Below are 51,746 nucleotides of genomic sequence, written 5' to 3' on the forward strand. Positions count from 1 at the left end.
GTGGCACTTCCTCTGGATCCACAGAAAAGGGATCTTCAATCAGCTTCAACTGGACGTCTTCTTCTTTAGACAAAGTAAGTCTTCTGTCAAATTCTTCAATCAAAAGAATGATGTGCTTTGCGTATTTTTCTCCTAACTCGGCGTGTTTGTGCTGAGGGATACGCTGTGCACAAGTGGGAAAGTGACACATTTCACCTTTTGACAGCTGACTTCTGAAAAGTTTCAATTTCATTTTGAAAGCTTTCACTGCTGCACACATTTGAAATATAAGTTGATTTTTTCCCTGAAGTTGAATGTTGAGATCATTCAGGTGTGCTCTAATATCACAAAAGAAAAAGAGATCTTGATTCCAGGACTCATTTTCAAGCTCTGGGAATTTTATTGGCCCATTTTCTAGGAATTTTGCTACCTCCTCTTTCAAAGCAACAAAACGCTGGAGCACTCTTCCTCGACTCAACCATCTCACTTCTGTATGGTAGATTAAGTCATTGCACTCGGTGTCTACCCCTTCAAGAAAGGCTCGAAATGTCCTATGTTTTAGTCCTCTAGAACGGATGTAGTTTACAATGGAAACTACCACTGACATTACATGCTCAAATTTTAAGACTTTGCTACACAAAACCTGCTGATGCATAATGAAGTGATGTTTGGTTATTTCTCTCCCGATAAATTCTTCAAGAAGAGTAACTGCTCCAACATTTTTTTGGCACATAGCTGGAGCACCATCAGTACAAATGGCCACCAAGTTTGTGAAATCTAATCCCGACTTATCATTCGTGCACTTTATCACTTCACTGGAAATTTCTTTTCCGGTTGTGCGACCCGTCATGGAGCACATGCCAGCAAGTTCTTCAGTAATTTCAAAGTTTTTATCAATACCTCTAATAAAAATAAGAAGTTGGGCAGTGTCTTTTAAATCGGTGCTTTCATCCATAGGAATTCACTGACTCTCTGCTTTAACTGATCACTTAAATTGGTAGAAATGTCAGCTATTCTTCTCCGTACAGTCATGTGTGATAGACTGACATTCTCAAATATTCCCCTCTTTTCTGGACATAACTCAGATACAGCAATCAACATACACTTTTTTAATAACTCGCCTTCTGTCAAGCATTTCCCAGCAGCAGCAATTTCCTTAGAAATTTTAAAGCTTACTTTAGTAACTGTATCGTTCTCAGTGCTCACTTTCTTGAAAATTTGCTGTTCTCTACTGAGGTTTTTCGCTAAACTGACTGCTTTAATTATTTTTTCATTTGGGCTCAATTTGGCGAGATTGGGATGCTTAGTTTCAAAGTGCCACCGAAGGTTGTATTCTTTCGGAACGGCTAACGTTTCGCGACACACGAGGCACAGTATTTTGTCTTTGGAAATAGTATATAAGTATTTATTCGTCCATTCAGTGTTGAAAACTCTGTGCTCTGATTCTATTTTTCTCTTTTTCTTTTCACTCATGGTATCCATTATGAAGCTCAAGATTTTGTTGAATAAATTCACACACCAGGGAAACACTCACAGTCACACACAAAGAGAAGAGATATCTCACGGCGCATGGCACACTAGCAAGGCACTGACGGTGTGTGGAAGCCTGTAGGTCCAGGGGTCACTATATTACTGCACACAGCAGTCAATCAATGCAGTTGTAGATAAATCTCTGCATTATGCATTTTTGTATAACTTTTATATGACTTTGTATTGAACCTTGGTACTATGTTATAGCGGGCTCCTAAGATAGTATAATTAAGGTAAAAGAAAAATTTCTTCTGTGCAAATTTTTGAAGCAGAGTTCAAATTTGTGTGCCATGAGGCAAATGCGCCCAAGTGAGTAAAATGCTTATACATTTAAAAAGTTTTAATTTGCAATTTGTGTCAATTTATATGGGTTTTCAGATAGACATCATAAGTAAAAAAAGAAAAACAAAAGTTTGTGTTTTAAATTGAAAATTTTCCTAAAAAATATCAATAAATGATTATCAGCCAAGAATAAGATATGTAATTACAAATGCATTTTAATGTCCTTATTGGTCGAAATGTCAAAGACGGCTAAACTAACCTTACTGTTTTTCCCTGCGATCTTTTTCATTTGCCCATTCAATATAAACTCTGTCCAGATCTATCAGTCCTCAATCCAGCTGGTAACTCTGAATACACATCAGCACCCCACATAGAACCCCCCACTCGCTAGTTTCCCAATACACACAGATTTCTCCTCCCTCCCTCCCAGTGCCCTTCCCCACAGCCCCACCACCACAACTAAACAATGCCCCACACAGACCCCCAGTGCCCTGACACACACAGATCTCCCTCACTGCCCAGCACCCCCCAACAGGCCCCCACTGCCTAGCACCCCAAAACACACAAACCTCCCCCACTGCCCAGCACCCTCCACACCCTCACAGCCCAGTACCCCCCGCACATCTCCCAGACACTCACTCCACCACACCCTTCCCCCTTCCCTGGCCGTACTCACCAGCCCTGCTGGGAGGTCTCTGGCTCCTAGGGTGAGAGCGGCAAGGGGAGTCTCCAGTGGTGAGCGGGAGCCGGTTCGCGGGAACCAGTTGTTAAATTTAGAAGCCCTTTTAGAACCAGTTGTCCTGCGCGGGACAACCGGTTCTAAAAGGGCTTCTAAATTTAACAACTGGTAAGTTGAAGTGACCAGGACCGTAGCTGGGGGGGAGCAGAGGGAGCGGCTGCTCCCCCTGAGCACATTATCCAAAAGTGGCGCCTTAGGAGCCGACCCCATGGGTGCTCCAGCTCTCCGCCCCGCTCCCCAGCCCCAGCTCACCTCCGCTCCGCCTCTGCCTCTGAACACTCTGCCCCGCTTCTCCCCATCCCTCCCCCCCCGCTTCCCGCGAATCAGCTGTTCGCGCGGGAAGCCTGGGAGGGCAGAGAAGCAAGCGGTGGCTTCGCGCTCAAGCCCAGGGAGCCGGAGCGGAGGTGAGCTGGGGTGGGGGGAGCCGCCCGCGCCACAGCAGGTAACCCGGGGGGAGGGGCGCGGAGGGGAACCGCTCCCCGCCCCAGCTCACCTCTGCTCCGCCTCCCTGGGCCTGAGCGCGAAGCCGCCGCTTGCTTCTCAGCCCTCCCAGGCTTCCTGCGTGAACAGCTGATTCGCGGGAAGCAGGGGGGCTGCAAGCTCAGCCTGACCCGGTGCTCCAGGCACTGCACGGTGGCGGCGTGGCCCGGCTCCAGCCGAGCGGCGTGGCTGTAGCGCCGCCAGCCACCTCCAGGCAGCGTGGTAAGGGAGCAGGGAGGGGGTGTTGGATAGAGGGCAGGGGAGTTCAGGGGGTGGGGTGGGGGGGTGGATAGGGGTCGGGGCAGTCAGATGGCAGGGAACAGGGGGATTGAATGGGGGCAAGGGTCCCAGGGGGCAGTCAGGAAGGAGCAGGGGTTGGATGGGGCGGTGAGAGGCAGTCAGGGGTAGGGGTTCCAAGGGTGGTCAGGGGACAGGGAGAAGGGGTGGTTGGATAGGGAATCAGGAGAGGAGTTGGATGGGGCGGCGGAGGGCAGTCAGGGGACAGGGAAGGGGGTGGATGGGGCAGGGGTCCCGGGGGGGGCATCAAGGAACGTGGGGGGGGTGGATGGGGCAGGAGTCCCGGGGGGCCAAAAAGCGCTCAGGACGGGGGCGGTGGCTGAGCCCCGTGTCCCTGCTGGGGGGGGGCGAGGACTCCATGCCCGTGTCCCGCTTGGGGCAGTGGGGAGGGGCAGCGGCGCGCGAGGGCTCCCTGTCCTGCTTGAGGCCTGCGGGGTGCGGCGCCGTGCGCGGGCTCCGTGTCCCGCTTGGGGCGGGGGGGTGGAGGCGCGGCAGCGCGCGAGGGCTCCCTGCCCGTGTCCCGCGGGGGGGGGGGGCGGCAGCGCGCGAGGGCTCCCTGCCCGTGTCCCGCTTGGGGCGGGGGGGCCGGTTTCGCGCGCCGCGGCCGCTCGGGATCTCCTCCCCCTCCCTCCCAGGTTTGAGAGCCTGGGAGGGAGGGGGAGACCCTGAGCGGCCGCGGCGCGCGAAACAGCTGATTCGCGCGCCGCTGCTCCCCCTCCCTCCCAGGCTTGAGAGTGAGCCCCCGCGGGCCGCACAGTGAGCCCCTGCGGGCCGCATGCGGCCCGCGGGCCGTATGTTGTGCAGGCCTGGTCTAGTGTTTTTGGTGGTGGTACAAGGACTGGAATGCCTACAGAAACTGCTTTTCTGACTTCTTATTAGCCAGTGTGGTGAAACAGAAGTTTACTTTTGTTGCTTGTTTGGTATATCTTATGGGAGAATAACCACCAGTTTTGGGGTGTATCTGCCCTATTTCTCAGCAGTTTGTCCTGAATTTGGTATTCTCAGTTGTGACCCATGGAGGCACCTGACAGCTTGTCTTCTTTGAGTGCTCCTTTAGCAATTCAATCATCCAGTGGCCCCACTGACTGTTTAGCAGGCTTCCTGCTTGCAATGTACTTAAAATAATGTTGCTGTTAGTTTTTATGTCTTTTGGTAGTTGCTCTTCAAATTCTTTTTTGGCCTGTCTAATTATATTTTTACACTTGACCTGTCAGAGTTTATGCTCCTTTCTGTTTTCCTCAGCAGGAGTTGACTTCCAATTTTTAAAGGATGTCTTTTTGTCTCTAACCACTTCTCTTACTCTTTTGTTTAGCTGTCGTGGCATTTGTTGTTGGTTTTTTTGGTCCTCTTACTGTATTTTTTTTATTTGGGATATACATTTAATGTGAGCCTCTATTATATTTAAAAAAAAATTCCATGCAGCTTGCAGGCATTTCACACTTGTGACTGTTCCTTTTAATTTCTATTTACTAGCTTCCTCATTTTTGTGTAATTCCTCTTTTGGAAGTTGAATACTACTGTGGTGGGTTTCTTTGACATTTTTGCCCCTACAAGGATGTTAAATTTAATAACTTTATGGTCACTATTACTGAGCAGTTCAGCTATATTCACCTCTTGGACCAGATCCTGTCTCCACCTAGAATTAAACTAAGCATTGCCTCTCCCCTTGTGGGTTCCAGGACTAGCTGCTCCAAGAAGCAGTCATTAATGCTGTCTAGAAATTTTATCTTTGCATCCCTTCCTGAAGTGACATGTACCCAGTCCATATGGTGATAGTTGAAATCCCCATTACTGGGTTTTCTGTTTTTGTAGTCTCTCTAATCTAGCTGAGCATTTCACAATGCTTGTCACCATCCTGGTCAGGTAGTGGTAGTATATTCCTATTGCTACACTCTCATTATTCCAGCATGAAATTTCTATGCATAGAGATTCTATAGTACAGTTTGATTCATTTAAGATTATTATATTTGACTTTATGCTTTCTTTCACATGTACTGCCATTTCCCCACCAGCACGACCTAGTCTCTCATTCCTATATATTTTGTACCCTGGTATTACTGTGTCCCATTGATTATCATCATTCCACCATGTTTCTGTAATGTCTATTATATCAATATCCTCATTTAATTACCAGGCACGCAAGTTCACCCATCTTAGTATTTAGACTTCTAGCATTTGTATACAGGCACTTATACAATTTACCAGTATTTAGTTATCTGCCTTCATGTGATGTAATTCAACGGGACCCTTTTTTGTTTGCCTATTTCTCTTCAGTTACCAGATCCACTAGATTTTTCTTGTTCCCTATTGGAAACCCAGATCAGAATTCTAACGCCTATCCATATATTTATATTCTTCCCATCCCTTATCCATCATCCCACATCCCCTGCATATATCTATGTCTCCTGGCCTCCACTCCCACATCATGCTGCCTCATCTCCCACTTTATCCATTCACAGCCTCTGAGCTGCTCCACCTGCCCACACCCTCCACCAGAGTTGTTTCTTTGCCCTCCTGTTCCAGTCTAACCCCAAGCATTCAAAAATCACAAGCCAGGCTTCTACAAATCATGAAACTGGTTTAAAAATACAAGATTATTATTTTTTTAAAGATAATTCTGTGACAGTCATTTCATTTGATTCCGACTAGTCTTCAGAGTGCATCCAGGTGGTGGTGTTTTCAAGTTTGCTCCGCAACCCTGAGCGCTAGACAGTTACTTTTTTTTTAAATGGAAGCTGAGATTCTCACCTCCTCACTGTACTCCAGCAGCTGGGGCTTTGAGAAACCCTCAACCTCTAGGGAGACTCCCACTACAAGCAGGAGAGCTAGCAACGCTTGCACATGCTCCCCTTTCCCCCACCCGTCCCGATCATCCCCTTGCCCTACCCCGGCCCTGCTCCCGCTCCTGTACCAGACTAAGGGCGGCAGCTTCAGTGGCGCCTCACGTTCCTAGTGGGCATGCGCAAATGCCATGCACATGCGCAGTAGGGCTGCAGCAGCCGGAGTTGGAACGAGTGCGGCCGGTTCGGAGGCCGGGCGGCTGGTTCCGCTGGCAGCCTCCCCCCGCCCCCGTGCTGGGGTGGCCGCGGAGCCCCATGGCCGCCGTGTTCCTGGTGACGCTCTACGAATACTCCCCGCTCTTCTACATCGCTGTGGTGTTTGTCTGCTTCCTGGTTACCAGCGGCCTGGTGCTGGGCTGGTGAGCGCGGGGCCCGGGATCGGGCCGGGGGGGCGGGGCTGGTGAGCGCGAGGCCCGGGATCGGGCGGGGGGGGCTGGTGAGCGCGGGGCCCGGGATCGGGCCGGGGGGGGCGGGGCTGGTGAGCGCGGGGCCCGGGATCGGGCCGGGGGGGCGGAGCTGGTGAGCGCGGGGCCCGGGATCGGGCCGCGGGGGGCGGAGCTGGTGAGCGCGGGGCCCGGGATCGGGCCGGGGGGGGGCGGAGCTGGTGAGCGTGGGGCCGGGGATCGGGCCGGGGGGGGGCGGGCTGGTGAGGGCCCGGTACCGGCTAGGGGTGGGGGAAGAATAGGGTGACCAGACAGCAAGTGTGAAAAATTGGGATGGGGTGGGGGGTAATAGGATCCCATATAAGAAAAAGACTCAAAAATCGGGACTGTCCCTATAAAATCGGGACATCTGGTCACCCTAGGGAAGAAGGAGGAGCAGAGGTCTGGTACCGGCATGGAGGGATGGGGGATCTGGCACCGGCTTGGGGCTGGGCAGCGCGGGACCTGTACGGGGCAGTTTGTTGATGGCTGGGGGCTAAGGGGTCACTGGACGCTGCCCGGTTGTTCTGGTGCTGGAGCTCGGTGGGAGGTGGATGTTTAGGTGGAGAGGCGAAAGTGTCCTGTGTGTGGGGGGTCTGGCTTAGAGGCAGCCTGATGCCTGTTGAATGTGGAGAGGGCAGGGAGGGTCCCCTGTAGAGTTAGGATTCAGCAGCAGTCTTACTGTCACCTACTTTCAGAAACAGAGGCCACTGTTCCCATAGAGATGGGCAGCGCCGGCTCGACCACATCTGCCAAGACAGGATTGCTTCCTACAGTTCATAGCAATAAATGCAGATCTTAACCAAGTGATAGGCCGGGATGCAGTGCAGTTGCAACTAATGAGGAATCTAGCCATTCCAGCAGAGCCTATTCCCTGTCGGCTAGTCAACTGATAAATAATCAAAAGCGTCTAGGTGGCTGTTGTCTGGAAAGCCATGTTTGCATAGGGGTCAGGAAATTGACTCAGCATAGATCCTGCCTCTTTATTGAATTAGCATTGATACCTGTGGTACTGAGTCTCAATATTTTCCTCATCCTTTGAAACTAGTGACTCTGGTTATTGGTATTGGTACTTTTGGTAGCTTATACATATTCTGCTTGATTTTTCCTTTACATAAGAACATAAGAACATAAGAAAGGCCGTACTGGGTCAGACCAAAGGTCCATCTAGCCCAGTATCTGTCTACCGACAGTGGCCAATGCCAGGTGCCCCAGAGGGAGTGAACCTAACAGGCAATGATCAAGTGATCTCTCTCCTGCCATCCATCTCCATCCTCTGACGAACAGAGGCTAGGGACACCATTCTTACCCATCCTGGCCAATAGCCATTTATGGACTTAGCCACCATGAATTTATCCAGTCCCCTTTTAAACATTGTTATAGTCCTAGCCTTCACAACCTCCTCAGGTAAGGAGTTCCACAAGTTGACTGTGCGCTGCGTGAAGAAGAACTTCCTTTTATTTGTTTTAAACCTGCTGCCTATTAATTTCTTTTGGTGACCCCTAGTTCTTGTATTATGGGAATAAGTAAATAACTTTTCCTTATCCACTTTCTCAACATCACTCATGATTTTATATACCTCTATCATGTCCCCCCTTAGTCTTCTCTTTTCCAAACTGAAGAGTCCTAGCCTCTTTAATCTTTCCTCATATGGGACCCTCTCTAAACCCTTAATCATTTTAGTTGCTCTTTTCTGAACCTTTTCTAGTGCTAGAATATCTTTTTTGAGGTGAGGAGACCACATCTGTACACAGTATTCGAGATGTGGGCGAACCATGGATTTATATAAGGGCAATAATATATTCTCAGTCTTATTCTCTATCCCCTTTTTAATGATTCCTAACATCCTGTTTGCTTTTTTGACCGCCTCTGCACACTGCGTGGACATCTTTAGAGAACTATCCACGATGACGCCAAGATCTTTTTCCTGACTCGTTGTAGCTAAATTAGCCCCCATCATGTTGTATGTATAGTTGGGGTTATTTTTTCCAATGTGCATTACTTTACATTTATCCACATTAAATTTCATTTGCCATTTTGTTGCCCAATCACTTAGTTTTGTGAGATCTTTTTGAAGTTCTTCACAATCTGCTTTGGTCTTAACTATCTTGAGTAGTTTAGTATCATCTGCAAACTTTGCCACCTCACTGTTTACCCCTTTCTCCAGATCATTTATGAATAAATTGAATAGGATAGGTCCTAGGACTGACCCTTGGGGAACACCACTAGTTACCCCTCTCCATTCTGAGAATTTACCATTAATTCCTACCCTTTGTTCCCTGTCCTTTAACCAGTTCTCAATCCATGAAAGGATCTTCCCTTTTATCCCATGACAGCTTAATTTACGTAAGAGCCTTTGGTGAGGGACCTTGTCAAAGGCTTTCTGGAAATCTAAGTACACTATGTCCACCGGATCCCCCTTGTCCACATGTTTGTTGTAATGTCCTTTCTATGTTATCACCTCTTATTTAGTAGTCACTAGGTACATAAACTTGTAGCATCAATTCCTTTGAGCATTATATGAAGTTACCTCTTGATTTCTTTTCCAATGATTAGAAGCATAAGCTTTTTGTATAACTGGGATTCTCAAGTATGTTTTTGGATCAAATACTGTTCTCATTTTTGATTAACTCCCCTCGTGTTATACTGGTGTAAATGAAAGCAGAATTAGATCCTTCCTTGCTTGCTAGTCACCTCTCCAACCTTATTGTGCATCAGAGAATCTGCACAGCAGAGACACTCCATAAATGTACTGTGGGAAAAGCTGTCATGGGAACTCTACTTTTTCTTCCTTGTGGAATCCCTGCCTCATGGAGGATACCAATGTTCTAAATTTAACCTGTATTGAGAAAGAATAAGAGATTGCTTAAAGGGACAGCATTTCTATAATAGAGTTTTATCCCGCAAGCACCACTCTGGTTCCCATCAGTTGTTCCTCAGATCTCGCTTAATGGAAGATGCTGGGTGCTCAGCCCTTCTGAAAATCAGGCTCCTTATTTAAGTGCATGAATATGAGGCCTAATTTTAGGAAAGTCTTATCTTAAATTGTGTAGATTATAACATTTCTGTCACCTTATTAAACATCACAGAATCCACTCTGAGTATAAATTTGTGGTGGTTCTTCCCTTGGGGCATTGCATCACCTGAAGAAATTTGATGGAAGCCAGGCACTGTGTGTGCATGGGAGGTAGAACACAATTAAGGTGGTGGTTCCTTTTTAACATTCTCCTTCTCTCCCTCCTCACACGTTAACCTTAGAACACTGTCATCTGCTTCTCACCTCTTGCACATTTTTGCTCCCTCAGTTTTTAATATTTTTATAAACACAGAAGAACTCACAATAGCTAATCACTACTTAAACAATTCCTCCGTGTGTATGTGTGTGCGTGCGTGGAAACACGCCTGCATATATATGTAAGGGGATTTTATGAGTTAAGGGCTGCTAATCAACAGGAGCCCTCACCCAGTGTCCCTCTGCTTTGGCTGCAGTGGGTTTCAATGGCCTGGGTTCTTAGCCACTAACTAGTGGTGCTTCCACCTGACTGTTTACAGTAATCAGGAACCGTACCTTACCTCCCAATGTCATTTTGATTATTCCTCACCCACTACTTATCCCTGTGACTAGCCTCATACCTCATACATATATTCTTCTGACACCTCTCTAATGGATGAACCAGCAATCAAGGTACACTTTATCTACAAGGGGAAATATAGAGGAAACATATGAAGGGAAGAGGAAGACTGATTTGGACTGCGTACATCCAGTAGCGTAGCTAGTGGGGTGCAGGGGAAGTAGCTGCTTCCCCTCAGCACATTTTTAAAAAGCGGCGCCTTAGGGGTTACCTTATATGGCACCAGCCGGCGGGGCCCACTCCTCTCTGAAGGGCAGCATGGCCGGAGGAGCCATGGGAGGGGTGGCGGGCACGTCCGGAGGAGCACGCCAGGCGGCCAGGTAGAGAGCGGGGACGGGCTGCGCTGCTGGGCCCGTTCGGGTCCGGAGCGCTTGGGCCGGGCCGGGGGGAGTATGCGCGGCGGCGGAGGGCCGGGGAGAGCATGCGCGGCAGCAGGGCTGGGCTGGGCGCGTGCCGCCCGGCAATAGGGGGGCCGGTGGCCGGGGGGAGAAGCGCGAGGGGGGAGGAGGCTGGGCACCTCGGCAGCAGCCTTGAGGGAAAGGCTCCGTTTGGCTGGGCTCTGTGCTGCTGGCCGCCCCGCTGAGAACGGCCCGGCTCAGCGCACCCGTGGCGGGGGAAGGGGCGGAGGAGGAGAGAGGGGAGGGGGCGCTCGGCTGCCCTGGGAGCGGGAGGAGGAGGGGGGGCAGAGGTTGCTCGCCGCCACTCGCCCTTCCCCGCTGCATCTTTCATGGCAGCAACATGGCGATGCCGGCGCAGCCCCGCCGCGCGCCTCCCGTCAGCCCACTCCTGCTGCTCCTGTTGCTGGCCGCCTCCACCGCCCACGGCTACAGCTTCCTGCAGGGCCGCAGCACTACACGGGAGTACCGGCCCGGCACCTGCCCCCCAGGCTGCCCCTCGCTCCCTCGGGGCAAGGCGCTGGGGGGAGGGGGGGGCTGGCGAGCACCCTGGTCCGGCACCCTCCCTGCGCTGCCCCGTGGAGGAGCGGCGGGGGTAGGTTAGGTAGGTGCCCAGGTGACGTGGACATAGCAGCTCCCCGGGTTTCAAGGAAGATGCCTCTGAAAGTGAGGTGTGGGGACAGCCCCTTGGGAGGGTGGGGGGCCCGGGACGCTGCCAAGTGCTGCTCCGGGGGATGGGTCCAAGGGGTAGGTGGCGCGGCCGGAGGAGCGATGGGGGGGGGGGCGCAGCACGGCTGGAGGAACCAGCCAAGGGGGGGGGGTGCGGAGCAGCTGGAGGAGGAGCTGGGGGGGCATGGCCAGAGGAGGAGCCAAGGGGGGGGGCGCCTTTTTTATGTTTGCTCCCCCTGCTCTTAAAACCTGGCTACGCCACTGCGTACATCTGTAATACCATACAACTCCCAAGTAACACTATCCCCAGGGTGGATTTCCATGGATTCACAAGTCCGTTTTACTCCATACTAGTGGGCTCTGTAAGGCGGAGGAACCACATATCTTGATGAGTCATTCTAGACCTGAAGGTGCTTGAGTGTGGGGAGGTGATGAGGGTGCCGATTTGCCTAGGGGGCTGGCCTCTCTTTGGCAGCAATAGGCATTACTCATTGTGGAAAAAGTCTCCTCAAAAGGGCCTCCTCAGTGTTTAAGTCCAGTTGGTCGCTCCCAGAATAGTTCAACAGACCCCTTTCAGGATAACATAGGCAACTCCCTCAGGGAGAGGAGGAGAGGCAAGAGATTGCCCGTGCCCCCTTGGGCAGAGCTTTCATCCCCCCTCCGATTGGCTCAGTCAGCCTTCCATTGCCTAGGGTTCACTTACAAGGCTCAGCACTGCCCCTGTCCATTGGTGAGGTGAACACACTGCAGTCTTCCCCACCTCTCATCTACCCACCAACAAGCTTGGTTGCCATTTTTGTGAGACCCATTAACCCAGGTTACATATATATAAATAAAATGAAAAATTAGACTTGGAATGAACAAGATGTGCATGAAACATAAGCAATACACGTCTACCTTGATATAACGCTGTCCTCGGGAGCCAAAAAATCGTACTGCGTTATAGGTGAAACCACGTTATATTGAACTTGCTTTGATCCGCCGGAGTGCGCAGCCCCGCCCCCCCTGGAGCGCTGCTTTACCGCCTTGTATCCGAATTCGTGTTGTATCGGGTTGCGTTATATCGGGGTAGAGGTGTATCTTGTGATCCTATGATGTTTTAACCATTACTTACCCTCTCACCTTTTGTTCATGGTCATCCCTTGCTGTATTATGTGTGATTTAGGCCCCGATCCTATAATTAGGTGCATACAGGCAGACTCCTGTACTCACACAGGTTTCCGTTGGCCTCAGAAGGGCGACAAGTGAGTGTGGGGGCTCTCTGCATGTCTTTTATTGCAGAAACAGGATTTAAAATTGTAAACTCAGGACAGGGGTTTGTTCTGTAGAGTGCTGTGCATGCCTATGGTGCGATCTAAACAATAAATAATAATTTGGTACAATTTCCTTTTCTATAGTGTTGTTTGTCTCTTGTTTTCCAGTCATTTTCTGCAAGCAATCAGTAGTCCCATTTTATGGAGGTGTTCCGGACTAAGCAAGTCAACCTGAGATACACCAGCAACGTATGAACACTAAGGCCTACATTTGCAAAAGCATCCACTAACTTTCCACGCCTCCATGTTTGTGGCATGCCTGAGACACCTAGGGTCTGATTTTCAATGGAGCTGAGTATCTGCATCCCCAAATGCTGCCAACAGGAACTGTGGGCTCAGCACTCTGAAAAAGACATCCCAAGGGATTTCAAGTTGGGCATTCAAAAATTAGTGGACAGTCTGTGAAAATGTTGGCCTTACTTGTTATGCAGATTTTTGACTCCTGTATTTTCACATGTGCCTTCAGTCTAGTGTCACATGAGCAGCCTTATAAGGCTTATACTTTTGAAGATCGGGGGACAGACCCTTAGCCTGTATAAATTGATGTGGCTCCATTGATTTGAATGGAGCTACATCAGTTTCCACATGTTAAGGATCTGGCCCCTGATAACTAGAATGTCATATTCTAAACTTGATTTCACTCTCCTTACAGTGCTACTGTAACTTCAAATTTAGTATTCATTTTCAGTTTTTACTTTTTTTTTTTTTAACTGAAAGATTCCCTGGTTTTACAGAAGCCATTATTAGGTTTTTATTACTACCTGAATTTTGGAAGTGCCATAACTCCCAGGACTGCACCTAGAAGAGGCTGTGGAAAAGATGGAGGAAGTGAAGACACCATCTTCTCACACTGTCTCCTCCTCCACCTCTTCCACTTCTGCGCCCACTCCAGAAGTAGACATGGTGGTGCAGTAATCTGGACCAGAGTGGGAAGTCTGGTTAGAAGTACTGGAACGACTTAAGCACTAGTGTATATACTGTTGTCAAATCCCCCGCCCAGCCCATATTTATCCATCCTATCTGTAAGTTGGTAATCAGCATTCAAAGCAAATAAGTTAGCGAACTACTTTTTATGCTAAAATGGGTCAAAATAAAAAGAACAAGGAGTACTTGTGGTACCTTAGAGACTAACACATTTATTTGAGCATAAGCTTTCGTGGGCTAAAACCCATGCATCCGATGAAGTGGGTTTTAGCCCACGAAAGCTTATGCTCAAATAAACGTGTTAGTCTCTAAGGTGCCACAAGTACTCCTGTTCTTTTTGCGGATACAGACTAACACAGTTACCACTCTGAAACCTGTATACAACTATATTTCAGAATGTTTTGAAGATTAAAAAAAAGGAAAAGAAAAGTGTTTTTTACCTAAAAAACTGCAAACTTAATTTTTTGCACTGATTTTTCACTTAATTTTTTTTTTTCTAATCAGCCCTGATAAATTCCTGGGAAACTTTAAACAAGATAAAAACTGAAAATGAAGGGCCTTGTGTATTCAGTACATCTAGTTATTGACCAACACATTTTTTGCCTTTCGCTGCTGAAAAGACTCTATACTAGAGACTGGTTTTTCCATGTCTACTTGTCCTGGTGAATATCTTATTGCTATTGACCAATGAAAAATGCTTCCAAAGAGCAAAACTTTTTGCCTTTGGAATCAACCAGGTGGCATAAAACAGCAGGTCTATTAAAAAAGCAATCGTTGGGGAGATTGCCTGCAAAATATTAAATCCACCCCACTCAGGGTCAGAACTGCAACTAATGTAAATCAGTATAATACCAGTGAAGTCAGTAGAGCGATGCTGATTGAGGAACTGGCCCTTTGTGCACAAGTTGAACACTGCTGAATTACCAGGTTACTCAGTATACTATAGAAAAAGTGTGAACGTTGCCAACAAAGTGCGGTTAAATGTAAGCTTGTTTGCTGAGTATTGTTGTCTCCTTCTTTGATTATGGTTATGAGAGAGCATTTTTATTTAAAAGATGAATGTGTATCAATTTTTCCAGCCTATTAGTCCTCCCTTCTGTGAATATGCGCAATCCTGATAAGCAGGCTAAGGAATCCAGTGGTTGTGGGAGCCCTTTGTTAAGCTTCTGGGAACATATTGCTGCTACCAAGAACAGTCTTGAGGTTTTATTTCTTAAAGAGACACTGTCAACCTGAAAATCACACTTCTGTCTGATGTTTTACTTGCTATTGTTACAAGTAACACCTTATGTTTTATAAAACGCTAACAGCCTAGAGGAAAAACAAATCTCATTTTAGTTGTCCATTTGCCAGCACTTTGTGTATAGTTCTGCTTCCCCTGTTGTTTTTCGTGGTCCTTTCACACAGCAGCAGAGGAGGGAAATGTTTTTAAAAATAGGACAAATTGGTTGTGAAGCCACAAAAATTCAGACAGGCTCAGAGACAGACATTGTAGCTGAAACTTTTTTTAGCGCTTTTAAAAACTGACAAGATTTAAACTGACCATGTCCCTTTAAGATTGATTTGCTTGTATGAGACCCAGCTCATTGTGACAGCAAACTATTCTAGCATATTTAATGGAAACAATAAATCTGGGGAAGTTCATACATTTTATGCCATCCTTATCAGGGAGTTTGTTATGAAGAAGCAAGTAGAGCATCCCGAAGAATTCCCCAGGGTGTAATATGCTGATGACTGAGTGAACCAACATTGTAAACCATTTAAAAGGGCCATCACTTCAACTTTACAGCTAGCAGTGGCGAATGTACTAAGTCATAAATGTTAATGGCGCAGCCGGAGCTAATAAATGACAATATATAAAATGAGGTGACAAAAAAAAAAACCCAAAGCTATGTCTGCTGCTTCCTTTGTATAAAATCTAGGATAGATTAATACAGATACAAAATTTCTCCTGTTCAGTCCCTAAAATTGTCTTCTGAATTAGCATAATGTTTCCAGGACAGCATCCCCAGTCACTTCTAAAGGTGAATTTATCTCTATCTGAAAACAGAAATGAGTGTGTATCTTGCTCTTATATTGTGTACATCACGGCTTTCCGTTGCTGGTGCATTTTAAAAGCTGCAGTCAAAGAACATGAAAATCCTGCATTTTGTATTTGATAGGATTCTCCTGCAGTATTCCCTCTTGGTTCCTTCAGGTTGAATAGCATGCTTAGCAGTGCCTGTGAGTAAAGATAGGTAGGGAGCTATGATTTTAAAAAATGGTGGCCAAGGATCCTGACTGATACAAATGACCTCACTTGGGCTGGCATGCTAACCTCAGCCTTGAGGGCCTGATCCAAACCCTGTTTAAATCAATTGGAGCCTCCTCGTCGACTTCTTTGGGCTTTGATTCTGGGCCTGAAGCAGAAACTGACTCAAAGAAACATCTTTATAATCAAGATTAAAATGTTAAACCCGGATCTTGCGGTCCTCGTGAACGCAAATCCCAGTGGCTATACCAAAAGCTACACGAATTCAAGGGCTCCAGGATCAGGCTCTAATTTCTTATTACTGCTGAAAGTACACAATGCATCAGGTTTGTCCCAACACTGAAAGCAACTCCACTTGCCACTGAGCAGCAGCTCCTATAGATCTGGTTTTGGGGAAGTTTAGTCAAAACTTTACCACTAGAGGGCACTAATCACCTTCGTTACTTTAGCTCTGCAAAACTTTGAAAAAGAGGGAAAATATTCTCCCTTCAAAAGTTCGTCTATAACAGGATTCAAAAAGATCTAGATAAATTCATGGAGGATAGCTCCATCAATGGCTATTAGCCAGGATCGGCTGAGGTGGTGTCCCTAGCCTCTATTTGCCAGAAGCTGGGAATGGGCGACAGGGGATGGATCAGTTGATGATTACCTGTTCTGTTCATTCCCTCTGAAGCACCTGGCATTGGCCACTGTCAGAAGACAGGATACTGGGCTTGATGGACCTTTGGTCTGACCCAGTATGGCCGTTCTCATGTTCTTACTAGTGTTACTGTAAAGCACTGTATTGCAAGGATCCAGTTTTTGATTGACAGTATATACTATGCATGCATCCTAGCAAATATTCTGTAATTCCAAACTGTAGTTCTATTGTTGTGTTGCTTGTTATTTAGATCCGAAAGGCAGTTCAAATATGCTAGCACTAACACATGCCCACTTATGCATCTAGTGGTTCCATGTCTCTTAGGTTTGGTTGGGATGTTCCTGTGATCCTGAGAAATTCGGAAGAAATAGAATCCAGCGTAAGAGTATCCAAAAAGCAGATGAGACAAGTGAAGAATCCTTTTGGCCTAGAAATTCCGCATCCTGCTGCAGTTTCCATAACAAGTCAGTGGATTTTTTTTATGTTCGGTTTTATTCAGTGCCCTTTCCCCACCTATCGCTCCCAGTCCTTACTTTCATTGCCATAACGTGTTTCCTTACACAGTCGCCATAGAAATAGCTATATTGGTGCAGCTTACCAAAATGTTGTGTGTTTTAAAGTGGCACTGTCAATATTGTGAGGCTCAAAAATTAGATTTTTTTTGAGTGATATAAATTTTATTAATAAAACCTGCTCTAGTGCCAAATATTTTCAGTGATAAAAACAACTGGAGATGATAAAATACTGGACACAACTTCATTCATTGTGAAATCCATCCCATCCACTTACAATCTAAAGAACTGAGCCCCATGCGGGTGAATTGCAGCGAGGCAGGGGATCTGTGCCCTTCTGCACCAATTGGGAACAGTGAGCTCAGCTGATGAGCAGCTTTTCACTGCTGCTACTGCAGCTTATGGGCTGGTATAGGAGCCCCTTCATGCCCCTTGGACAAAGTGTTGGGGCAGCTGGATCTATATAAATGCAATGCCAGGTCTCAGCCCCGCCCCCTTACTCCTAATCTCCTCCTGTATGGCTGTCCACACCAGCCAAAGAAGAAAGATATTTGGATGTGCTTGTGATGTAAACCCAAGTGGCGGCTTGCAGTGTGTTTGGGTTTTTTAAAGTCCTGCTTTGTTCAAACATCCAGTCCATTCCAGAGCCGCCGCAGAATTCCGGAGATCCTCTCCCAGCCTGTGTCAAAGTCGGGCAGCAAACCTGTAAAACCTTCCTGTATGCAAATAAAAAGCACGGCTGTAATGAGCTCAAGTCTCTTCATCCCTTTTCCCACAAAGAGTCTTGGCATTACAGGGCCGGAATTTCCAGAAGCACCGACCACTCCCATTCAGGCACCAGAATAACTGATCAGCGTTTCAAAACAGCTCAGCATATTGGGTGTTGGGTGCTTCTCTAAATCTGACCATATTTGCTCCTTAAGTGGGAGCTGAGCTCCTCTGAAAATCTGTCCCAAGCTGTGGGTGCTGAGTTCTTGAAAGTCTGGCCTACACCTCTTTTTAAAATCTGTCCCTAATGGCTAAGTAGTGCTGTGTCCTGCACTGATAACAAGTGGGGAAAGAAACATGGCACATAGTTTCATCCCCACTGTGCACACGCAGTAGGGCCTGATTCTTCCATAGAGCACAGGAGCATGCTAGGATGTGGGTCTAGTTAAATATCATTTTCCAAACGGCATAGTCTTTGGGGTAGGAGTCATACTCAGCCCCCTAAGAGAGCTAGTACATATAATGCTGTCAGCAGTAAACCTTACCCTGCATGAGGTGCCCATGGAGCAGCAAAAGGCACCTCATGGCCTTCCCCTTTTGAGTGCTCTAAATCCACTCTAAATTAAAAAAAAATATCTGGGCACTGGCATTGCTTTCCCTATGCTGCCTTTAAGGAATTACAGCTGGTAAATTCAGGATTCCTGTATATTGGTGAGCTGATGAAGCTTGCATTGTGTAGGATGCATTTTCTTTTCATGCCCTTCTATGTTGTTCTCTAAGGGGGTATAACACTGACACCTGATTGTCTGGAAGACTGTATCCTTACATGCTACTGGGGATGCAGTGTTCAAAAACTACACGAAGCTTTGCAGAAACACGTCTATTGCTTCAGAATAAAGACTCCGCAGGCACTAGAAGACGCTCTCTACAGCGAATACATCTATCGACAGCAGTATTTGTATCCTTTTATTTAAAAAAAAATATTTTGACAAACTATGCTAATTTTCTGGCACGCTGAGAATTGAGCCTCATGAGCAGTCTGCAGTTTCTGGCACCGTGTATTTATGAATGAATAAGATTGAGAATACTCTTCGTGCAAGTGCCACATTTGTCTTCAATTGCAGTGACATTGATTGTTTTCCTTTACACAAATAAAGCATTCAAAAAACTGACAAGGAAGAAAAATACTGTCAGTTGCCAGAAGATGCTCAAATTGCAGGCTTTGGCCGAGTGCCTAGATCTCGTTACCCACTGGTAGCTTTGTTGACTTTAGCTGACGAAGAAGACAGAGAAATATACGACATTGTGAGTAATTTTAGAATGTATGGCAGGGCACTGTACTGATGTGTTTGGATGCTTCAGAACGTACAGTAGGATTGAGTAGAAAGACTGGCTTGCTCTTCTCCTGTTGGCTGAAAACAGAATGTAGGCCTCACCTCTGCACCAATGATGGCTCCCTAAACAGAGGAACCTGGTGCTCCTGCTGTGCATGGGGTAGGGATGAATGTATGTGTGGGCCAGTCAGGAAGTGCTCACAACACAGAGCTCATATCCGTGAAGGTCTTTGTGTGCTAGCACATTGAAGTAGGGCATGAGGGCTAAAGAAGTGTCAGGCCCGGGTATCAACCACTGCAAATCCTTCTTTCCCCTACCATATGGAGTGTTGTGGAGCCTTTGATTTGGTTTAGCCTTTGTAACTTCTGTGGGTCAAGAAGAGGGATTCACCCCAGTACCTGGCAGAACTATTTGGACTGATCTCTGGGGAGAGGATTAGGACTGTAAGAATTGCCATATCAGATCAGACCCGTTGTTCATCTTGTCCAGTATCCTGTCCTTGACAATGGCAACACTGGATGTTGCAGAGAAAGTTGTGAAAATCCCACAGTAGACGGATACTCAGTAATCTACTCCCCATGAAAACCTTCTCCTAATTCCTAATAGTTAGAGATTAGCTTAAATGCTGAAGCAAGAGGTTTAATATCCCTTCCAAAACTTTTTTTTTCCACAGAGGAATTGATTCTAGTTCCTGAATGTCCAATGTGCAATATGTGTATTTATCCAGTGTCTTTCTGAGTTTAAATGTTATATTTTGTTCCAGTAGCTTTAGGTGCATGAACACTAATTTATATCGAGGCATAGACATTTGAAGGCAAACTCCCCAATACGCTTGACCTTCTCTACATACTAATATAGAAATCAGTCATGGCCAAAATAATACCCAGGAAAACTTACATATTACCTTTTCCAACTATTCCTAACCCTCAGCTTCCTTCTACCCCACCATAAAGGCCTCAACAGAAGAATGTATCCAGCTCCTCCCCCAGTTAGTACATCCAAGTATGCTTATAATTCAATTTAGTTTAATAAAGATAAAATGTAGATTTAACAAACTTGAAAGAAGGTTTCTTAAATTAACATGAGAAAGCTGGATTGTTTAACATGACATTTTTTGCACCACTTACCAGGGGAGAAACCCACTTTCTTTTCCTTTTTTTTTTTTTCTTTTGTAGAAGTTTTTCTTCCCGATCCTTGTCATTGTCAAACACCCTTCAATTGGCCAAAGCAGCAGAAGCAGAATCCACTTGTACATTAAAAGCAGAAACAGATTCTAGACTTTTTCATGGTCCAAATGGAAGGATTGAATGTAACTTTGATGCAAAACTTCAAAAATATAATCACTAAATGAAAATGGTAAATGCTGAAATATTCTTAATCAAAAACATTTTTGATATGTAAAAATCTTAAGGAAACAATTTTATATTTAAGTCTAACAATACATCCAAGGTAAACCTCTGGTATGTTCCCCTGCAAACTCATGATTGTTTTTTTTAATAGCTGTCACACAACTGGCATTTGTTAGTACATAAATAATGTGTGGTTTTTTTAATTGGGCATGGGATTGTAGGAATCATGAGTTTTCATGCATCAAAGGTCTCATCTATGTGGAGAAAGTGAAATGTATTTATCAGAAATCACAGCTAACACATTTAAAATATGTTTATTATTTAAAGGACCACCATATGTTTAAAAGACCACAGTGGGTTGACCATGACCTGACCCAATTTTAAATGCCACTGATATTGTCTACAATAGTTAATTTATAATAGGTAGTGTTAACTTAAACACATTAGTTAATATGTTCTCCGTGTAGACAAGGTCCAGGAGGGAGAATCCTATATAACGATGATACAGCCTGTCATTCCTGTGTTGTTCCACTTCATTACTCACCAATCCTGGTGTGTAGCAATGGCCTGAAATTCATAGAATCGTAGGAAGGGAGGGGACCTCAAGGGGTCATCTAGTCCAGTCCCCTGCACTCATGGTAGTACTAAGTATTATCTACTAGACCATCCCTGACAGGTGGTTGTCTAATATACTCTTAAAAATCTCCAATGATGGAGATTCCACAACCTCCCTAGGCAATTTATTCCAATGCCTGACTACCCTGATAGGAAGTTTTTCCTAATGTCCAGTCTAAATAGCCCTTGCTGCAATTTAAGCCCTTTGCTTCTTGTCCTATCCTCAGTGTTTAAGGAGAACAATTTTTCTCCCTCCTCCTTGTAACAATCTTTTAATGTACTTGAAAACTGCTGTTGTGTCTTCTCCAGATTAACAAACCCATTTTTTTCAATCTTCCCTCATAGGTCATGTTTTCTAGACCTTTGATAATTTCTGTTACTCTTCTGTGGACTTTCTCCAATTTGTCTACATCTTTCCTGAAATATGGTGTCCAGAACTGGACACAATAACTCCAGTTGAGGCGCAGAGTAGAGCGGAAGAATTACTTCTCGTGTCTTGCTTATAACACTCCTGCTAATACATCCCAGAATGATGTTCGCTTTTTTTTTTTGCAACGGTGTTACACTGTTGACTCATATTTAGCTTGTGGACCACTATGACCCCCAGATCCCTTCCCGCAGTACTCCTTCCTAGGCAGTCATTTCCCATTTTGTATGTGTGCAACTGATGTTTCCTTCCTAAGTGGAGTACTTTGCATTTGTCCTTATTGAATTTAATCTTATTTACTTCAGACCATTTCTCCAGGTTGTTCAGATCATTTTGAATTTTAATCCTGTCCTCCAAAGCACTTACAACCCCTCCCAGCTGGGTATCATCTGCAAACTTTATAAGCATACTCTCTGTGTCATTATCTAAATCATTGATGAAGATATGGAACAGAACTGATCCCAGACCCAGAACTGATCCCTGCAGGACCCCACTTCGTAGGCTCTTCCAGCTTGACTGTGAACCACTAATAACTACTCTCTGGGAACGGTTTTCCAATCAGTTATGCACCTACCTTATAGTAGCTCCATCTAGGTTTTATTTCCCTAGTTTGTTTATGAGAAGGTCACGCGAGACAGTATCAAAAGCCTTACTAATGTCACGATATACCACATCTACTGCTTCCCCCGATCCACAAGGCTTGTTACCCTGTCTCAGAAAGCTATCCGGTTGGTTTGACACAATTTGTTCCTGACAAATCCATGCTGACTGGTTACTTATCACCTTCTTATCTTCTAGGTGTTTGCAAATTGATTGCTTAATTATTTGCTCCATTATCATGGCTAAATGAGTTTTTATTGAATCACTTGCTATTTACACAACATAGGTAAAATGAAGCAACCGCATGGGCAGAGTGGGATCCAAATAACCATGTTTACTAACTATATATGAGATGCAATGGCCAGCTACATATGGGATTAAATTAATAGAGAATTAAAGGATAGGAATATAATGCCAGTGAACATGGTTTTATGGAAGATAGGTTTATTTGACAAAACCTATTTCGTTCTTTGAGATTACAAGTAGATGTAATCTACTTTCTTTGTAAATTGTGTGACTTAGTACTGCACAACGTTCTGATTTAAAAAATTAGGACTATACAATCTCAGAAAAGTACACACTAAATGGATTAAGAACTGGCTGCAGATCTCCAAAAGTAGTTGTCAATGGGGGTGTTTCTGGAGGGATTCCAAAGGGATGGGGACTAGGCCTGATGCTATTCAAAATTTTATCAGGGACTGGAAGTAAATATAAAATGACTGCTGATAATAAAATGTGTGGATGTCACTCTAGCCTTTTATTTTATTTAAAGTGAATTTAGTAATGTTGTATTACACCACTGTGGGTTCGACTCTTGTGGCTACAGTTTCAAGCTCAGAGTGAACATCACCTCTGCTGTCTGCTTCAGATTTAGAGCAGCTAGGAACACATAAAGACCAGGGATAGTGACCCCACATATATTCACACGTATAAGATCTAGTCTGCTTTACAAGTTTTATTAAAGTTACAATTAAGGTTATGATTAGACATGCATATAGAAATCCTATACAGACCTATGCTAAAGTTACAAAGATAGTCATACTCACATCCTTAACGATATTCTTAGGGTCTGATGGATTCCTTCCAATTGATCATCAGTGGAGGGATAATTCCTGCTGGTGTTTTTCCGTAGGCAACTCATTTTACCCAGTCTGGGAGCCCTATTTTATCTTCTGATTCTAACTTCACCTAATACTCTGCACATGTGCATGAAGGTGTCCACCCTCTTTTTCCTTATTTGCATTGTGTCCCCTAAGAATACTAGGGAACCCCATTTTTCATAGGTTGTTTATAGTTCCTTTTGTTCTCATTAGCATTTACGCACATCGGTTAGGGCATTTGTTAGAAGAAATGTGACTACCGGGTACCTTGTAGTCCAAAATTAACTTTGCAGTTAATTTTTCGCAATGCCACTCATTGGCACATCTTTTCCCGTAATCTTGTGGCATTGGGTTATTCTTTGGTCAATATCTTATGTCAAGCATTGCTTAAGCCTCTGGCCTAGTATGGCTAAGCTAACATTTTATAGGCCTCAGCCTGTAGGCCTTACATTTCAATCCTACTTACTCAGGTGCCTAATACATACTTATCCCTTCTGACTACTGGTCAACTTTATACTTGGATAATTCTACTCTTAAATCTATTCAACGTACAATGACTATAAATGACATGACATGTTAGTTAATCAGAATATCACACAATAAATAAACAATAAATAACAATGAGGGCAGGGGAATCATACAGAGCAGTCTGGATTGTTTGGTAAGCTGGGCCCATTCAAACAAAATGTGTTTAAATACAGCCACCTGCAGATAAGGAATGCAGCTCATACCTACTGGAAAGCAGTGACTCCGAAAAGGATTTAGGGTTTACAGTGGGCAAGCAACTTAACATGAGCTCCCACTGCCAGGCTGTGACAAGAAGGGTTAATGTGATCCTTGGATGTATAAACACGGGAGTACTGAGTTAGGAGTAAGTGAATGATTTTTACCTCCGTGTACTGCATTGGTGAGACCAATAACTGTCCACATTTTAAAAAGGAAGTTGAAAAATTGGAGAGGGTGCAGAAAAGAGCCACAGGAATGATTTGAGATCTGGAGAAAATGCATTAGTGAGAGGCATAAAGAGCTTAATCTTTCTGATAAGCTGAAACTGACTGAGAGTTGATTTGATTACAGTGTGTAAGTACTTAGTGGGGAGAAAAAAATACCAAAATGCTCTTAATGTAGTGGAGAAAGCAGAACAAGAACCAGTGTCTAGAAAACTGAAGCCAGAGAAATTTAAATTAGAAATTAAATACAGATGTTAAGCAGTGAGGGTGATGGTTAAATCTGCTAAGGGGAGTGGTGGATTTTCTGTATCTTAATGTCTTCAAGCCTGGTTGCCTTTCTGGAAAATATGATTAAGCCAAAATGCACATTATGCTTTAGTCAAATAAGTTATTGGGCTCAATAATGGAGTAACTAGGTGAAATTTAACAGCCTGTAATATCCAGGGAGTCAGAGCTAATGGACCCTTCTGGTCTCAAACTCTATGAATCTATATACACTGCTGCTTCTCCTGGGTTTTTTAGCAGCTTCTGAAACACAGAGGATAGTGAGAACCCTAACAGTATGTCCACACTGTAGTCCTTGGACTCAGGCGGGAGCCCATGCTTTAGGTCCCTGCAAGGTGGGAGGGTCCCAGAGGTGAGGCTGCAGTCCGAGCCCAGAAGTCTACACCACAGTGAAACAGCCCCGCAGCCCAAGCCCCATGAGCCTGAGTCAGCTGGCACGGGCCAGCTGTAGATTTTTAATTGCAGTGTATATACACCCCCAGAGGGTTTGCATACTATTTTAAGGGATACTACTCAATATATTCCACTGTTCTATTATATATATTTTTTCTTGTGAACTAAAACATAGTTTTAATAATGCAGCTGTAGACCAGGTCCCATTTATTAAGCGGGGATCTATGTAATAATTATTGCTTATTGCAAATAGTGCAACTACACTGTGTCGAATAGAACTGGGGCTGTTGGCTCTTAAATTCTTGTTATCTAATACCAAATCTGTTATCCTGAGTACAGGTCTGTCGCATCTTACGAGCATTTAACATGCGCAATTTCAGCTTTACGCGGTCGGCAAAAACAAAAACAAAATGAGAAAAATAACAATTTTAATACTGTACCTGTAGTGCGGGCGATTCCGCCCTCCATTACACTCGTAATTTTGACTATACGCAATTTTCGCTTTACGTGCTGACTGCGGAACGTAACCCCAGCGTAAGATGCGACAGACCTGTATTAGGGACATCTTGATGCCAAAACTAAACAAATGGATCACTATTAAGATGTAAAATATCCTGTGATTAAAAAATGAGGCTCTAGCTAGCCCTGGGGGATAGTAAATGTGATTAGTATAAATACATATGTTTAATTCATTTAATCTCTGCATGCTTTATATTTGCATTAGCTAACTAGAGGTATCCTAAGTGCATGTCTGATCCCCAAGCTTGTTAAATAACTTTAAACAAAAAACATCTTGTAGATTCCTTTTTCTTCCGAGAGCCTTGGAATTTGCAATAATATTGGGCTTCTCTCTCTTCTTTACAATCCATTATAGTTGGTTGGTTCTTTTCTTGGCTTGAAAACAATACATAAGCATAAAATCCTATTATTGTCAGCAAAGTGACTGTAAAAATCAGTCTGTGGTTCCATATCTTGTCCTTCTCAGTGACTTTTATGTCCTGTATTTGCTCTGTTTACAGGCTGAATGATGATACCTCTAAATGCCATCTGGGGTCTGAAAACCAACCTCTGAGTGTTTTGTGGTAGCAAGGAGAACACAAACAGGAAAGTGACAGTGGAGGTGTTCTCTCTTTACATCATCAGTAACACATTCTGCAGTCAGAACTTAGCTGAAAAGGTTACTGCTATTGTCCAAGGCAGAATAGAATCCAGCCACAGAAGAGCAAGTCGTATTGGACTTGTACTATATACGGTCCTTTAAGGCCAGATTGTGATTGGCTTTTACTGGGTACTCAAGGAGTTTCCCTCCCTCACCCCCTCTTTGTGTGCCCCTGTGCAAGAGCCAGTCACAATTTCAGTCATGCTCTCTCTGGATGAGATTCATTGCTGTGCAGAGGTCCAGTATGAGGCACATACAATAGTAAACAGTAATGTATTATCGTAGCATCTAGGAGCTCTAGTCATGGACCAAGACCCCATTGTGCTAGGTGCTGTACAAACACAGAATTTAAAGACAGCCTCTGTCCCAAAGAGGTTACAATCATCACTTAAGTCCCCAGTTAAGCAAGGTATTTAAGCATTTGTCTACTTTTGACTACATGTGCTTAAGTGTTTTTCTGGTTGGAGCCCAAGTCCATTAGCTGGGAGCAGTAGTAGGATAATCTTCACTGTGGATTAGCCACAGAAGAAGTTCTGCAGCACAGAGTGGCTGTAGAATCTGATGCTTGGATTGGTCTGTTTGATCACATGTTCAACAGCTATATGGGACAGTACCATAAGCAACCCTTAGAAACAAGACAAACAGTTAAACAGGCTATGGGTTGGTCTACACTGGGGGGGGGGAATCGATCTATGATACGCGACTTCAGCTACGAGAATAGCGTAGCTGAAGTCGACGTATCTTAGATCGACTTACCTCGCGTCCTCACGGCGCGGGATCGACAGCCGCGGCTCCCCCATCAACTCAGCTTCCGCCTCTCGCTCTGGTGGAGTTCTGGAGTCGACGGGAAGCACATTCGGGGATCGATTACTACCCACCGATCCGGCGGGTAGTGAAGACGTACCCTATGAAGAGACATAAACTGAACCATATACTTGTTTTACCTTGTCTAATCTCTTAATAGACTCCCTATTGTTTGTATGTGATGTGCATGTCACTGCACGTATATAAATCAACAAGGAAGGAGATAGTGCTAAATAAAACTTCTGTTTTTAGATTTCAATGGTGTCCGTAATTCATATTCCTGATGAGAGTTACAGACTTTCCTGCAGAATATTATATCAGTATCTACTTCTGGCCCAAGGTCAATTTCATGACCTTAAGGTAAGCTGTGTTCTGAGTCTTACTTCACTCTGCAATATTCATTTAGTTTGTGTAGACGACAGTTACCCTAAATTGGTACAGTATCTAGCTTTTTCAGACTGTTAATATGCAAGGAACTGGATGATGGTTAAATTTATCTTGTCACTAAATGAGTTCCATGCAAACTTACAATGCAGCCTACATTCGTATCTGAAAATGTCTGAACTCTCCTACAGAAATCCCTTATTTTTATATATTTATATTCCAGGCAACCCCAGGCCCTCCTGATTTATCAAAGTGGTAGTAACAGATTGACAGGAATAATAGCTGCAAATATTAGAGTATTCAGAATGGGCCTGATCCAAAGCCCATTGAAGTCAATGAGAGTGCTTCTGATGACTTTGGATCGGGCCCAGTGTGCAGCATAAAATCAGTATGCTGAAAGTGGATATTGAAAATAATTTGTTATGATCACTTCTAAAGTCTTTGTATTTTACTGTTATAATATAAAAACAATATACTTAATACACAGATAATGTCTATATAGTATCTATGAATTATAAAGAATGGGCCAACTTCATTCCTTGATGGAACTCAGTTGACTTGAAGTTTAAACCATGAATAGATTTATCTCAATAAGTCCAGCAATTTGTGTGGTAGATATTTGCTCCACGTAACCCACCCTAAAATATCCCCGTATGCTTTATGGTGGGGGTATTGTTACCACATCAAACATACCATTGGCAATAAACAAATAATAATGGATCTGCATAATCACTACAATTTTGAATTGTGTGTACAAATTTGTGTTTATATACATAGATATACACTCTCTGTGTATATGGTATTCTAACTGCCTTTTTAAATAGAATATAAGAGCAGGTTTCCATCCAGATAGGTCAATAGCCAGATATCTTCAGAAAGTTCCGTTTCCCCTTGCAATTGGACACTTTAGGAAGTTAATGTAGCCTTCAGTGTTACCCATTCTCTTAATGAGTCAGCTGTTCCTTTTCCAGTGCCTTGGAATTATATGCTTGACATATGTCGGTAATGCTGTTGTTTTACACACAATGTTTATATAGCATCATAAGTGTTAGGTAGTTCTTTGCGAACACAGACCCTTTGCAAACATGAAAGACCTATTCCCTGCCCTGAAGAGTTTGCAGTCTAGATAAAATGAGACAGGAAAGCACAAGAGATGATAAAATGTGGTGGATTTGAAGGCAGAGAGAGAGTATGTGCTTGGTAGAAGAGGTTAGGGACATAACTCCAGGCATATGGAGCAGCATGCTAGAAAGTACAAAGCCTTGACCAGAACCTACAGCACTAGTTTATGGGGGGGGGATAGCTCAGTGTATTGAGCATTGGCCTGCTGAACCCAGGGTTGTGAGTTCAGTCCTTGAGGGGGCCACTTCGGGAGCTGGGGCAAAATCAGTACATGGTCCTGCTAGTGAAGGCAGGGGGCTGGACTCGATGACCTTTCAAGGTCCCTTCCAGTTCTAGGAGATAGGATATCTTTATTTATTTATTTATTTATTTTAACCTCATCCATTGTAAACCTGTATAGCTCCACTGAAGTCAATGAACTACACTGATTTGTGGCCACTGGGGATCTGGTCCCTTATCTCTAATTTTCCCCTTAGTGTTTCTGCACCTCTTTATCTTCCCAAAATATACATAACTGAAGTCAAGGGATTTGTGTCCGTTCACTCCAGGGCTGAATTTGGTTGTGTGTTGAACTTAATAGGAAGCATGTGTGTAGAGAGAAGAAAGGCCCCATTAGTTCGCATTTGCTCTATTGTAGATCACATTAGAATATAAAGACAACATGCATTTACTGAATTCTGCTGAAACTTGGTTGTGTGTGTTTTGTCCATAGCAACTTTTCATGTCTGCAAGCAACAGTGTCCCGCCCTCGAGCAATGCCTCTGGAGAGAGCAGCACTGACAAAAGCTTGCTGGAAAAGGTTGGACTGGCCGAAGTTGAATCAGAATTACATGAGGAAAACAGTAAAGACTGTGTCGTCTGCCAGAATGGAACAGTGAACTGGGTCCTCCTGCCCTGCAGGCATACATGTCTGTGCGATGGGTGTGTGAAATATTTTCAGCAGTGTCCAATGTGTAGGCAGTTTGTTCAAGAATCTTTTCCACTTTGCAGTAAAAAGGAGCAAGATCAAGATGAGCCGGAACACATTTTCCAGGATGCTCCCCACGGAGCAGACTTTTAGTGGAAAACCAAGAATTACCAAGTTGTACTCTCAAATGCGTGATGTAGAACCTAAAGCATTTTCTGTCCATGGGAGGAACTGCGGTGTAATTTTATGGTTTTGCTGTTAGTTACTAGACCAATTCAAGCATCCTTTTCATGTCTACACTGCATACAGTTACTGGAACACTGCATATACACTGGTAATATGGACAGAAGAAGTGTGTAGGAGATGTATGAAGAATGAGTTTTTTGATAACTGCTGACTGGATGTTCATGAAGTATTAGAGATTATTTTGACAAGTAGATTTAGGTGAGCTAAACATTAAAAAGAAAAGAACAAAGGCTTACATACAACTGAAATTGAAAAGTACTTTTCCTATATAATATATATAGGTTTTTAAATGTGAAATTAGAAGAAAATATAATTTTAATCCTGTATAATTTAGATATTTAGCACTTTAAAGAATGAAAAATGAAGGAAACCAAATATTTAAGAATCTGTTCTTAGTTTCGGTATAAATCCATATGTATTTATTTTGTATCTGACGGACTTGGCCATGGAAAGTGCTGGGCTGCTCTACTCCTGTTGAAGTTACTGGGAGTTAAGGATATTCAGGACATTAGTGGTAATGGACCTCCTGTAATTGTATTTTGTTTTCTGCTGCCTTGAAAGAGATTTTCTGTGTGCACGCGGCCTGATCCAAAGTCCCTTGAAGTGATTGGAAATATTCCCATTGACAGTGAGTTTTACTTCAGGCTCCTACTGACTATCAAGCGAGTAGAACATCTAAGTGAACCCACTGTGTATAGAATGCCACACTGTACTTATAGGGCTTTAACTCTTGCTAGTGTGACAGCTGTGGATTATGAAGGGCTAACTTTTGCAAGGAGAAGAGACTAATTAGTTTGGCAGCATGTCCTGTTCCATGACATGGACAGCCTAGTCTGTGGGTTTGCCAACTCTCCCATACCCTTCATTACCTCTGCGTGGATGAGAACAGGCTAACCATGTTACCTTCCCTCATATCACTAGTAAGAAAAGGAGCTGAAAGACAGCAGAAAACACAGTTGTCTTCTATCAAAAAAATAAATAAAATAAAATAAAAATGGGTGTTGAGAAGAGAAATGATGCTGTTCACTTCTTAATACAGGAAAGGCTAATGTAATTCAGGGTGATGTAACTTCTAGGCCAAGACTTCTCCTCTGGTGGGATGAGACACCAAAATAAAAATAGCAAACTCCCACCCTCACTATAGGAGATGGGCTTGGAGAGAAGGAGGAATTTGCTCCCTCCTCCTTGCTCTGCCACTGCTCCACCAGCCCCCCTCCCTTCCCAGAGCAGCTTCTCAGGCCTCCCCCTTCCCTCCACACAGCACTCACTCTGTGGAGGGAAAGCCTGGCTTCAAGAGGCATCTCCCAGCCTCTTTTACTGGTGCTGCCCTGGAGCTGAGCACTGTGCACAGGAGTCCCCAATCCAGAGCCCTAAATTATCCGCAGTTTCTTGCCATGACTCCAAATGCAAAAACCTTCATGGCTGGAATGGATTATGGGAGCTGGAAGGTCATGCCAAGAAGCCATGGGTGGTCTTTGGGAGGTTGAGAGACAATGCATTAGGCCACCTGTGATTTATTAGGAAGTGGCGTGGTTTATTAAAGTGGGATTGCCTCTAGAATTCTAATCTCTGCTCCCCGTCACTCCATTGGTAACTAAGGAAGCATCACTTGCACCATGTATCAAACAGAGATAATAGCCGGGGTGTTGGGAGGACTGAATGATGTGTTGCAAAGAGTTTTTGAAAGTGGAACGTGCTGGCTGGATGCTCAGTATTATTATTTCTAATTTAATTGTGTATTGACTATGAGAACATCTCTCACCACACAGGTGCACTCCCAGAGAAAAAGTTGCAGTGTCCCAGAGCCACTCGTCTGAGAGTCCCTGGGCAGGGTTAGCCCCTCTGAACATTGAGCCTCCTGTGCCCTGCATTACAGATGCTCTTTTTGGACACGCATCTGAAGAGGTGGGTTTTTTACCCACGAAAGCTTATACCCAAATAAATCTGTTAGTCTTTAAGGTGCCACCGGACTCCTCGTTTTTTTCCCACAAGGAGTGTTTCCCCTCGGCCCCTTACCACCTGATTATACAGGTAGCTTCTCTTCCTTGATTCAGGGGGTATTTATTTATTTATTTATTTGACAGGAGCACCTAGAGACACCAGCTGAGATCTGGCCCCATTGTGCTGGTGCTGTGAATACACATAACCTGCTGGGAACAGCTCACAATCTAAATAGACAAGGACAGGAATACAAGTAGAGGTGTAGAGAGGTGAACTGACTTGCTTAAGGACACATAGTAGGTCAGTAGCATGGGTGGCAGGTGACCTGTCGGCTCAGGGAGGCTAGCTCCCACCCCTGCCTGAGGCCCCTCCGGAGCCCAGAGTCCTCCCCTCCCCGCGACTGCTAGCCCCTTCCCCCAACTCGCCAGGCTGGGTGACGTGCAGCTCCCAGCCCCAGAGTGCCAGACAGGCAGTGCATGGCCCCCCCAGTCCCCAAGCACCGGGCAGTGCACAGCCCCCCAAGTGCTGGGCGGGTGGCGCACAGCCCCCTCCCCCAGTGCCCCCAAGCACAGGGCAGGCAGCCCCCCACCAGTGCTGGGCAGCGTGGCCCCACTGCGTGGGGGCCCCTCAGCGCTCGGAGGCCCCAGCCACCCCAAGTCCCGGCCACAGGCCAGCCATGGCCTCCCTAACTCTGGCCCCAGCCCCAGAACGCTTCCCTGAAGATGAGTGACCCGCCTGCCTGGGCTGGGGCCAAAGGGGAAGGGCATTAGGGCAAGCAGGAGGGGGCCTTCTGGGCAGAGCGTGGGTAGGGCCACACCAGGCTCTTTCAGGAGGTACAGCCTTCCCCTACCTATGCCACGCACCGCCCATGGTCAGTACCAGTGCTGGGAGGAGAACCCAGGCATCCTGAGTCCCACTCTAGTGCCCTGTCCATCAGACCACACATGAGCCCTACCTCCCTGCAGTATAAGAGCTGGTTTACATACTACTTTACCTTTGTCACTTTACAAATCAGTATAGTTAAAGCAGTACCACCCCCTTGAGAGAATGCAGTTATACCAGTGTACAGGTGCTTATACCCTTATAGCTTATTCTTCCTCGAGTGCTAGCACATGTCCAACGGATACCACTAGGGGAAACATCTCTGACAGCCGTGCTCGGGGCACTCGCACACCTAAATCGGAATGGACGTGTGCAACACATCTCGAAGAACAAGTTACAAAAGGTAGGTAACCATTTTTTCCTGTACATTTATGGGAATAATCTATGCTGCTGTAGACACCTTTACAGCGATATAACTGCATCCACACTAAGGAGGGGGTTGTACTACTTTAATTAGGTCAGTTTCTAAACAGATACAGTTAAAGCTGTCTATTAACAAGTCCTAAGACTGGATGATGCCTTACAACCAAGACTGAGAATTTAAAATGAAGTAATCACCAGCCATGGCTTTTTGCAATTAGACTGATCAAACATGTCCTGTTTATAATGCCTTCAGCCTTTTACTTTCCTCGAGAAGATGGGCAAGAATATAGTTTGGGGGGGGGGGGGGGGAAGCAAACAGCCTAATGGATATGTAACAACAACCCCTGTGCTGCCCAGGGAGGAGAAATGTCCCCATTTGTGTTGGACGCATGTGGAAGGCCATCAGACATGCTATCGTTGGCCGGCATCCTACCCCATCATCTGACTGCCACAGTGAGTGGATAAGCCGGGCTTTGGTTCCATGGGCTTGTTTCTGTTGTTGCTGAGTTTTCCATCTGGTGCAAGGAATGTGCCGTGGAGAGTAACCGAGGGTCAGCTGAGTTTGGATATTGGAGAGGCAGGATTTACCATGAATGGGGGTGTATAAACATGTTACGGTTACCACCTAGCCTTAGGGTGAACAACATGTGATGCACGATTCGAGCTGAACGCATGGGCACCAATGTAGGCAGCCCTCGGAGCCTTACACATGTGAGCATCAGGTCTTGTTTGTGAGGAAATCCAGCATGGCATTGCCCAGTCTGCTGTTTGTGCCTTCTGTGCCTGTTGTCACGCAGACGTGCCAGCCACCACTTATGCAGCCCTGTTGAGGAGTAACTGAAAAACAGCCTCCATATCAGTGCAAAGAGGCATTATTCCTGGCAATATGGAACAGGAGTGAGTCATAATTTAATGTATCCATCTTCGCTACAGACTGTGAGAGGTCTCTGCAGAACAGGATTTAACAATGTGGACTCTATCTCCCATCTGCACGCTGCCTCCTAAGCATAAAGTGGCCTTCCTATCCCAGTTGCTAGTCTAGTTAATAGTCTGTTCACAGCCAAGACCCTCTTTAACCCTCACTTCTACGAGGCATTCACAAAACGGAAAAACGTCGCTCAAAGTTATTCGTTCCGCTGGTCTCCTCACTGGATCTTGTCTTATTTCCATTGAGTCACATTCACTCACCCTGCTTCTCTGTGCAGACCTATGTGTACCATAAGTAGAACTGGTTAAAAAGTAAAAACTAGTTTTACAACAAAAGTTTCAAATTTCAACATTGATTTAATTGGAAAGGATTCAGAATAGACAATTATTCACGTTTTTGAAATTTTGCAGGGATTTTTTCAATCAAACTTTTTTCTACATTTTTTTAATCAAAATGATGTTTGGCATTTTTTGAGGATCCGAGCCCAGTTTTTATTAAACAAACAAACAAACCCCCCAATAACTAGTTCAAGAATATTTTTGAATAAAAAATATGAAAATTTTCACCCAAAATGAAAATTTTGGACAATGTCAACAATTTATCATGAAAAAAAATCCACTTTTGAAAAAGAGGGAGAACACAACACAATTAGACTGTGGAACTCGTTGCCACTGGATGTCACTGAGTCCAAGAACTTAACAGGATTCAAAAATAGACTGGATAATTATATGAATATCAAGCATATCCAGTTATAATCATTCATGATAACACAGATTTTGAAAGGTGTGTTAAACCTCCTGCTTCAGGACTTAAAACAATATCTAACTATTAAAGAGCTGAAGGACCTGAGTGGAGGACAGATTATCTCACAGCTGCCTTCTGATGCATCTGCTGTTGACTGCCATCAGCAGGGCCAGCTCCAGGCACCAGGCAACCAAGCTGGTGCTTGGGGCGGCACCTGGAGGGGGGCGGCGCGGCGCTCGGGCCGCCGGGGAGAGCGGGGCCACAGCCGGGCTCGCCGCCCTCCCCCCCGCGCCCTCCCCCTCCTCCCCCCCGCGCCCTCCCCCCGGCTGCCGGGGGGAGAGCCGAGCCCCAGCCGGGGCTCGCCGCCCTGCCCCAGCCGGGGCTCGCCGCCCTGCCCCCGGCGCTCTGGCCGCCGGGGGGAGAGCCGAGCCCCTGCCGGGGCTCGCCGCCCTGCCCCCGGCGCTCTGGCCGCCGGTGGGGGGGGGAAGAGCCGAGCCCCCGCCGGGGCTCGCCGCCCTCCTCCCAGGGCTCCGGCCGCCCTCCCCTCCGCCGCCCTCCCCCCCGGCGCCCTGCCCCCGGCGCCACCCTCGCCCCGGGGCTCCGGCCGCCCTCCCCCCGGCGGGAGAGCGGAGCCCCCGCCGGGGCTCGCCGCCCCCCCCGGCTCTGGCCGCCCCCCCCCTGGGGGGGGGGCGGCGGAGGCTTTTTTGCCTGGGGCGGCAAAAAAGCCAGAGCCGGCCCTGGCCATCAGAGACAGGCAACTGGATAGGTTATGTGGGTGATCCAGACTGGCAGCTCCTATGGAATTTCCCCCTTAGATTATAACCACTTTGCAGCAGGGACGGCCTTTGTTCTCTGTCTCGTACAGTGCCAAGCACGTTACCATCATTTAATTAATAATTAATTAAGAAAGCACTGATTGTGCTTAGTGCCACCCTCATTTGTTTACCAAGATATAGTGGGCCAAGCTTCCCAAGAGACTTGCTGGCACAAAGGGGCTGTTACATGAGTGATTTCCCAGCCTGTGCAGATTTCTCAGTCCTTCGGGAAGAGCTGGGCCCAAGGCCTCAAGCGTTCGATTGAACAGTGCCTCAGGAGAGATCAGCGTCTTGTTTCATCAAGCCCATCTGCCTGCAGCTCCGAATCCTCAGATAAGCTGCTGTCACTACCAGCAGAGCTGACTGGAGATATTTTGAAAAATCAGACCTCCATGTGTAAACATGGTGAGAGGATATGGGAGTTAGCCATCTCGCTACCAGGCACGTACGGTGCAGTCCTAGGCATGAAGGCCCCAATTCTGCAAACACTCATGCACGTGCTTGACTTTAATGGGTCTCCTCAGCTGGGTACAGTTAAGCACGTGCAAAAGTGTTGGCACACTCGGGGCCCACATCTGTGTTTAAATTTAGGGGGACCGTTGAAGTTGGAAGCTCAAAATATGACACACACCCTATTTAAATAAATGCATTAGAGCCCATATTTCCTTAGCTTCTCTTAATCAGGGATTGCGTAGATCACCATATTAGACAGCTGTCCAGAACATTTTTGTGAGGGGTGTTTTGTATGTCCGGTTGGTCTATTCATTTTGTTTAAGCGTCAGTAGCCCAGTTCTCATGAGCAACCTTATGCCAATGAATTACCATGTGCTTATGGCAGAGACAAACATTCCGTGAAAGGCTGGAACTCTGGTTCATGTGTGATGGTCCATGAGGCAGGTGTTAACAAAACAACAACTTGACAATGATTTGGCAATAGGTGAACTAGGACCACAGCCTGTCCTACTGACAACTACTGCCTCACCGTCGCCATGTGCTCCCCATCTCTGGTGCATTTCCTTGTCATCTCTTGTCTGATATTAGATTGCAAGCATGTCAGGGTAGGGACTGTTTTTTTGTTCTGTATTTGTACAGCGCCTAGCACCAGGAGACCTTGGTGCATGATTGAGGCGTGTAGGTACTGCCAGAACAGAAATAATAATAATCATTAATAATAGAAAAATAATTCACAAGTTGACTGCCTCATTCACTGTGGATTTGGAGGGATTGCAGGCTATAAACTATGGGTCACACATTGAAAGACAAGGATAAAAATAAATCATGAATAGCTGTCTCACCTAACTTGGGCACTGAGGGTGAAATTTAGCCCTGCTCAGAGAATAAGAATAAGGCTTATGCACCCCTGAAACTTAAATCTTCACAAAAATAAGGCTTCCAGGGGTCTTAAGTGGGGCCCAGACCTTTTGCCGACTCTCTCCATGGGGTTGAATTGCACCCATAATGAGACAGGAATCCTTCAGGAAAAAATAGCATGTGATCATGTTAAGGACTGTGTCATAATGCACCATGGGGAGGAGTTAAGGTTGCTTTTTCTGACTTTGTTGGTTTGATTTTGCAAGTTGATTATTCTTTTACTGTAGTTCTTCGGTATACGTTTTTGTATGGAGTATATATTTTAATTTCAGAATACGAAGTTGTATAAACGGAAAGCCCTGGCACTTGGTCAATCATTCCCTGTCCTCCATTCCAGTAGTCAAGGCAGGAGTTCTGTAGTTCATTATTTTATTATGCAGATACTAATATTTTTATGAATGTTGGGTTTTAGTGAGATCAGACATGTGGGTCCTGATGTGATGGACACCATGGTACACGTCTACGTACATAGATATGCTGTCATATAGTGTCATTGGAGGTGAGCAATTGTTTCCATTTAACTCATATTAGAAAGTTTTTCCTACTATCTGGGCACCAATGGGAGTTAGGCACGTAAATACCTTTGAAAATCTGGGCCGTAGTGATGCATCACTTGAGCTGATTGTTTCCAGACAATTATGCACCAGGGTATTTCTTTTGTATGTAACAATAACACTTCTGTTTTAAAAATTGCAATAAACACCTACAGTCATGATTTAAAAGCATATAGGTATAACAATAGCATGGCAGTGCTTTGGGTTCCTACTGTGGGTCAGCCCCATATTTGTTTTTATAAGGGTATGTATCTCACCAGGGCATTGTGAGGGTTAATTAATTAGTGTTTATAAAGTGTCCTGAGCTCCTCAGATGATAGGTGCAATGGTTTATTAATAATAGTGATAATTATTACTTTATTTGTGTTGCAGGATTAGTATTTCCACAAATGTGGCAAAATGTAAAACTTCATAGGAGTAGCTCCCAACCCAAGATCAGCCATTGGTAAAACAGTGCTATGTAACTATGAGCGAACTCTTGATGTCAGGCATTCTGTCTTGAGCTCATTGTACTATTGATGAATATAGTTTATTATCCCTTGTCATATGTTCCTATGCAAGATGTGCACACAAACCCAGCAGATGGTGTATCCTCTCAGCTCCAGTTGCCATTCGTCAACACGTTATAACTGTATGAGTTCTGTCAGCACCAACGTAAGGAAATGGGAGATTCTTTGATTGACCATTTATTAAGACTGAGTTATAGGATTAACAGATGGCTCCATTTTGTTGGCAGGGAACGTTTCATGTTTGTTTAATTAGCTGCAAGTCGTATTGAAAACTAAAGCGTGTTACATGCAGATACATAAGCGTGTCTGTGAGATGGATCTTTCGTGCGGGATGTATAGGGAGTTGTTGGAAAGTGCATTTCATATAACAGAGTTCCTGACTGGATTTCATATCCCCAAATATAAACCTCCTGAAAAATAGGGATCTAGTGCATTCATTGGTTGACTAGAGGTCCTTATCTCCCTGATGGTAAGATTTACGGCAATCATTTTCTCCCTTTAAGGGATGGCGGCATATAGTTTCATTACTTTGAATCAAGGCCTAGACCAGGGGTGGCCAACCTGTGGCGCTGGAGCCACATGCGGCTCTCCAGAAGTTACTATGTGGCTCCTTGTATAGGCAACCAACTCCAGGGCTGGAGCTACAGGTGCCAACTTCCCAATGTGCCGGGGGGTGCTCACTGCTCAACCCCTGGCTCTGCCACAGGTCCTGCCCCCACTCCACCCCTTCCCGCTCCCTCCCCTGAGCCTGCAGTGCCCTCGCTCCTCCCCCCCCGCCCTGCCGCCAACCTCTTGTACGCCATGAAACAGCTGATCGGGAGGTGCTGATGGGGCTGCCGGTGGGCGGGAGGGAGGCGCTGGGAGCGGGGTGGGGGAGCTGATTGTGGGGCTGCTGATGTATTACTGTGGCTCTTTGGCAATGTACATTGGTAAATTCTGGCTCCTTCTCAGGCTCAGGTTGGCCACCCCTGGCCTAGACAGTGTCATGAATTTCCCTTGCAATGCTAATGGCGAAGATAGACGTGGAGAAAAGCACTGTGCTAGGCTCAATTCCCAGTTCAGCCACAGACTACGTGTTTTTGCGTAAATCACTTAACTTAGCTGTGCCTCACTTTTTCTAGCTACTTCCCTGCCACACGGAGGGGAGGATAGTGACCCCTGCTGCTGAGGTTCACTGTTTGAACAGCCCTGTAAGACCCTGAGATGGAATTGCCCATGGTATTACGATGATGAAGCACAAGCAGTGCTTGGATTCCACGTTTCATATTTTTCTGCTGTGCCCCCTTGGGAGACAAATAATTAAAACTTTTGTTTATTTGTACAGCGTTCTCGTCAGATTTCCGCTTCTGCGTTTGAAATATTTGCTGAATTCTTTAATGGACATGCAGCGCAGTGCTCAGACGCCTTCTGCTGGGGTTTATTTATTTTGTCCAGCAGCCAAGTACTAGGTACATTAAAATCTGTGGAGTAAATCAATATCCTGAAAGCCAAATCTTGCCCTCAGTTACACCCCCGCAGCCCCACTGTCCTCAGTGCTGAGTTAAGCCCTCTGTCCCTATTGATTCAATAGTGTTGCAGTGGCATAAGTGAGAGCAGAAGTTGACTAAGGGCTGGTCCACACTACCCGCCTGATTCGGCGGGTAGAGATCGATCTTCTGGGATCGATTTATCGCGTCTCATCTGGACGCGATAGATCGATCCCAGAAGCGCTCCCCCGTCGACTGCGGAACTCCTGCTCGCCGAGAGGAGGAAGCGCTGTCGACGGGGGAGCCTGCCTGCGCCACGTGGACCCAAAGTAAGTAAATTTAGTTCGATCTAGGAAACGTCGACTTCAGCTACGCTATTCTCGTAGCTGAAGTTGCGTTTCCTAGATCGATCCCCCGCCCCAGTGTGGACCTGCCCTTAGAGAGTTTGGAACATAAACGTCAGAATCAGAACTATTTCCCCCAGTGTTCGAGCCCCAAACACCTACCGGGTAAAATGTTATTGATTCTGTACTGAGTAGAATCAATGCACCGAACTGTCAAGAGGCTAGTGGCTTGGGGTTAGAACTGAGAATCAAGCAACCCGGATTCTGTTCCTGGTTCACGATGTGATCCTGGGCAAGCTGCCTCACCCCTCTGCCTCAGTTTCCCAAGATCTGCAATACAAGGCAAAGAAATTGTGCATGTCTGTAAAGTGCTCTGAGAGCTTTCCATGAAAATGCTATGTAAGGGCAAGGCATTATTATCACGGATTGTTCCACTTTCTAACACTCCAGAATGGCTCCAAGGAAAAGCTATTGGCCACAATGGCAAACCCTGGTCTCCTCATTTTCTTTGTAGGACTGCTTTTGGGAGACTCGGTGCTTGTGTTCCACAGAACAGGATGCAGAGGAATTATTCCCGTCACTGGTATGATTAGAGAGACAAGGTGGGTGAGATAATATCTTTTACTGGGCCAACTTCTGTTGGTGAGAGAGACAAGCTTTTGAGCTTAGGCGCCGACTCCATGAGTGCTCTGGGGCTGGAGCACTCATGGGGAAAAATTAGCGGGTGTTCCGCACCCACCGGCAGCCAAGCTCCCCCCTCCTCGCCTCCTTACCCCCCGAACACGCCGCGACCCGCTCCTCCCCCTCTCTCCCAGCGCTTCCCGTTGGCGGTGCTTAGGACTTTCTGGGAGGGAGGGGGAGGAGCGGGGATGCAGCGCTCTCAGCGGAGGAGGCAGAGAAGAGGCAGGGCAGGGGTGGGGACTTGGAGGAAGGGGGTGGAATGGGGGCAGGAAGGGGGCGGGGCTGGGGTGGGAAAAGGCGAGGAGAGGCAGGAACTTTGAGGAAGGGGTGGAATGGGGGTGGGGCGAGGGCAGTGCAGGGGTAGGGCCAGAGGCAGGGGGTGGGGCGAGCACCCACCGGGCAGAGGGGAAGTTGGCGCCTATGGCTTATACAGAGCTCTTCTGCAGGCTACAAGATATTACCTCCCCCACCTAGTCTCCCTAATATCCTGGGACCAACACAGCTACAACAATACTGCATACATCAGCGTCATTGGCATTTGCGCATGCTCCTCTCCCAGGCTCAGTCATTTGCAGACAGACGGCAGTGTGGGATGGAGATGTGGTTGGAGTAAGAGAGTGAGCGTGAATGTATTAACCCTGAACTGAGAATGACAAAAGCTAGATCTACACTAGACACTTTTGCCGGTAGAGCAGTGTCAGTTGGGGGTGATGTCTCATGACATTTTTATACTGGCAAAAGGCTTACAGTAGACTCAGCTATAGTGGCAATGCTTTTGCCAATCTAGCTTATTTTGTTCAGGGAAGCGCTATAAGCTGCGTCTACACTAGGAGGGTTTGCTGGTATAGTCACACTGCCTAGCTACACTGCCAAAGCTTTTCTAGTGTAGACTAGGCCTCAAACACCAGGGAGATAAATAGTCCTTGCTGAGTTAAGGCCATCAACCCCTCTAATACATCTGCTGGGATGGCACAGATAGCACTATGCCCCCAGACCCCTCCATGGACTCTACATGTACTACACTGGTCTACACTACAAAGTTAGGTCAATGTAAGTCACCTTGTGTCAACCTATATCTGCATGTGTCTCCACTCCAGTTTGTCTCTGGGTGAAGTGCATTTACAGCGGTGCATTAAAACCATCTCCTGAATGGTGTTGAGCCATGGTCAACATACTGTGATCGATGCAGTCTGAGTGTAGACACCATGTGACCTACGGCAACACTAACAGTCCTCCAGCATCTGTCCCACAATGCTCAACACTGTCCACTCTGGTCACAATTGTGAACTCCGTTGTCCAGGGGTAGGATGACCAGACAGCAAATGTGAAAAATCGGGACGGGGGTTGAGGGTAATAGGAGCCTATATAAGAAAAAGACCCCAAAATCAGGACTGTCCCTATAAAATTGGGACATCTGGTCACCCCTACCCAGGGGTCACAGAGACCAGAAACCACCCCCACTCCTTTAAAACCGCCACATGATTTTGCATGCCTCTTCCTGATTGCCCAGCCTGGTGTCCTCACTTAGCAGCTCTCCCGTGTTGTGTGTAACTGCCCAACCGACCAAAGCAGCTACACACTCCAGAGGAGCTGCTGCCTGGAGTAGACAGGAGGCACTGGGTCTCCAGGGCTGTGGGGAGAAGAGGCTGTGCAGGTACAACTATGAAGGAGTTGTCAGAAGCGCACACACCTTAGGGTTGCCAGGGGTCCGGTTTCTGACCAGAACACCCAGTCGAAAAGGGACCCTGGCAGCTCCGGTCAGTGCTGCTGACGGGGCCATTAAAAGTCCGGTTGGCGCAGGGCTGGCAGGCTCCTTACCCAGCTCCGTGCAGCTCCCAGGAAGTGGCCAGCATGTCCCTCCGGCTCCTAGGTGTAGGGGCAGCCACGGGGGCTCTGTGTGCTGCCCCCACCATAAGCACTGGCTCCGCAGCTTCCATTGGCCCGGAACCGTGGCCAATAGGAGCTGCTGGGGCGGCGCCTGCGGGCGGGGGCAGCATGCAGAGCCCCCGTGGCCGCCCCTCCTGCTAGGAGCTGGAGGGACATGCCAGCAACTTCCCGGGAGCCGCCTGAGGTAAGCACCAACCAGAGCCCACACTCCTCATCCCCTCCTACACCCCAACTTCCTGCCCCAGCCCTGAGCCCCCTCCAGTACCCAAACTCCCTCCCAGAACTAGCACCCTGCACTCCATCCTGAACCCCAAAACCCCTGCTCCAGCCCTGAGACCCGTCCCATACTCAAACTCCCTCCCAGAGCCCTCACCCCCTCCCACACCCCAACACCCTGCCCCAGCCCTGAGCCCCCTCCCACAGTCTGAACCCCTTGGTGCCATCATAGAGCCCCCTCCAGCATCCCAAACCCCTCATCCCCGGACACACCCCAGAGCCCTCACCCCCTCATGCACCCCAACCCCCTGCACCAGCCCAGAGACCCCTCCTGCACACCAAGCCCCTCATCCCGACCCTGGAGCCCATACCCCCTGACAGAGTCCTCGCCCCATCACACACCCCAACCCCCTGCTCCAGCCCAGAGCCCCCTCCCACACCCTGACCCCTCATTTGTAGCCCCACCCTGGAACCCACACCCCCAGCCCAGAGCCCATACCCCCTCCCACACTCCAAACCCCTCGACCCCACCCTCCAGCCTCTCATCCCTGATCCCACTCCAGAGCCCACACCCCCAGCCGGAGCCCTCCCCCCATCACACCCCAACCCCCTACCCGCACCCAGAACCCCTCATTTCTGGCCCCACCCCAGAGCCTGCACCCCCAGCCAGAGCCCTCACCCCATCCCACACCCCAACCCCCTGAGCCATCCTGGTGAAAATGAGCGAGTGAGTGAGGGTAGGGGAGAGCGAGTGACGGAGGGAGGAGGGATGGAGTGAGCGGGGGCAGGGCCTTGGAGAAGGGGCGGGGCAGGGGTGGGACCTTGGGGAAGGGAGGGGGCAGGGGGCAAGGCAAGTGTGTCCAGTTTTCTGCGATTAGAAAGTTGGCAACCCTAGCACAACTATGAGCAGATTGCACAGGATGCAGGAGAACGGATACCACAGGGACCAACAGCAGAGCCAGGTGAAAGCCAAGGAACTGCGGCAGATGTACCAAAAGGCCAGGGAAGCCAACAATTGATCCAGTGCTGAGCCACAGACCTGCCGCTTTCACAGTGAACTGCATATCATCCTTGGTGGAGACCCCACCAGCCCTCTGCGGGCCACTGTGAGTACCTCCAAGGATCCCAAGTCACAGACCCCTGCCATGAAGGGTAAGGAGGAGGAGGTGAATGGGGGCAAGCGACAGGGGAGTCAGCCATGCCATGAGCCAGGACCTGTTCAAGACACCACTGCCATCTAGTCAGTCCTGGCGGTTGAGCACGGACGAGCCCGATGCTGGAGCAGGAGCCTTGGGTAAGTGTGTGAAATCATTTTCCATTACAATGTTTAAATGTACAGATGGCACCTGAGCCCAACTTAGCAAGACACAGCTATCGATTGTACATTCATTTACTCATGCTAGAAGAGGTAGTGGTACCACAATGAGAGGTAGAGCTGTTATCTGTTTTTCATTCCTCCCTAGAGTTAGGTGGGCGGGTGGGGGGGCTGCATATGGCACCTCCTCCTGGTGGCTCTGGGGATTAGATCTTGCCAGGCGCTGCCCTCCTCTGGCGGTGTCTCTACCTGTCGTCTCTTTCACCCTTCGGTCCCTCTCACTCCCAGAGCTGCAGCTTCCTGTTCGTGGCTTGGCCCTCTCCTTCTTGGGGGGAAGGATAGCTCAGTGGTTTGAGCATTGGCCTGCTAAACCCAGGGTTGTGAGTTCAGTCCTTGAGGGGGCCATTTAGGGATCTGGGGCAAAAATCTGTCTGGGGATTGGTCCTGCTTTGAGCAGGGGGTTGGACTAGATGACCTCCTGAGGTCCCTTCCAACCCTGATAGTCTATGATTCTGGGGAAAATCAAAGTCCTTCCAGACCAGCTCTCCAGCTGGTGTCTCCAGTGCCCTGTGCCACTACCCAGTGGGTGGTAAGGGAATGCAGGCCTGCCCTTTACACTGGGTTCCAGCCCAGGGACTCTGTAACAAGCAGCCAAGTCTGTACAGCCCTACCCCTAGCTGCTGTTTCCCTGGCCTTCTTTCTACTTCTCTGGCTTCCCCCTCTTTCTGGGTTTGCCAGCCTAAGCTCCCTCCTCTCAGGGAGTGATTACAGATACTTCCTTAGAGTCCTTGCTGCTCACAGCTCCTGGGCTTTATACAGGCCCATCCTGTTCCTGCCAAGCTGAGCCCATTTTCAATTAGTGGCCTGCTCCCTGTCTCCCTCTTTAGGTGCAGCCTGGGCAGTTAATTGGCCTGCCTAGCCACTTTACCCCCTCCAGGCTTTGTGTGGGGTGGGCACTCCATCGCACAGCTTTATTTCTTTCTCTGCAGTAGGACACTTTCCCATGCCAGTCTGCAGTGACATCACCAACACCATTGCAGTAAACAAGCTAACGGCATCCAAGCCCGGGCAGCTTCGAAATGCCACCAACCGCTGAGCTCTCTGTGCCTTTGTTACACTCAAGAATATCAGCTGAAATCACCACTGCCGGTGAAAAACTGCCAGTATTCAGTGCCATTGCCCTGTACTCATACCCATGGAAATAGGGGGCGAAATTTTACTGTTTCATGCAACCGCACAATTCCCTTCTAATTTTCCTGGCCCCCTCACCCCTGGTGGGCCATACTCCCCATAGCTAGGACGGCAGAGTGGTGCTGTGCAGAGGTGCTCTGAAGCGTCTTGTTTAAAACTCTTGGGGAACAAGGGAAGGGACTTCTGAAACCTAACTTTTGCTGGCCGTTGCGACTGCAAATACAATGACACCTCTCTGTGTTTTATCTGTAGCTGCTGCCGTTGCAGCCTTGAGGGGCAGCTATAACCATTGAGATGTTTTTTCACTGAGATCCAATCTTCTCAGTAATCAACGCCAGCGTCCCTTCATTCTACCAAAAGCCCATTCAGCTGTCATTCTACACCTGCTGAGCCAGTAGTTGACTCTTTCCTTGGTGCTGTCGAGGTGGCTGACGTCCAGTTTCATGAGGCCGGGGAGTACGGAGTAGACTGGGTCCCTCAGGATCACTATGGGTATTTCAACGTCGCCAATGGTAATTCAGCGGTCAGGAAAGAAAGTCCCTGCTTGTAGCTCTCTGAACAGTCCAGTGCTCTTAAAGATGGGAATATGCAGTGTAGTTGTAGCCATGTCAGTCCCAGGATATTAGAGAGTCACGGTGGGTGAGGTAATATCTTTTATTGGACTAACTTTGCTTTGTGAGAGAGACAAGCTTTCGAGCCACACAGAGCTCTTCTTCAAGTCTGGGAAAGATACTCTGAGCATCACAGCTAAATGCAAGGTGGGAACAGATTGTTTAGCATAAGTAGTTAGCACATAGAATATGCTAAACAATCTGTTCCCATCTTGCATTTAGCTGTGACACTTGGAGTTCCTTTCCCACACCTGAAGAAGAGCGCTGTGTAAGCTCGAAAACTTGTCTCTCTCACCAACAGCAGTCGGTCCAATAAAAAATATTACCTCACCCACCTCGTCTCTCTAAAGATGTGAGTGTCATGCACTTTCCCTGACCAGCCAACATTGATTTTGGTGAAGTGTCCCCAGTAATCTAATGCTTGCATAACCATAGAAAAGTTGCCCTTTCTGTTGATGTACTCTGTGGCAAGGCGGCCTGGTGCCAAAATAGGGTATGATAGAGTCCTCAGTGGGTTAGGTGGCCTAGTGGTTAGCACACTTAGCGCCACCTCCCAATGGGTAGGTCTTGCGGCCCAGGCCCTCTTTTAATCAGAGATGGGCAAGAGGCTTGCGTCCCTCTGGTCATAGGGCAGTGGTAGGGGAGCCTGGGCCCACCCACTCCAGCAGGCTCTGACCCAGGGCCCTAGGAGGGTCAACAGTGTCTGGCCCCCGAAGGTGCCCTGTGAGTTACCCTCCTTGGGTCACTTCTTCCTGCTGCTTTCCTCTCCCAGCTTCCAGTTCAACATGAAGAGAAAAAGAAAGGGGAACCAAACTGCCAGCCCCAACCAGGCTCAGCAGAGTCATATCCCCTCGGGGAGACTTCTCTGAAGCCCTTGTCAGTAACCTTCAGGGTTGATCTGTCCTCCTCCCCACTTCTGAGCTGGGTTGCTCCCTTTTCAACCCTTCCTCCAATTGGAGCATGGTCTGGAGGGGCAGAGCTACCTGGGCCCAGTGCTGTCCTTTAATCCCTTCTGGCCCAGTGTGGGGTTTGTACAGCCCATCACATAGGGATATTCATGCCATCTATCACCCCCACCAAAATTCGGGAACCCCATTGCTGCAAATCCATCCACCATGTCCTGCACAGTACTGAGAGTCACAGTCCTCCATAGCAGAGTCGATTAATGGCCCTGCACACTTGCATGACAACAGCCCCCACAGTGGATTTTCTAGCTCCAAAGTCATTTCCCACTGACCAGTAGCATCTGGTGTTGCAAGTTTCCACAGCACGATCACCACTCACTTCTCCGCTGCTAATACAGCTCTGATTTTGGTGTTGCTGTGCTGGAGGGGTGGGGTGAGCTAAGCACACAGATCAAGGAACGTGGCCTTTTGCATCAAAAACTTCTGCATCCTCCCAAACCTGCATTATGATGAGATCCCACCAGTCAGTGCTTGGTTCTCAGGCCCAGAAGCAGCACTCCACCATCTGCAGCTGCTCCATGAACACCAACAACCACCTTGAATTGGTTTTTGCTGTAGCCCGCAGCAATCTGTCTTCCACAAAACCATCATATCTCCTGCTGCTGCATTTCTTCTTGTGGCTCTTCAAATACCGGTGGATCGTGTGTCCTGTGTTGGCAATGCTTACCACAATAGGGCAGAGCTGCGCAGGCTCCATCCTTCCGTCAGAGATGGCAGACAGCAAAATGTGCCACACAGGTTTGTGGGATTTTTTTTAAAAAAGCACAAAAATTATGGGATATGGATGGTATTATGGGATGGAGAAAGTTGCATGATGATAGCTTGATCACTGGCTCCTACTCACTCCTGCATTACTCGTTTCTGCCCCACTATGCGTTGCCAAAATTTCCCAAGAGGCATTGTGCTGGATGATGGTGAGTTGCACACTGCGATACCTACCCATGGTGCACTGCAGTGGGCATCAACACGAGCACTCCTGCTGAGTACTATCAACGCCGATGCAAGGAGTCAAGTATGCACATGCACAAGCAATATGCTAACTGCAGCGGCTTTACGCCGACATTACTTGCATCAACCAAAGTTTGTAGTGTAGACGTGGTCATAGCCCCAGATCCCCAAAGATATTTAGGCTCCTAACTTCCACTGGTTTCAATGAAAGTTAGGAGCCAAAACACCTTTGTGTATCTGGGCCTAAGAGCCAACCAGCCCCACCCTCTGGGTGAACTGTGCCTTGCATCCGCTCTCAGGTGGAATCAGGCCATGGCCTGTAATGTGCTGCCTCACCTGTTTAAAATGGCCAGATGTAAGCTGTGGGTGTCACCCATTCACTGTGTCCCTTCCTCTCTGAAGGCCACCATTTCAGCAGTGCTCCTGCACCGCCCCCCCCCCCTTTGATGTAGCTTACTTCTCCCTTGCCCCACTCAGTTCTGTTCCTCTCCCTGGCCCACCTTCCAGATCCCCTCACTGTCCAGATGCCTGTTCCCCCCGCCCCCTGGGAACCTATTGACTTCTAGCTCCCTATGGCCTTCCCTCCAGCTCCTTCTATGTCCAGTGGCCTCTCAAGCATCCTTCCTCATCGGTCTCTCCCCTCCAGTTGCAGTTGCCACTCTGTCTCAGCTGTCAGCTTCATTTTCCACCTGATCTAACCTCTCTCCCGCCACTTCCCACCTCCTCCACCTTCCAACTGCAGCTTTGCATAATTACACCCACTGCTTTGGCTCACAGGCCGTTCCTCCACCACCCACCACTGCCTACCACCCCATCTGCCTCCCAGCTGTCATTCCAGAGCCCCTCTCTGTGTGGCATGATAAGAAAACACAAGCCATGGGGGATAGTAAAAGATCCCCTCTGTATACAATGCTATGATGTCTGGGACCAAGCCTTGGGTTGTCCTACATCAACCCCGTTACTTGATCCTCCCAGTAGCCATCATTTTCTCTAACGGCTCCAAACTTCTTCACCTGCTGGACCTGCCTGGTACTCCAGAAAGCCCAATGTCATGAGCGGCCAAGGGCACAGAGCATGTGGGGATTCACGCAGCCGTGCTTCTGAAACCAGAATGCATTAGCCAGACAGTTCCCAATATATCTGGTTTGTAAGTCTTGCCCTGAAACGGATATCTGAAGGGAGAGAGCGGAGACCAGAAGCTCACACCAAATGCATGATCTTCCCTGTTTAGGGGTGTCCGGTTATTACCAATATAGCTCAGGTGGGCCTGCATTATTCCCTCCCAGTGTGCAGAACTTGGGAACACTCTGTTGTCTTACCAATCAGTGGTGTGATTACTACTGCTGTCCACTAGATGGTGTTTTCCTCTAACAGCATCCAGGGAGTTGATTTGGAGATTATATTTTGGCGTTTTTTAGAATACTGTTAATTTTGTGTGTGAATTTGCTGCTCATCAAAGGTGCTGGACCAACATTGGTGGAGGTGGAAGTCCTCCATTTATCCACAGAACAGCTACAGGCATACCAATTCAAATTCCCCCACCAGCCTGTGCCTGATGGGGGGAACCAGTCAGGGACCAGACTAAGCCCAAGTCCACACTAGAAACTTTCGGCAGGAAAGCAATGTCAGTTAGGGATGGGAGCTTTGTGACATTTCTTTGCTGACAAAAGCCCTAGTGTCGACACAGCTGGCATAAAAGTGCTTTCCACTTGCCAAACCAGCATAAGCTATAACAGGAAAAGCACTTTTTTGTTGGTATAAGCTGCACCTATGCTAGGAAGGTTTTGTTGTTTTAGTTATAATGACAAAATTTGTAAGTGGAGGCTAGGCCTAAATGTAGTCTCCTTGCCTTATGGGAAAACCCTATGGCATTTTAGTTTTTTACGGGGTTGGGTTTTTGTTTGGCTTATCCTGTAGAATTTAACAGAAAATTAAAGCCCTGCGGAAGCATTCTGTAGAATGGTTAGAAAGTCCAATGGGAAGAATCTCATTCCCTACAAAATGACTATCCCACTACTGGTTTTGACTTTTGGCCCTTTTATATTCAGAATGGTTCCCATTCATTCCTCAGCCTTTCTGCTGAGTTGGCCAGCCCGGTTTGCAACAAGTGTCAATTGTGTTGGTGGTTTTTATGATGCAGACACTCGTGCGTGGGGGAAAAGGCTGAAATCACTGAACTCGATGTACCTAGACTATCAAATGGCCTTCATCTGGAGGCAACTTTTGGTCATTATTGTTACAAGCTGGATTCAAACTAACCCCTACAGATAAAGGCAGCAGAACCAATTACCACTGCTATAAAACTACCCCATCCTCTTGGCTTTGCCCACTACTTTATTTTATGTCATTATCATAACACCAGCTAGGGAAAATTTGCACAATCCTTTCACAATGTTGAGTTTCATTTAAAATGTATTGGAGTCAGTTTTACAATTGGTATTGATGAAACATGCACCAGTCACAAACACTCAGCTGATATGTTGACACCTAAATCACAGCCAAGTGAGACTGAAATTGCTTACATAGTTGTGATTTCTGCCTGCTCGGCTGAATTCAGGTGGCATGTTACAATGTGCGTACAGCTAGTCTCTGTGAAAATATGCTCATTTGATCGTCACGCCTTGTCTCCCCTCTCTCCCACCCCTACCCCTACCCTTACCCTTACCCTTATCCATCTGTTTGTTTTATTCACCTGGGATGTCTTGTCATTAACCAGGACCCTGAGTTGTCTGGGTCAGAGATGGTCTCTTTGCTACATGGGGGGGGGAAGGTAGGGATAGCTCAGTAGTTTGAGCATTGGCCTGCTAAACCTAGGGTTGTGAGTTCAATCCTTGAGGGGGCCATTTAAGGATCTGGGGTAAAAATCTTTCTGGGGATTGGTCCTGCTTTGACTAGGGGGTTGGACTAGATGACCTCCTGAGGTCCCTTCCAACCCTGATATTCTAGGATTCTATGTTTATACAGTGCCCAGCACAATGGGGCCTGCATTGTGATTAGAACCTCTCAGTTCTATTATGTTATAAATAATTAATGCTTGGGTATAAATCATCTATGCATACAAAATATTAAGTTCTCATTTCATATTTAAAAAAATATTTGCATATGATTGAAATATAGTGGGTCATTATTATTATTTATTGGTATTATCATAGTGCCTAGCTCTTGTTACACAGGTGTACAGCTGGAGTAGAACCACTGCAGTCATTGGAATTACTTCGAATTTACACTAGTGTAGCCTGACCCATTCACTGAAACAAGCACATTTGTGAAATTTCAAAGTTATTTTAATACCCATCTAAAAACAACAGTGCAGCATGGGATTGGTTAATTTCCACAGGCACTCTGGTCTCCTACACCGTACTATTTTGATCTCATTCACATTTATTTTTCCGTATGTGCCACACAAATTGATTTGTATCACCATCAACAACTCATTGCACACCCTGGAAAGCATCATTTCACTGCACCGAGGAGTCAGCCCAGGCCACAGGGAACGTGTACTTTGCAGAATGGTTTCCACCCAGATCGTGACAAGTTCTCCCTGCTTCATTCAAGTGGCTTAATCCAGAGAGATGCTCCAAGCCAATGTGCTTGCATTGCAATGCTTTGGGACATCCTTATATGAGCATTTTCCACATTTCTCTCCCCCTCCCGCCCCTTGTATTTGCTGATAATGGTAGGTGGCGGTGATATTCCCTTTTTCGTTTTCCCTTGTGGATTGCTGTTACAGTCTTGCAGAGAATACACTCGATGTGACTCTCATGCAAAGCTCCTGCTTACATTTGGTACATTGTTTCTCAAGCCGCAAGCTCTAGGCATTGCTTGGTTGATTTTTTTTTTTTGAATGAGTATCCAATGCCTCATTGTACCATGTGACTAGCCATCCAAATAGGCTCTGCGGTAGCACCAGTGTGGAACCCCGCCTGCCCCATCCACAACCACGCAGGCCTGCTTGAATCCAGTGGAGATGCGCTGGGGTAAAGGAGGGTGGATTTTTAACCCTCTCCCTTTAGCAAGAGAGGTGAGGCTTGCTCTCCCAGCCACCCAGAAAGCTTCCCTGAGTCACTTTAAAGGGCAGTCAAAGGTCTTTACCGACCAGCTTTGTTACTTAGGAGGAGGAAAGAACATTTCTCCTCCGCTCCCTGGTCAGTGGCCCATTGACAAGTGCTGCAATGTGTAACCCACACACGCTGGCATGAAAGGAGAGCTCATTCACAGTCGATATTTGCAATAAACCCTTATTAAAAGAGTCCTAGAGTATCTACAGTCATGGTCCAAACATGGGTTTCCTATCCTCCTACTGCAGGATTGCTGATGAATGCCATCAACCTATGTTCTGCACGTGTGCACACACAATTCGATTCACAGAAAGATTGTGGTGCAAAGGGAAAAGTTCCTAGCCTGTGGCAACATTTGCACCAGCACGCATCCAGTGGTGCAAAGGGGAATCCCTGTCCAGTGGTGGTGTTTGCCCCATTTTACAGACACATGCAAACACACCTGCAGAACCGTGGAAAGGAAAACTTTGCCAATTGCAGTATTTGGAAAACATAAATATATTGTGCAAGGAAAAGTTCAGGTGAGTGGGAGTACAGTATTTACAACATGCACACACAGTGGGTGTGAAGCTCAGCTGGTGGTGTATTTGCAGCATACACACACAGTGGGGTGTGAAGCTTTAATAGGGTGTATTTGCAGCACCCATACACAGATCCTGGGTTTGGAG

General features: G+C 46.9%; 1 protein-coding gene across 1 annotated transcript; it reads left to right on the top strand.

The window, feature by feature from the left end:
• The first annotated feature begins 6,386 nt into the window (after positions 1 to 6,386).
• CGRRF1 (cell growth regulator with ring finger domain 1) lies at positions 6,387 to 30,247 on the top strand. Its single transcript, XM_065403139.1, has 6 exons — positions 6,387 to 6,506; positions 16,718 to 16,857; positions 18,394 to 18,571; positions 18,771 to 18,918; positions 26,883 to 26,990; positions 28,849 to 30,247. Exons 1-6 carry the CDS (start codon positions 6,403 to 6,405, stop codon positions 29,194 to 29,196), a joined length of 1,026 nt encoding a protein of 341 aa, XP_065259211.1. The 5' UTR covers positions 6,387 to 6,402; the 3' UTR covers positions 29,197 to 30,247.
• Positions 30,248 to 51,746: the final 21,499 nt, after the last annotated feature.

Source organism: Emys orbicularis, chromosome 4, assembly GCF_028017835.1.
Source record: "Emys orbicularis isolate rEmyOrb1 chromosome 4, rEmyOrb1.hap1, whole genome shotgun sequence".
NCBI classification, from domain to species: domain Eukaryota; kingdom Metazoa; phylum Chordata; order Testudines; family Emydidae; genus Emys; species Emys orbicularis.

What these genes read in the sequence shown, in the direction of transcription:
- CGRRF1 (XM_065403139.1), top strand. Translation starts at nt 6,403, where the DNA reads ATGGCCGCCGTGTTCCTGGTGACGCTCTACGAATACTCCCCGCTCTTC. An exon ending in AGCGGCCTGGTGCTGGGCTG is followed by an intron (nt 6,507 to 16,717) that starts GTGAGCGCGGGG and finishes CATGTCTCTTAG; the next exon opens with GTTTGGTTGGGATGTTCCTG. An exon ending in TGCTGCAGTTTCCATAACAA is followed by an intron (nt 16,858 to 18,393) that starts GTCAGTGGATTT and finishes TTGTTCTCTAAG; the next exon opens with GGGGTATAACACTGACACCT.